The sequence below is a fragment of the Plecotus auritus genome (genome assembly GCF_963455305.1).
Source record: "Plecotus auritus genome assembly, chromosome: 5".
Lineage (NCBI taxonomy): Eukaryota > Metazoa > Chordata > Mammalia > Chiroptera > Vespertilionidae > Plecotus > Plecotus auritus.
Genome location: NC_137776.1, coordinates 115866306 through 115927253, shown reverse-complemented (window position 1 = coordinate 115927253; position 60948 = coordinate 115866306). Strand labels below are relative to the sequence as shown.

The following is a 60948-nucleotide window of genomic DNA, read 5'->3' as shown; positions in this document are numbered from 1 at the left end:
AAAAGGACGTGGATGTACTCAAGCCTTGAGGTGGACAGAGAAGCACAGGTATAGTGAACAGATGCAACAAAAGAGAAAGCACTAGGAAGTGAGAGTAAAACAGTGAGGTCACAGGGATGACCAGAAACTATTGCAGATTTCAGATTTATTTTCATAAATGATACAGAGTCATTTAACAGAAGTGACCATCAGATTTAATTTCACAAGGATCATGCTGCTCCAATCCATGTGAAAAATGGGTTGTAGGGGGCAGACATCAAAGGCAGGATGAGTTCCTTCCACTCCTCATAAAAATCATCCCACAATACCAATTCCTTCCTTTCTGATCTGCAATCCATTCCTCTTATCCCCCAACACACAATTTAGAAATTATCTAATCTTTTAAAAGTGCTAGTTTCCAACTATTTGAGGTTTCCCTGGATATCTATTATTCATTTCTAATTTAATTCCATGTGATCAGAGATTACACTTTGTATAAGTTGAATCCTTTTAAGTTTATTGAGACTTGATTTATGGCTCAGAATATGTTCCTTGTGTAAATGTGTAATCTATTAATGTTAGGCACTGCTGTGTGCTACAATGTCACATCAAGTTGGTTTTTAGTCTTGTTCAAGTCTTCTATATCCCTATTTTGTGTTTTTGTGTTCTATCAAACATTGACAGAGGGGTATCAAATCCCTACATATTAACTGTAGAGTGTCTGTTTCTCCTTACAGTTCTATAAGTTTTTGCTTCGTGTATTTTTGAAGTAGTAATTAGGTAAACAAGCACTTAGGACTGAACGTCAGCAAGATGTTTGGCATTATAAAATTATCTTTTGTTGCTGGTAATATTGTTTGTTCTGAAATCTACTTTGCCTGATATTAATAATAGCCACTCCAGCTTTCTTTTGATTTGTGTTAATGTGGTATATCTTTTTTCATCCTATCACTTTTAATCTTTGTCCTTCATGCGTTTCTTATTTACAGCATATAGTTGGGCATTGTATTTTATCCAATCTGACAATTTCTGCCTTTTCTTTGGGATATTTAGGATACTTATATTTAAATTCCTTTAAAAAGATAATTGACTACTTACACAAAAATAAAAAAGTGTGGAGCTTATAATAAATGCAGAAGGAAAATGTGAGGTCACAATAGCACACAGATGAGGAGGGAGAAATGTAAGTATACTATTATAAGGTTCTTACACTATATTAAAGGCCCAATGCACAAAATTTGTGCAAGAGTAGGCCTTCCTTCCTCCGGCTGCCGGCACCGGCTTCCCTCTGCCACCTGGGACCTGAGCTTCCCTTCCGTGTTGGCAGGCACCCGGGACCCGGGCTTCCCTCGCAGCCTCTTCTTCATCCGGTAGGTCATCTGGAAGGATGTACTGTCTAATTAGCATATTATGCTTTTATTATTATAGATACTTATTGTATATGACAAGGGGTATATCATTTGCTATAACCCTGTAATCCTGTTACATCAATATTATTAGAACCCTATAACACCTGCTACATCAATATCATAACAGGAATTTTAAAATGTATTTACCCAATAATTATCATACATTTGAAATATTAATGTACACATTTAAAACATCAAAATGCAATCCTGGTAGTTAAGCAGGAAGACTTTTTTTTATAAAGCTTTTTTATAAAGATTTATATAAGATTCTAGTGTAGGGGTGGGAAAAATAATTTTCCTTCTACCTTCTAAATTCTTCTGGTTAGACTAATAGCCAAGTTAACATGAGACAGATTAATAGGAAAAAGTGATCAAATTTATTATGTATGTACATATATAGGCATTCCCTAAGAATATGAGATCCCAAGACCTATCAGGCAGTAAAGGCTTACAAGTCACCTTGAACTAAGGAGAGAGGGGTGGGTTGTGGCTTGGGACTTCAGAGGGCAGGAAAGCAATTTACCAAAATAGGGAAAAGCAAATGTTTGGTAAATAACTGTTTGCTGGGCCAGCTTTAACTGTGTGACACAGACTTGAATCAAAAGGGCCTTGCTCGGTTCCTCCTGGCTTATCAGACTTAGTTCATATGAAACTACAGTTAATTGTGATGGTCTCTCCCTTCCTGCTGCAGGTCCTCCAGCTAAATGTTTTTAGGCAGTTGGGGGAAAGTCAAAGGTTCTTTTGAGCCCTTTATTTCTTAAAAATAACCAGATTAAAATAACCAATATCCCAAAAGGCCTATTTTAGGATGGCAAACTCTGCTCCCCTTCACCAGCATCAATAGAACTTTACATGTATTTTCTTTCAAAATCCTATATAATAGAATATGCAAATTGACTGTCACTCCAAGACACAAGATGGCCACCCCCATGTAATCTAAGATGGCTGCCCCCATGTGGACACAAGATGGCCACCAAAAGATGGCCTGCAGGGGAGGGCAGTTGTGGGCAGTTAGGGGTGACCAGGCCAGCAAGGGAGGGCAGTTGGGGGGGACCCAGGCCTGCAGTGGAGGGCAGTTGGGGGGACTAGGCCTGCAGGGGAGAGCAGTTGGGGGGACCAGGCCTACAGGGGAGGGCAGTTGGGGGGGAACCAGGACTGCAGGGGAGGGCAGTTATGGGCGATCAGGCCAGCAGGGAGGACAGTTAGGGGTGACTGGACCAGCAGAGGAGGGCAGTTGGAGGAGACCAGGCCAGCAGGAGAGGGCAGTTGGGGGGGACCAGGCCTGCAGGGGAGGGCAGTTTGGGGGGACCAGGCCTGAATGGGAGGGGAGTTGGGGGGTCCAGGCCTGCAGGGGAGAGCAGTTAGGGGTGACCATGCCTGCAGGGGAGGGCAGTTAGGGGCAATTGGGCTGGCCGGGGAGCAGTTAGGCATTGATCAGGCTGGCAGGGGAGTGGTTAGGGGGTGATCAGGCTGGCAGGCAGAAGCGGTTAGGGGCAATCAGGCAGAGGCAGGCGAGCAGTTGGGAGCCAGCAGTCCTGGATTGTGAGAGGGATGTCCGTTTAATGGGCGGTCAGACATCCCTCAAGGGGTCCCAGATTGGAGAGGGTGCAGGCTGGGCTGAGGGACACCCTGCTCCGTGCACAAATTTTGTGCACCGGGCCTCTAGTAAAAAATAAAAGAAAGAAGTTTAGATTCAATAAGACTGTCAGCTGAACAGGAAAGCAGTCTTTCAGTATCATAGCATTGCTTTTCTAAACAAACAACTGTAAGAGACAAAATTTCAAAGATATTTTATTCAAAATTCTCCTTCTAAGAGAAAATATGTGTAGCAATGTTTACACATGCTTTAATAACTTATTGCACTGTACAACTTGCATTCTAAATAACAATACAATAAACCAGCAAAAAACAGAAAACCAGTCAGCACTTCAATAATTTATCATGTAAAACACAGTGAGTACATGGTACAACAAGGTGGTATGTGTACATTTTTTTTCATGACAGCATCAGTCATCTAGTTCTGTTTGTATAAAATACTTCTTATTAGTGATGTGAAAGGCCATTAGGACTTTTCAAAACAGAACATGTTTTTGGTTAAATTTGGGCAAGGGCAGAGGGGCTCTATCTCTTTTATCCCTTTCTTATAAATATTTTTCCCTTTTGTGTTACTTTCACAGTTTTAAATAATTTTTTATGCTTGCATATACTACTACTATGTCAACACTGTTCTAGCACAGAATTACGTTAATCTGTTATTTTGTAGCCAGCAAAATGGTCCAAACACATTAAGAAAACACAAGAAATAGACCACTCAGTTCTGCCAAAGTAGCACCTAGTTAAATAGCATGTCAGTCAAGTGTCTCCTGCTACTCCTGAGATGATGTGGGCAAAGACACATGGCAACAACTTAAAAAATATGTGCAGAAATATAAGAAGACAAGGTACTATCCTCTATTCCTGAAAAAAGCTATTGGTATATTCTCTATTGCATTTCATAGTTTCGGAATTAAAATGATTGCCATCAGGGTGAGACTTTACAAGAAGAAAACAAGATGACAATGACGGTCCAGTGAAATCCAAACTTCTTCCAATTATAGTCTCCAAGGGAAAAAAGGGCACAGGAGTACACATTTCCACTTGGCTCAAAAATAATGAACATTAATTTAAAAAGTTGGCAACAACTACTACAACATAAAATCCAATTTCCTATATTTTCTTTGACAGAGCTTGGCAACCAAACCAAACCACCCTGATTGTGTTCATCACAACTGGACTCTACACACACTGCCTGACATTTCTACACAGACTGACTCTGAATGACTACATCTACAAAGTCAGATCTAATAATTAACTTTAATTAAACATTTGCTTGAACAATATTTTCTTTCTCAAGCTTACCCTAGGTTCAAGTTAACTTCCTGTCTATGGAACTGAAATGATTCAGAAGCTCTAGTTTTCAGCTGATTGCAACAGTATTAGTAATCCCATATACCAAGAAACACCAAAAAGTGCAAAGTCAACTAGTACTCCATCTTTGGAAGCTAACTCAGATTTCACTTCGATACATGTAAACCATGAATCCTAAGTTTCAAAAAACAGTAGTTGTGGTCAAGTTTATATTCTATTATTATATCTTTCTTAAAGGTAGCAATAATATTTATTATAATTGTAAACATAAGTCTGTATCCCAAGAGAGCACAACTAGGAAAAGATCCATCCACTGCTAACGATGCACCTGACACCCTTTGCAGACTTCTTGTGACAACTGTAGTGTAACTAAGTTTAACTGCCATGGCCAAGTAGGACTTTGAAGTATGACCCCAGGGACTGATGTGTCCCATACCAACTGGGCTACTTTAGCAGCAATTATGATTGTGATGAAATGTATTTAGTAAGTTACACATTTAAAAAGTCATTAGAACGTCTCGTTCTTGTACACTAGTATAGAAAGATCTTCCAAAGATAAAGGAGTGCAGGCCTGGTTTAATTTTCTCAGCTAGAGCCATTATTATGTTAAGATCGCCCTCTGCTGTTAAATCAAGGTCTATCTTCAGGTTCCGAAGAGATTTAAAGGGCTTTTTCCCCTTCTGCCTACAAATAAAAAAAAATATATATATATATGTAATATAGAAAATGTTCAAAAGGAAAAAATTTTAAAAATGCACAAATGTTTTTCTGCTATATAGTTTTACTTACGTATCATCTTCTATATATTTTATTAGCGTCAAAGCTTTTCTGTGAAGGAAGAGCAGAAACTGTGCAAGGAAAGTGCTCCTGAGAGATAAACCAGGCTTCAAATGAAAGACCTGCAGGAAAATGAATGCCTTAATAAATATTTTGCTCTCATTCTACTTACACAGCATGTTTCTATCATAATGTTAACAGAGTCTGGCAGATAATGTACATTAGAGCAGTTCCCGAAATCATTTCCACAGATGTTCTTCTAGCAAGCAGAAGTATGGCACAAGTACTGAGTCTGGAAGCAGTCTGACAGTTCTATGTTATATTTAAGAGTTAGTATTTTTCATTCTACCTCAGAATACATTCATATTTATTTTTATTATTAAAAGTAATAATTGGCCCTGGCCATTGTGGGTCAGTTGGTTGGAACACCATGTTGTATACCAAAAGGTTGCAGATTTTATTCCCAGTCAGGGTGCATGCTAGAGGCAACAAATCAATGTTTCTCTCTCACATTGATGTTTCTCTGTCTCTCTCTCCCTTTTTCTCTCTAAAATAATTTTTAAAAATCATACTTATAGGTTACTTCTAATTATGTTACTTGACTTTTTCTGCCCACATCAAGTTGAAGCTCCCAGAAGTTGAGCCCCACTTAAATTATGATTTTAAGATATTCATATCCCTCTTGCTGGGAGGAGAGGGAAAGGACATGGGGAGGGTGCAGCTATAGCAGAAGGATCTCATTTCAGCTTGAGAAATATGGAATCACATGACTACGTATTATCTTTGAACTTTGGAATACGTTACAGACTACAGACCTGATCAAAAATTTCTAGTAAACCTAAGGACCTCATTATTTCAAAGCTGCATCTATGTCAAAGTTTCCTGACCTGATCCTCAGAATGATACTATGACAAAGCTCTAGTATATTAAGAAATAAGTTCCATATAATCTATAATTTTCTTCAAATGTATAATTAAGCAGATTTTTTTTTTTCAAAAGAAGGAGACAATAAAAATGCTATCATTGAAAGAGAGGTACAGGGTTTAAAGACATTTTTGACTCAATTAAGGCAAATAAAAAACATATATGCACCCTCTTCCTTCACCCGCACAAAAGAAAATACTTTGAGTTATAGTTTAGTGCTCAAAAAATATTTATTATTTAAATGGGGGAATGATGCATCTTTAATTATTAATGACTACTACTCATTAACAACTCAAAAGAAAAATCATGTAGACACTTTCAAAAAGACCAGAGACACTATAGAAAGATAATGGCTCAATTCTAAGATTTATATACAGAGTACAGGCATTGTAGGATGCATTAAATAAAAAACAAAATCATGTCATATCATTCACTCCAACGATCTCAGGTTTAACATTTACCTGATCCAGGAAGGCTTTTACTAGCGTGTCTCTATGTAGGACATCTTGAAAAATATTCCTATGAAGAAAACAGTCCAAGTGTTGAATTGACTGCACAATGCTACTTTCCATAATCCTACACCAGCCAATAAATTAAATTCTTAGAAATGGGATATTATATATAAACATTTTTAATAAAAATTACATATATTTAAAAACATACACTATATATTTATTTTAACTCAAGGAGACATATGTATATTACTGGAGTTTGTCAGGCCACTATGTAATTATTTTTCTTTTAAAGATAAGCAATCCCAAGAATGATATGTATCAACCTATTTTAATACACTCACCTTTTAAAAAATGTTGAAAGCCTTAGGCAATTAGTAAATACAGTTACTAATTCCTGCCATCTCAAAAATAAAACAGCAATAAAAGTAGATACACAACACTACCAGCAACACCCAAAACAAAATAAAAGGATAATGTTATGTACTAATAACTTCTAGTATACATTTTAGGATGAAGAAAGACAAAAAAATGGATGCTAACTATCATTGGAGTGGGATTAAGAAACACAGCTAGATGACTATCTGCAACATCACAACCACTGGGTTTGCATCACAAGCCCATCATCTGGCAAGTTACATGAACCAGCTAATGTTCTAGGAAAGCATTATCTGCCTTGTCTACGATCAGACAAAAAGTTAAGATGTAATGCACACCTGAGAGAGTGTGCATCTAACACACCACCCAGGACAGAGCAGGTGCTTAAAAAGAGACTGCTCTCTTCCCAGGTCTGAACCCCCTTCAATCTTTCCCCTTCTTCCTTCCCTCTCCTTGCCTTCTACTTCCCTAGAGTGTTTACTGAGATGTTAGGTTCTACTCAAGTCAAAAGGGTAATGTAACATTTAATAAGGTAAGCAATTTTTAACTGAAAATAGTAATGATCATCATATAATGAGAGGAGTGGCAGGAAAGAGGTGTGTGTGCAAAAATAAATAGGAAAGTACCTAAAATTTCCTAGTTTTAAGAGAAGGGTATACCAAACAACAGAAGGAAACCCAAAAGGGGGGTGAGGGGGGGTCGGGAAGCAGAATTTCATAATTACAAGGTATCCAGTTAGTGGCCAATGTGGACCCTGACAGCACTCCTTCTCTGGCTTTGGAGAGGGAATAAGGCTATTTAAAGTCCACTGTTCTTAATATGCCTGTTTCACTGAATGAGTATCTTGTTCATAATGAATTAGATAAAGCCAAGTGTTAAAAAATAGCCCTAGCTGGTTTGGCTCAGTGGATAGAGCATTGGCCTGTGGACTGAAAAGTTCCAGGTTCGATTCCAATCAAGGGCACATGCTTGGATTCTGGGCTCGATCCCTAGTAGGGGGCTTGCAGGAGGCAGCTGATCAATGAATTCTCTCTCATCACTGATATTTCTATCTCCCTCTCCCTCTCCCTTCCTCTCTGAAACAAATAAAAAAATATAAAAATATATATATTTCCAGTGACTGTGACTGATATTTCATTTTATTTTGGCAGTGACTGAAATTATATCTAAACATAAAAATTAAAAAATATCTTAAAAATTAGTGATATTGTTTTAAATAAATTAAAAGTAAAATATGTCTAAAATGTGGAAAATTTAACAATTCATAATCTAGTGGCTGAAAATATATTTGGACAGATTTATGTTTAAAAAATTTACATAGAGCCGGAAAAAATTTTTTTGATTCGTAACATTATTTTGTTTTGATCAGCAAAACAATAGCGGGCCAATCATAGTTTGTCTAATTTGTAAAGCAACTATAACTGACTAAAATGAATAAGAAATGTTAAAGTATACACATATTCTCTCGAAAAAAATACTAGATGGTTGTAAACCCATTCTAAAGTTCACCAAATTCCCCCAAAGAGCTATGAAGTAACCAAGCAAAAAAGAAAAAAAATACTAAATACTTTAGGAAAGAAGAAAATGCTTGAAGGAACAAAAGAATTCTGAGAACTTTTACATGTGTACCGAATTACCAATACTGTACGTGAAAGCTTAGTGACCTGGAATTCCAATTTTGAATAATTCATGTTCTAACCCAGTGGTCGGCAAACTGAGGCTCGCGAGCCACATGCGGCTCTTTGGCCCCTTGAGTGTGGCTCTTCCACAAAATACCACAGCCTGGGCGAGTCTATTTTGAAGAAGTGGCGTTAGAAGAAGTTTAAGTTTAAAAAATTTGGCTCTCAAAAGGTCTGCACACACACCTCTTTCCTGCCACTCCTCTCATTATATGATGATCATTACTATGAATGGCTAACACTGAACAGTTGATATTTGGCTCTGTTGACTAATGAGTTTGCCGACCACTGTTCTAACCAATTTCCCTAAAGCTTTCTAAGGAACCAACAGAACACTGGAGAGCTGGGAAAGACGGGTCCTAATGAAGTCATCTTTCTACACCTGGTACACACAAGGCTGAGACCCCATGTTCCTCTTCTGGTGGACATGTGTCCCCTTTCTGGTGGACATGGTGTCCCTTTCTGGTGGACATGGTGTCCCCTTTCTGGTGGACATGTGTCCCCTTTCTGGTGGACATGGTGTCCCCTTTCTGGTGGACATGGTGTCCCCTTTCTGGTGGACATGTGTCTCCTTTCTGGTGGACATGGTGTCCCCTTTCTGGTGGACATGTGTCCCCTTTCTGGTGGACATGGTGTCCCCTTTCTGGTGGACATGTGTCCCCTTTCTGGTGGACATGGTGTCCCTTTCTGGTGGACATGGTGTCCCCTTTCTGGTGGACATGTGTCCCCTTTCTGGTGGACATGGTGTCCCCTTTCTGGTGGACATGGTGTCCCCTTTCTGGTGGACATGTGTCTCCTTTCTGGTGGACATGGTGTCCCCTTTCTGGTGGACATGTGTCCCCTTTCTGGTGGACAGGTGTCCCATTTCTGGTGGACATGTATTCCCTTTCTGGTGGACATGGTGCTCCTTTTCTGTTTTTGGTCAGCACATTCTGTGTGACTACTGGTGCGCCACATGTCTATTGCCTGAGCTCAAAATTTTTTCTTAGAAAAACAGGACAGGCTGATCACTCCAATTTTACTGCTCCCCGATATACTCAAACCTGTATGATTCTAGTTAACATTTATTAAGCACATTCTATGTGCCAGGCACTTTAATTAAAGAGAATCATAATGTATCCCAGTATGCTACAAATCTTTTCCTGATTTCAGAAGTAAATAGGAAAGTACCTAAAATTTGAGTGTTTTCTTAGGGTTTTATAATTCAGATTTATCATCACCATTTTTTCCTAATTGGGTCAACACTGAATATTTTATTATCATTACTTTTTATCTTTTTAAAATACTAATCAGACTTTATGGCAAGGAATGAATACCATAATATAAAATTCAAAGTAAAAGAATGCTCTATTCATGTTTTTGACAGTTTTGTTGTATTTTATATTCATGTATCAAGAAAGAAAAGACTTAGAATTACTTCTTTGGTTTAGTTAATAAGCTTTTTAGTGACTCCTATACATCTGACTATAAGCAATGTTAGAGCTGAGGCTGTCTGGCCACTATTAACCTTAGTATCTAGTACTGTGCCTGGGGCTCAATAGATATTTGTTAAATATTTAAATATTTATTTTTAAAAACTAATCTAATCTATCTTATGAGAAACACGATTATAGTAAGAAAAATAGACATTTAAGAAAAAAATGCTTATTAACCAAATTCTTCAAGTATAACTCACAGTAACATTTCTTTCCTTTTAACCAGACTCATCTGTTTTGCTCTTACTCACAAAAGATACAATTTCATAACATTGCTTAACGACAATATCAAAAGACAGCATGACTTACAAATCGGGAGTGAAGCTTTCGTCGGTGTAGATGACGGTATCCTGAGCCATGTCCTCCTCTGAAGTGGCTCTCCAGAATGCCGTCAGCTCTGAGCGCATGTACCTGCGCTGATTGTAGATGTGCTCGTGACAGGGCGGCATCTGCTTGACAGTGTTGACATCCACGTCTATGTGAGTGCTGGGGTAGGGAGCATACATTACTTGCCGGAAGGGTAGCACAAAGCTTCCAGTGGAATCCTGTCCCAATGAAAGGAAAAGTCACTGTCTTATTTGCCAAACGATATAAAGATTTATTTTTTAAATAAATAAAAAAAAAAAACACCCTGGTTTTGATTTAGCAAGTCCATCTCTAGAAATTTATACTCTGGTATTACTCATGATGTGCACAAAGTTTTAGTGATAGAAACAACCTAAGAATCCAAAAAGAGAAGTGATTAAATTTAGCTGCAGAAGTTTATGTGTTTTGAAAAAAAAACGAACAGATTAGAACATTCAAAGTATAATCCAATTTTTTGGGGGGTGCGGGGTGATATGAAAAAAATACACAGAGGAAAACAAGACCAGAAGATACATGTCAAATATTAACAATGGTTATTCTCTGGATTGTGAGATTACAAGTGACCATTTCTTCTTGACTATTCACATGCTCTTTTAAATTCTAATAATATATGTATTTTTATAATAAGTAAAGAATGCATTTCTTTCTAGGTATAGTTGGTTGGGCTGCTATGGAATAAGGACATAGTGTGTATAAGGCACCGTGCTATGTACTTGAAGAGAACAGAAGATAAAGGCTGTTTCCATTTTTTTTTACTCCTATCATGCTGTGATAATCATCTTTATATGTAAATCTTCTGCACATATAATTGCTTCTTTAGGAAGAATTTCCAGAGGTAGAAACAGTAGGTTAAGTCTTTAATCGTCAGTAAAGCTCTTGATATATAATATCAAACCATTTCCTAAAAGGCTACAAAATTTATAATTGCATAGAAAATTCTTAACAAATATATTTTCATTATGCTATAGTTTGAAGCTTTCCTATAGGGATCTAATATAAAACCCTTTTAGGGATAAAATTATATAATTAAATGAGAGGTGGCTGAGGAAAAAAAAGTACTAAATACCTATGTCTTTGATAGGGAAGAAGTTCTAATTTTCAGATTTGTACAATTCAAATCAGAAATGAGTTTCCCTTAAATAGTTTCTGTGTTTAAGTACTATTATTTTGAGCTCATAGCATGCCCATTATTGAAAATGCAAAAGCTGAACGCTATTATTGAAAATGCAAAAGCTGAATATAATTTTTATTTGCAACAATTTTTTTACTATTTTTCATTTGTTTTGTTATATCTACACTTTCAAGAAAGCATCCACTATGAGAGAATCACATAAGCATTAGGAATCTGTATCTTGTGTGTTTGATTATGATAAAAACATCAACAATAGGTTTGATAAAGTGATTAACTGTCCTCCCTGTAATTACTCAAAATAATGGCTAATTAATATTTATCTGTCTTTTCCCTTCAAAAGCAGATTTAAACAAATAAAAGAAAAATGAAAATAATTTTTAATACACACACAGGAATTGATAAAATCTTATATTCTTTTTCAAGTTAGAAAGCAGCTTTAAATTTTTTTTCAATAAATGAATATGGGATATTAACAAAATGGTAACACAAAAATTCAAATTTGTTCAGTAAAAAAAAATAAATAAATGTTCCCATTTTAGACAATTAACCTGATTCAGGCACATATTAAAAAAATTAAAAATCCTAAAGCCAAACAGGCATCTATAGGAAACCAGAGAGAAACATAAAGGTATTCTATGATATTTCACTGATACCAACCATAAATCAATAAGACATAGACTCTACGCTCAGTCTGTGCAAAGGAAGTCGGCCCCTTGGCATAAAAACATGAGATACATTAAATACTAATGTTTAAAAGACACTTATGATGAGTCTCAAAAACTGGTTTCACTTGTGACAAGCATAGACTCTACCTTTAGCAGGCCTTGGACAAAGAGTCCTGACTCATATTTAAATGATGATTCTGCTTCACATAATCTAGAGCATTTTCTCTCTGCTGGAGTCAGAAAAAGGCATAATGTTTTTACTATCTGTAAAAGAAAAGAATTTAGCATTAAAATACAATGTAAAAAAACAGCATTTGTTTGCTTATGAAAGAAATTGGAATTGAAATTTCAATTGTTTTTGCCAATAAAATAGATCCTGAGAAATAAATATTCCTTAGTCACACAGAATAGTCCATGGACAATAACAATTGTTGCTAAAAATAGGGATTCTGTGGTCAAATATGTTTGGGAAATGCTGGTAAATTTATAGTACATCTCAAAACCTTTAACATTTGAATACGTATTGTGACTCTCCAGGTGGCTGATATAATATGCAGACTTTCTCCATGAAACCCTCCTTTTTGCTTAGGGTGTCACAGTTATTTGGTCAGGTTATATTGCCTTATACTATTAGATCATTTTGTCTGTAACCTAACCTTTAAATTACAATCTATGATATGTTAGCAGTATTAAAAAGTGAGATTATTCGCTGGATTATAAAATACATTACCTTATTTACTTTCTCTGCACTGCTACCTACTACAACAGAACAGCCACAGGTTTGCAGGTGTGAGCTAATGGCACTGTAAATTGAAGAAAAGAGATTTAAAAAAATTGGTTGTAAAACAATTTCACAAAGTAAAGAAAATAAGAAAAGCTATTCAAATAATTTAGAATAGCTTTCCATGCGAAGCACCAAAGCTATAAATATAATGCCATCTTCATTTCTATATGCCTTTCACAGAGATTCTCTCATTTGAACCTTAAAACAACCCATTTAGTAAAATATCACCATTTTACAGTGAAAGGAACTGAGGTATAGAGAGAAGTTAAGTGACTTAAAGTCAAAGGGGATTAAAATTAATGCTAGGAATGGCTAACACTAAACAGAATCAGGACTAATGCGCTTCTGATTCAAGCCATTTAAGGCCTCTAGGTTAGACTCACCCTCGCCTCTACAATTCCGTCATAAATCTAAAGGAAAAGACTGTTGGGCATAAAAACACTCCTCATTTTTCATTCCTCATTTTTAAAAATAAAATTTCATGCCCTGGTGAGTATGGCCCAGTTGGTTGAGCGTGGTCCTGTGCACCAAGAGGTTACCAATTCCATTCCTGGTCAGGACACATGCCCAGCTTGCAGGCTCAATCCCCGGGTTGGGGGGCATGCAAGAGGCAGCCGATTGATGTTTCTCTCCCTCTTCCTTCCTTTCTCTCTGTCTCAAATCAATAAAAACATATTAAAAAAATAAATAAAACTTCATGATAATCTGCAATTGTAAAGAAACACTAAAGCACAAGATGAGACTATACATGAAGAGAAAGCACTTAGATTAGGGACTAACATGTAGGCGCTCAATAAATACTGGCTATTATTATTATCATTTTCCTTAGAAGAAATATAAATAGCAAATGTCAGCTATTATTATGTGCCACGCACTATTTTAAATGCTTAATCTAATTGATCTCACTCAACACTTAGAACAATCCCATGAAGCAAGTATTGTTATTATTATTCCCATTTTGTAGATGAGGGCATGGAGGCACAGAGTTCAGGTAGCTTGCCCAGGGTTGTACAGCAGTAACTTGGAAAATCTGATTTTAGAGCCCACACTTTCTTTTCTAGGCCCAAATAACTCAAGCACATCCACAATGCAATATATATCGAAAAATTTATTAGTTTCAGCTTTAATGAGAAGTAAAATAAGAAACCAGAACCAAACAAGGGACTAAGATTTCTTGTCTGGACATTATCGAAACTCAGCTTCTTTAGATATTAAAAAAAGAGTAACATCAACTATATCACAGATATGTAATAAATGAAAAGATAAAACAAAGCTAAGTAATAGTTCACATATGCAATGTTGTCCCTAGAATGTCATGGGGTAGCCATTCTGTTGTTTCCTTCCTTCCATATCCTGTCATAAGTAAGCATAAGGTCTGTATCTGCTTCATCCAGCTTTTATGGAAATAAACAAAAGTCTTACTTGAGCAGAAAGCCTTCATGACAACTATCACCAATGTCATCATCGTTGAGAACTGTTTCAGCAATCTACAAGTCACACAAAAAAATTCTGGTATAACAATGTTGAAAACCACTTTTAATATACAAGTTTTCTGAAGTCTAGGTTCAATATAACACATTGCCCTCATTTCTAAACATCAAGAATCCCCATAAAACAATCTCTGTGCACTACATAAACTTTCAGAAGAACAAATGTGAAGGCTGGTTAGGCAGGTTAAGCAACAATTGTTACAAGAACAACCCCCTCTTCTGAGCTGTGAGGATCAGGAGACAAATCCTAATGACAAAAATGTCAGGAAGCTACAAAAATTGTTTCCTAAAGAATTCTCTATACCTGCATAGTATGAGACTCTAAATGTCCTTAACAAATGACTAAGGAAACTACAGTAGTGAATATGGGTAAACTTCCATTTACACAGTTTTGTTACCAAAAGTACTGCATTAAATATTGATTGCTTCTATAAGGTCTGAAATTCTCCCACTTCTAGGAAATACAAAAGAGGTCAAATAAATAAATTTAATGTTATCATAATTAAAATAATAAAATGAGAATACTACTAATATACATAACAGTAATGTAACTGAAAAAAACGGATAAAGGATACCATTGTTAATATTTAATAAAATAAGAACTTACATCTATTTCTTCAGGAACACTGTGTGATTTCATAGATGAAAGCAGTTCCATTACAGGAATTACTTCTCCAGTAAGCATTGGAATAATACTCTGACCCTGCACAAAAAAGTAAATGAGGTTAAGAAAAATCACACAATATAAGATAAGCTGGACAATAAAAAATTAAATACTGAAAACAAAGATAGAAATACTTGCTAACTTGTTCAAACACAGCTCCAAACAAGTCTACAACTCCAAAACATTTCTAAAGGATTTACATGCTATTTAAAACTCATTTCCATTATTCTGGAAATGATTTTCTTACAATAGAATCATTGGTTTATCATTTACTGTTAAATGCAATAATTAAATCATCACCCCAAATTCAGAAAGGATCTCCTTTTGAAATGTGACATATATCTTAATTAAATGTTGTCAGTATGTTTTATATTTTAAAATAAAAAAGGGAAGCATAAGACTTTAGAATCCTGAGCAATGAACTTGGTAGTAAAGCCTGAACCTCTATGTTCATAATCCTATTTAATAAAAGCCTAATATGCAAATCGACCAAACGGTGGAATGACAGGTTGGTGGGGGGGGGGGGGGGCAGGGCCAGTGAGCTGGCGGCGCCAGGCCAGCCAAGGCGGGTGCCAGCAGGCAGAAGGAGGGGACGGTGATCAGGGGGCGGTGTTGACCAGTGGTGGCAGCAGGGCAATGGGGGGGCAGGGCCGGAGCTGCCCCCTGGTGGTCAGTGTGTTCCCACAGGGGGAGTGCCGCTCAGCCATAAGCTGGGCTGAAGGCTGGCAAGCGCAGCGGCGGAGGCGGAAGCCTCTCCCACCTCTGTGGCAGCACTAAGGTGTCAGTCGGACATCCCCCAAGGGCTTCCAAACTGCGAGAGGGTGCAGGCTGAGCTGAGGGACACCACCCCGAGTACACGAATTTTCATGCACCGGGCCTCTAGTAAGCTATAATCTACCCAGATGCAAATAAAAAACATCACATATATATTTTAATAATCAATAAAACACAAGTTTCCTTTAGAGTTTTTTTCAAGATAATACTTCCATTTCTTTTATATGTCAAAAATGTAATTTTGAAATCTGTAGTTTCTAGAGTGAAAATATAGAATACCACAAATGTAAAGCTTCTGAAAATCAAGTAATCCCTCATTTATGCACTATCACTACCACTCTCCCAAAATTTCTGACCATCCTCAATATATAAACTTTTGAGATGTAGATGATTCTTCACATACATCTTCAAATTCGAACCTCTGTCATCCCTATACTCATTTTTGAGTGACCTAACTCAGTTTTCAGAGCCCCCTGATCATGTAAGTTGCTTGAGAATTTAAATGCAATTGTTGTTAGACTTAGTGTGGTGATCACATCGTAAGGCATATGTCAACATTTAAAATTTAAAAAATTTAAAAAGCCACAAAAACAATTATATAAATAAATGTAATGCTGTCTCTAGAAATTTTATCCTAAGCCAGAAGCTCCCTTGCATCATAGAAGGTTTTACTATTAAAAAAATTCAAGCTATAATAACCTCTACAACATAACCGCTCTGCTCTTTAAAGTAATTTGTAAATGCTTGTTTACAATTACAATCAATAACACTACAAATCAACAAGAATAATGACTGAAGGTGCTGTTACTTTTGTGTCCTTGAACAGTGACTTTATCAGAGGATAACTCTGAGCATCCAGAACTAGCACTGACTGAAGTTGTTTCACACTTACATGTCATCCCCAAATAGTCTTTACTGTTTAAAATAAAGTCATTGAAAGCACATTATGTGAGATCTGCAAAGCCTCAATTATCAGGCAACTCCTTTTCATAAAGGATAATTGGGGGAAAATACCTTCCCTTAGGTTTAGGCATATATAGTAGTTCATACACAACATCTGACATTCATCACCATAAGCAAATGAATATCGGTATTGAAGCTTAACAAAAAAATCTTACTGGGTTGAACACAGACAGGCTCTAAAAGAAAATCCCATCAGTTTCCTTTCCTCCTCCAACTTCTCTACCTTAAACTTCTGAGCAAGAGAATGTTTTCCCCTCTAAGAACCTTGTTTGTCCCAGTATACTTTCCTCATGACAACAGAAGGGGTAGGACAATGTCTTTAAGAGCCATTAAAAGCAAGACAGCATTCATTAACAGTGGTAACTTTTTAAGTACAGGCATCTGGTTTGAAAAAAAAGTCCCAGTAAAAGCAGAATTTTACTGGATCCTAAATTTCCTTATCTTGAGGTAATTCTAAATACTCCATAACTAGAGGTTGGCAAAAGTCACCGCTGCTTATTGACCAGCAAGCACAGGCTGGACTTCTCTGGATAAAGAGAAACAATTTCTTCTAAGTCTCAAAACCTTTCCCCAGAATTATCTCCACTGGTCTGGAAAGTTATTTACGAAAGTATTTCCTTACTTAATGCCCTTGCATTTTCACAAATTTTTAGAAGGTTTTGTTTAGCCTGGCTGGTGTGGCTCAATGGTTGAGCATTGACCTATGAACCAGGAGGTTACTGTTTGATTCCCTGTCAGGGCACATACCTGGGATGGGGGCATACAGGAGGCAGCCAATCAATGATTCTCTCTCATCATTGATGTTTCTATCTCTCCCTCCCTCCCCCTTCCTTTCTGAAATCAATAAAAATATATTTTAAAAAAAGGAAATTTTTGTTTAAAGTAGTATTCTATCTCAGGCATGCTGAAGAGAACCAGAGAAAAGAAAATCCAGCCATGATGTTTGTACTGGAGTTTCAAAGGAACAAAGAGGGTGGCTGGGGCAACAGCAGTAAAAGCAAAGAACTCTTTCTCCACTGGAGAGTCCCCTTCAGAAGCACTGCTCGGCCTTATGCTGAAATCGCTTGTACTTCATTTCCACAGGGAGCCCTCTCTTTGCAATCATGCTTTTCAAACTCTGGTGCCTGCTCCCTAAGGGTATTCAAAGTCATGGGATAAACACGCACATTTTCCTGGAGACTTGGTATTACAAGAAGCCTGGTCGTATAAAGGTGAGGAATATCACCAGCAATAACATTAAAACAGACAGACATTTCATAGAATAAAATGTAATGCATGAATTCTAAAGATACCATTTCAAAGGTATATTATGCTTAGAGCTGTGCCTAAATCTACAGATACCTTAGGAGTATCTACTTTCCTCCTGCTACACCTACTTCTGCAGAAATGTCTGAGAAACATGACTTTAAATAAAGTCTCAAACATAATTTTTAATTTTGACTATGAGCAAATTATTCAAAATTTACTCTGTGGATACGGACAACAGGTAACAAATTATTAATCTGTAGATGCGATTACAATTGGACTTACATTTAATTATTCAGGTCTAAGGTATTCAGGTTTTTATCAGGTTTATTCCACACATCTCCATAAAGGCTCTGTTCACTTTTGGGCTCACTCTGTCAAACTAATCTGGCCTCAAGGCCTTAACACAAGTAGCCCTCAGCCTTACACAGATACACCATGTGCCTGGCAGTGTTTGACAGCATGCATTCTCCACCTTACCTGATCTTCCATTCTCTCTGTGCCTTCTAGCACTATCTTCTGGACATTCTCTTGCCTTTCCTGAGCAAGGGAAAATTCATTAAGATAATTAAAAACAAAAACAAAAAACATTTGATGCTTATTTTTTATAATACAGTTAAGTAGCAGACATGTTCTTGTGTAATTTAGTTCATGGGAAAAATACTTTCACTTTAGGACAGAAAAAGGGGAGGGAGGAAATTAACCAAACATATCCATAAAACCACCCTTTTTTGGCAGTTAAAAACAGATAACTTAACAGAAAACAGTCAATGTAACATCTGCATATTTTCACAAAGATAATGATTTGCACTTTTAAATGAACTAAGTTCAAGCTGAACCTGGAGAATATAGAGCTTCCCGATTTTAAATGATTTTCATATACATGTTAAAAATAATGAGGCAAGCCTGCAAACATGGTAAAAAACTATTCCTTTAAAATATACTATTTTTCCTTACTATCTAGTAAAAGCCTCATAAAATTAATAATTATTTAATGGATTTCCATGTTAGTATCAAACTGCAAAATAGAAAGGAGAAATAAATTTGTCTTCAGATCTGACAAAAGTACATGGAAATATAAGTATCACTATACATCAAACTATAGGATTTAGGAAATAACAATAATTTCCTCTAGCCCAATCTGCAAGAGGAATTAAATGAATAGGACTATCATTTATGATATGAAAATGAAATGACAGGAATCTCCTAGAAACCATTTTGTCCAACCTCCTCATTTTACAAATATAGAAACTTGGCAAAGAAGTTAAAGGGATCAAAGGCTCCATGGCCAACTGCTTATGAAACAATTGTTTTGAAATGCTTGTACCCACACACAGTAAGCAGTAAGTAGTAAGTAAAACACACAGGCATGCAATCTCCCTCCGCCCCGCCCCCTCCCCCGTCCCCACCAAAAAAAAGCTTTTGAGGGTCAATGGATCTAAAACTTAAGTTCTCTACTTTCTCTAAGCTTTAGCTTTTTATTTGTAACATGGAGCTATCATCTCCTACCTTCCATGGTCATTATGAGTAGGACAGACATCAGACTAGATCTATCTGTATCTAGTACGGTAGCTACAAATAATAGCTACTGTTTGAAATTAACTGCATATAATTTCTAAAAATTAGATATACATGTGTCAGAAGATAAACTTTCAATGGTCAAGTTAACATGACTAATAAGCTCAGAACACTCACCTTATGCATCCATATCCTTCCTTTCCGGATAATGTGTGTTAATCTATCGACACACACTCTGTGAAGCGGGAGGTAGAAGCTAAGTTCTGTCTGTGGAAGTATAATTGATAGTCCATATGTGCTCCTATCCCCATTCCAGTTTCCATCGAAGATTAATGAAACAATGATTACTCCCTTTTCAGACAAGACAAAAAACTTTACATCTATAGCCCCACTCTCTGCATTTCGAAGGATTTCTCCATTTAGGGTGTGGTTGGCAAGAAAAGTTATTTCTCCATCGCTGAGAAGTACCTGTTCTGTCTTTGGAGCCCAAATGTGTCTCACTCTAGGACCAAGAATATTGTCCCAGTAAGCAAAGGTAGCAGCTAATAAAGGTGATTCACCACTTAAAGCAATCTCTGTCTTGGCAACAGCTGGAGATGGGGGAGGACAGAGAGTCGACATCACTACATCCCAACTGTCACATTATCCGAATGCTCCAAGGATATCTAAACAAGGGCACAAAAAACAGTGATTAGGTTCAGCAATTTTAAAGTCATCCATCAACAATCCAAATAATTTCGGCATATGCAGTTTTCTCCTCTTCAGTCAAAAAAGTTTTGGAAGCATGTCTCCAACCAGGATAGAGGCATTCAACTAGCATGACAGGTGCACATTGAGTGTTTGCTGATGTAATTTTACGACACATAGTAACTTGTCACTTATATTCAGAAATATGCTTAGAAATGCAAAGTGACAAGGAACTAAAAATGGCCTCTGAACATTCAGATGAAATATTACGAACTAAAGCACATAGAATAGACCCTCCCTGTTCCCAAATATCCAGTGTATGTGCAATCCTACATAATAAAAGGGTAATATGCAAATCGACCAAACAGTGGAACAACCAGTTGCTAGGACGAGCACTGACCACCAGGGGGCAGACGCTCAATGCAGGAGCTGCCCCCTGGTGGTCAGTGTGCTCCCACAGGGGGAGAGCCGCTCAGCCAGAAGCCCAGAAGCCGGGCTCATGGCTGGCAAGAGAGTGGCAGTGGTGGGAGCTTCTCCTGCGTCCACAGCAGCGCTAAGGATGTCCGACTGCCTGGTTAGGCCCACTCCCCGCCATCAGTTGGACATCCCCCGAGGGCTCCCGGGCTGCGAGAGGGCACAGGCCAGGCTGAGGAAACCTCCCCACTGAGAGGATGAATCTTGTGCACCAGGCCTCTAATTCCAATATAATGGGATATTTGGTTCCTAAACCATACCAACTAAAGAGGACTAAATGAGGAAAGGGAGAGTTCAGTTAGAAACACTAACACTTATTGTAGGCTAAACTGTCTCTCCCCAAAAAATCTGTTCAAGTCCTAACCCCAGTATCTGCAAATGTGACCTTATTTGGAAATAGACGTAAGTAATCAAGTTAAAATGGGGTCATACTGGATTAGGGAGAGTCCTAATCCAGTGTCTAGTGTCTTTAAAAGGAGAGAAAGATTTGGAGAAACAGACATAGAGGGAAAAGGGCCTTGTAAAGATGGAGGAAGAAATTAGAGTGATGCAGCTACAAGCCAAGGGATGTCAGCGATTGCTGGTAGCCAGAGAAGCTAAAAAGCAGTAAGGAAGGATTCTTCCCCCAAGCCTTCCAAGGAGCTTGTCTCCGCTGACACCTTATTTTGGACTTTTAGTTTCTAGAACTGTGAGAGAATAAATTTTTTTGTTTGTTTTACATCACATAGTTTGTGGTACTTCGTTAGGGCAATCCTAGAAAACTAATAAAACACCTGACAGTAGAAATACCTTAAAAGCTGCTAAAAGGGCAAAGGAAAAAGAAAAAAAGACCAAAAAGTTGCAAAAACTCAGCAGTGTGGACCAGCAACAGAAAGTAAGCAAATGGGTCCTGTTATTCTCTATGAACTCTTTGGGTATCAGGGTACTAAAGCCCATGACGGGTTTTAAAATGACACTGAAACAAAAAGATAAAACATTTAATATGCTATTCAAGAAAGCAGTATAGTATATTATCACTACAAAGAAGTTATATGCAAATTGCTGAATTAAAAAGCTTCAGTTATTTACAACATGTAGAGAACAACATGACTGGATGAGCCCTGTTCAAGCCTTTCAATCTACTGAGAAAACAGACATGGAGAGAAGAATGAAGTGGCCAAGTTCACAGAGCCAGGCTAGAATCCAGCTCTCCTGTATATCTCAACCTACTCAAATATATCAATCACTCTGAGGGTGCACGCTCTATGTGATGTTAGTGTAAAAGGAATCATCTATATCTATATATCTATATCTATGTCTATGTCTATGTCTATGTCTATGTCTATGTCTATGTCTATGTCTATGTCTATGTCTATATCTATATCTATATCTATATCTATATAAAAGCCTAATATGCAAAGTGTCCCCTCAGGAGTTAGACTGACCAGGAGTTCAATCGCTTGCTATGACGTGCGCTGACCACCAGGGGGTGGTGCGGAACAAAAGAAGGCCCCGGCCAGTAGCGGGCAGCCGCTAGGGACCCTACTTGTGCACAAATCTCATGCACTGGGCCTCTAGTTTTGCTTAATATTAAAATTTGTTATTTGTATTCAAAGACAGAAAATTTTAAAAATTGCAATTTCATGTAAGCAAGTCTAAATTGTAGATTCCATTAATCAAAAGTGTAAAGCACAGCAGTTGTTAGCTGAAATGTGATATCCCTATCTTTGCTTACATGATTGCTTTGGGAGAACACATTTGATCTATAACTAAATTCATGTCAAAGTAAACCATTTTACTTAAAGGATTTATCTATACCTTGTCAAGAGAGTTCAGAAACTGATGAAAAGCAATGACTTCTATTTTTAGAGCACTAAATGCACACTTTTATCATGATGTCAAAAATAGGTACACACAGCTTGGCAAACACTTTAAGTATGTGCAGCAATGATTTAACACAAAGGCAGTTCTTACGTGTGCATTTTTTACTTCAGAAATTCATTTATGGAATGCTTATTTTTTAATGTGTTATATCACAATGTAAGTGGATCTAAGCTGTATAGCATGTTTAAAAGAGTTACTGTTTTGGATACAACTTAAGCAGTCAGTTTACAATGACAGAATACAGGAATGTAATTTGAATTGAAACTGTAATGATGATATTGTCATTAACAATAGCAAACTGGAGGCCAAGGAAATGAATTAAGTAAATGCACAGCCATAAAATAGTATTGTAATATATTTTTCTTTTGCTCTTTTTTTTTCTGGATAAAAATGATGGATAATCATAAAGGCAAGATTGTAACTCAAGCATTTCGTCATTACATTGAAAATAAAAGCATTTCCTAAAATGGAATTGAGCCCTAAGGCAAAATCTGGTTGGATTAGGGCAAAACTTTTTAACTGATAGTGAAAATTAAACTATGAGAGATCACTAATTACATTCAGTCTCACTGCTAGTATCATTCGAAAGAAAATAAAGGACAAGAATCATATTTAGTTTTAAATCCTACCAAAAGAAATAACTTGAGAAATGAAATGTCACAGAGAAGTCTCATTAAAAGCTGTAAAAATGATTTTACTAACACTTAAAGTCATCATTTTGGTGAGGAAAATCCATATATACAAATGTGGCAGAAAAAAATACCGGTTCAAAACCAGTAGTCTTTTTTAAATCTACGTATCTATTTACATATAGTGTTAGCTTCCCCAGAGGCTTCTCAAACATTATTAGCCTAAAAAGAGTCTTTTGAGGGAAGCCAGGATCCAAAAATGGGTGGCACTGTGGCTTGCCACTCCTGTAAACAACAGGGTTGAGGAGATGTACCCAACGTATTTTCTGAAAATAACATATGCAGATTATATGAACTATTATTTGCTAAAACTGTTAGCAGAGTGGTAGGTCTGAAGCTTTGCTTTTTCTTAAACCTTTACTATCAATCATCTCTTTTCTGACTGGTATTTAGAAAGTGGGGTGCTCCACTGCAGTTGTAAATGAAAATTCAACCACCATTAAGACCCACACTGCCTGTAGCCATGCTTTCTGTTTCTCTTCTCCCAGCCTTGAGAGAAACAGGGTCTCTTAAGTCCGCCCCCCTTAGGAAACAGAAGCTGCCAGACGAACTTTACTGACAGTGAACTGCTGGTAACACCAGACAGTTTGCAACACTTTCTAAATTTTCATTAGGCAAGACTCAGAGATGATCAAGATATCACTATCAGGCCATCTCTCACAGCTTCAAATTTCTCAGATAACCAGAACTTTTTAAATTGAGCCCAAGGGCAGGCTTGAAAGGCGGGGAAGTTTTTATAGGTTTTCTGCCTCTTTCTCTGAAAGGAAAAGTTTAGACTGCTAAGGGAGCCAAATAAAGAGATTTTTTAAATCAACTTTATATGGAAAAAGAATATTTAGCCCCTATGCAATTGTTTCCTGGAGCAGGTGAGTGCTAGCTTACTGCACGGTCTGTAATGTGATCTATAATTTTTCTCATTTCTCCTATGCATAGAGAGAACAGTCATCATAACGCAAATCCAACTGATTTCCTTTCCTAAAGAGTGGCAGGGTTTGGCTGAGGTGCTGGCAACAGTATCTTCGTCACATACACCATCATATTTCAGGTATTCTGACTCCATATTATTAGTCGCCCATATGTTATATACTTGCTTCTGTAATGTTCCCATTATGTTAAGTTTTCCAAAGTCTGAGAAAGATCCTATCTAACAGTATTTCCCAGTGCCTTTTGTAATGCCAGAAATAGTGTCCCCTTCCTTTGCATCACAGGTGAAGAATGGTAACAATTTTAATTGGAATTTATCCACTGGCCACAACCAGGCTGTGCTATAAACTAACGACTGTTGTGAATCTCTCTTGGGCAAGTGCCTGACCTCCCTCTGTGCCTCCTGAACACAGACGTCCGGAAGAGTTCACGGGGCCACTCAGACCTGTAATCAGTGCACTTCTTTCTGAAACTGATACCATCAGTCAAGTGATGCCCAAGTCGCAATGCTTCCTTTATCGGCGTAACCGCGGACTGTGAAGCAAGCAGGTCACGTCCCAGAGAATGGAGCATAACGCAGCCTGGAACTGCTGCCCAAATGGTCGGGTCCGTGGACGTGCAGTGTGTCCACACCGCCCTCCCGCCCTTCCCACCCGCGTTACCTCCTCGCTGCCCCCAGCTAGGTACGGAGCAGCCGCGCCGCCCGCCCTCGGCCTTCCCCCGGGCAGGCCTCTCGGGCCCCAGGCTAGTCCGTGGAGCCCGCCATGTAGAGGGTCCCACGGGTCTGACGCCGGGTCTCGAGGAGGAGCCGGCTCGGGGACTGCGAGAGGGAAAGCGGTGGGGAGGCTCGATCCCCATCCCCTGCTCTCGGCGCCGCCGCTGCCTGGAAGGCGCCACCGCTGCCTGGAAATCCGGGGCCCGGATGCAGACAACCCCACTAGTCTCCGGGCAGGGAAACCTGACGCCCGGATTAGGTCACGGAAGAGAGGGGAAAAGAGAGGAAAAGCGAACCCGGGGCACAGCCTCCGCCTCGCGAGGTCCCGTCCTCCGACCCCAGACAGCCGGCGTTTCGCAGGCTTCTCACTCACCCACTCGCCAACGCCTGCGCCTCCGCCACCGCGGCGGGCGCAGGGACCGCAACCACAGCCCCGCCCCGCCCCGGCCCCGCCCCCTACACAGCCCCGCCCCCCGAGCCCGGCCGCGTGCGCGGCTCTCCCAGAAGTCGCTGGATTACGTCCCGCCTTGAGTTCTTCTGGTTAAATTTTTATTGAATCTTTCCTCGTTCACCCTCAGCAAATGCTGGGAAAGCGAGGGGAGGAGGGAAAGGGCGGGAAAAGCAAAACACACCCTTCTGAAGCACACCTGCTCTCTGTAGGCCCCGCCCCCGACGGGAGGTCCGCGCAGCAGGGACACCTGACGCCCCAGGCGCCATCTTTTCTGCGGGCGGACAAGTTTCCATGTGAAGCTCCTCCGTTTCCTCGTGGGACACCGTAGGCGCCCTATGGGCGCTTTCCCCTGGCGGTGACGGGAACTAATGAGCCTGAGGACGGGGCGATGGACCTGCTCGGCTTCTTAGCTGGGTGACGCGCCTGTAGAAATGGGGCCTCAGGTATTAGCCGGGGAAGGCCACTGGTGTGTGTGCTGGGCGGGTGTGGGCGCTCAACAAATATTTGGTAAATGGATGTCTTTATTTTTAGCCTTGTGACACAATAAGTACTGTAATTTCACCCCAAGTCCAGTTAGGTAATTTCCTTTTCCCACAAGACGTAGTCGCCACAGTTTTGTCTGCTTTACATGTAAACGTTTTCTCAAGCATGCTTTTCACACGTTTAAAAGTCATTTTTGCCAGGTGCACAAAATGAGTTTTTTTAAAACCTTTGAAAATGTGCTTTACCATTCTGTTTGATGTGTTGCAATATTTTTGTAAGCCTCGAGTTAAATCAGCCTTTGGTCTGCAACTGTGTTTGCAGGTTTTTCTCCACAGATGAGTGGCACATCACAGTTTCCATCTTTAAAAATCATTCAGCACATCCTTATCATTCACTGAGGAATAAAAATACAAACGACTCCTTCAAACCTAGAAACACACCCCTTACTCACTGCCCAGTGCTTATATCATAACACCAAGTAGCTGCCATTTATCTGGTTCCTACTGTATTTGGTGCTGTGCTCCCCATCCACATGAAGAATTATGCTTAATCCTCCGGACATATCTAGGATAGAGTGTCATCCCTGATTTACAGAGGGCAGAACTGGGGTTCAGAGAGATTAAATTATTTACCCAAAGCCACCGAGCTGGCTGATTCGGGCCAGTTTTGTGCAATTCCAGAGCCACGGCGCCCTGCCCACACCAGGTTGGAACTGAGTTGATGAGGGCTTTCTCAGATGCACCTAGTGGGGGCTATGCTGACCCCCACTTCAGAATAAGATCGGGGCTCTGATGAAGTCCCAGCCGATGAATAGTTTTTTCTATTTCACAGTTTTGCCTAAAGGCAAAACAATTTCCTTGTATCTTCCACAGGTTTCTGGTTTTGTGCAATATCAACCCAGAGCAACTATGCTTCCTAAGAGAAGTGACCAAACACCAAGGCCTAACTTTTCTGCATGACCATGAGAAATAAGATCTATAAAGAAAGTGGCTTTGTTTGCCTAATGCTTTGTGAATGTGAATATTTACCCCTACATCTAACAATTATTTAGGTACTAGTAGCCCTGCGCAGGAATCCTGGTGCCAGTAGCTCTCTGCCCGCTGCCCCGCCATCCTGTAGCTCCCCCTGCCTCCCCTTCCCCCTCCCCCCTCATAGCTTGCTGCCCTGCCCCCTCCTGTAGCTTTTCCCGCCGCTTATAGTTCGCTGCCCCACACTCCTGCAGATCCATGATCTGGTCATTATGCAGTTGGTCCTTACGCCTCAAAGTGTAATGGATAATTAGCATATTCCTCTCTTATTATATAGGATTGTGTACCAGTACCTTGCATGTCTTTCAATGGACCCAGTCAAAAAAATCATGAGGGAAAAAGTGATTATGACTTAGTATTGTTTGTCCATAGTACGTGTAAGCTCAAATGTGTAAAAGGAGGATAAATCCTAGCACGCATGCCTTCTCCAGGAAACCAAAGAGAAAGTGATATTAAGTATGTAGTAACATGACCCATATTGGCAGTACCAAAAGATGACTTGAGAGGGCTTTACCTCTTCTCCCCTCCAAAGTGTTAATCACCCCAAATAAACCACTCAAAATAACTGTACCATCTAAGTTAAAATAGGTTTTGCTATTGAAATATAGCTTTAGGCAAGAGCCCTACTCCTCCATTTCTAAGCATGCTTTGTGAATGTGAATATTTCCCCTACATCTAAATGAACAATTATTTAGGTACTAGTAGCCTTGCATAGGAATCCTTGCGCCAGTAGCTAGCTCTCTGCCCTTGAGCTTACACGTACTATGGACAAACAATACTAAGTCATAATCATTTTTTCCCTCATGATTTTTTTGACCGGGTCCATTGAAAGACATGCAAGGTACTGGTACAAAATCCTATATAATAAGAGAGGAATATGCTAATTATCCATTACGCCTTGGGGCGTAACGACCAACCACATAATGACCAGATCATGGATCTGCAGGAGGGTGGGGCAGCGAACTACAAGGGGCAAGCAGAACATACCCCTAAGCCAGTGATTCTCAACCTTTCTAATGCCGCGACCCTTTAACACAGTTCCTCATGTTGTGGTGACCCCCAACCATAAAATTATTTTCGTTGCTACTTCATAACTGTAATTTTGCTACTGTTATGAGTCGTAATGTAAATATCTGTGTTTTCCGATGGTCTTAGGCAACCCTGCTAGTGGTTCTCAACCTGTGGGTTGCGACCATCGGAAAACACAGATATTTACATTATGACTCATAACAGTAGCAAAATTACAGTTATGAAGTAGCAACGAAAATAATTTTATGGTTGGGGGTCACCACAACATGAGGAACTGTGTTAAAGGGTCGCGGCATTAGAAAGGTTGAGAACCACTGCCCTAAGCCCTATTTAGAAATTTTGGGGCTCTCCACCTTTCTACATATAATTAGTGAATAATCATACAAAAAGGCTCTAGAACTAGGGGAGCAGATGGTTAAGAGCTTGGGCTCTGGAATCAGAGCTAGTGTAAGCATTGTCTTCTCAGACTTTGGGCATTACTTCTCCATGTCTCAGTTTCCTCAGCTGCAAAATGCAAGCAGAGTAATTTCTCACAGGGTTGCTGTGGGGCTCACCTGAGATCAAGCAAGCTACACTTTACAACAGCACACTCAAGGAATCATGGCTCTAATATCAACTTTAGTAACTACACATGAATAACAGAAGCAGTACCAATGACTTACAAACCTTTTAAACTATGTACCTACTTATAATTCCAATAAATATAATATCGGAACTCAGGGAACCTTCTTGCTACATTACAAGTGTCAGTTATTGTTGGGAAGCCATCTCTCTTTATTAATGTATTTCAGAAATTATTATGTGCTGCTTCAGAGCTGGAGCTGAGGACTTGTTGATTACCTCCCATTTACCAAGATTACAACAAATTATATTCAACTGCACTGGTATGTGAGTGATCTAATGTTGGACATGAATGAGGACTATTGCTGTATAAACCAGTGAATTTAATTTTTTTTAAGTAATGAGGTTTTTATGTGGTTGCCTTAATCATTGCAGACTTATCAATATACCTGCAATATGGTGCATTACCTTTTGGAATATGGATGAGCAGCACCCAACTAAGGTACTCTCCCGTTGAAATCTTGGTTTCTGGATATAAAAGTCAGTTCTGTGAGCTAGTGTGATATAAATGGTTTAGAAAGCTAACAGTCTATATTTCTAAAGATGTACAAGGTAGGCAATATCCCTGAAAGAGAACATCATTAGGATACAATATATTTTCTTTTCTGATCCTCCTGGGGCTCATGATTGTCTAAAGTTTAGACTCTAAACAGTAAGCCAATAAATTTCTCAAAGAAAGGAATCAACACCCCCACCAGGAATTAAACCTTTATTCCTCCCATGTTGGTGCTCTGCAACTCAAAAGCAACACTTGTGAGTGATCTAAGGCCCAAAATAAAGAGTCACGGGGGGAAGAAATTTCTAGCTTTTTGCAGCATCATTAAACACAACAAAAAAGAGAACAAGAAATAGGAAGACAAGCCTATCATTTTCTTAAATCGTAGACAGGGTCATTAGTTAATTTCTTACAGAGAAAGACAGATTTTGAAGTTGTATTTTGACAAGTTGGTCATAATTTGATGGAATTTACGTGCAGTCAATAGTGCACATTGATGGTTTTGGTGCTTGAGTTGTGGTGGACAAATGCAATGAGCCAGTGGACAAATGCAGGCAGTGTTCTCAATGACGATGACTCCCTCTGTAGCCATAGACTACCCAGACCCACCTCAGAATACTTCCCTGAGCACATCTGCCTATGGTTTGATACTGCTATACTTGCAACTCTCAGTACTTTTTTTTTTTTTTTTTGCTTTATTCTACTTACTAGTATGCTGCTTTGTAGGTAGTTCTTTAGTTATTTCATGTGTGACTTCTGCCTCTCAACTTTGGCAAAGGCTATTTGAGATACAGAACAGTGTACTTACAATTTCATCTTCTGACTCCTTTGTGATTAGCACATATCAGATGATTAGCAATGCCAGGTGGCTGATTGAAATTTACTCCCAGCGACTAAGAATTATCCTTAGGCTAGGCTCCTGTGATGCAAGAGCTTCTTTTGAAAATAGTTTTTGTCTTTACCTAAGAGTTTGGGTCCTCTGTTTAAGGATCAGGGTCACTCTGATTCAAAGTACCTGAGGCGCTGTGGAGGAGCTCATCTTCCTTTGTCATCGGTGTCATCTTTCCGATCTCCCTTCTCCACACGATTTCTTTAACCCAACAAAGAAATATAAAACCACACTAATGTCTCTGGGCCATTCTCAGGTCACTTTGTTTTAAAATGTTTTGACATCTGGGGGAGGTTTTTGATATCAACCCTTTTTCTTCTTCAAAATTAACTTGACAAACTTGGCCCATTCTCCTTCATGTAAACATTAAGGATTGACTGGGCTGTAAAATTCCACAAATAACCTTTGTGTCATTTTCATTGGAGTTGCATTTAATTTATAGATCAATTTTTTGTTTTTCCATTTTTGAACATGGTATATCTTTCTACTTACAAATTCTCTTATATTTATTAATTAGGTTTTATGATTTTCTCAGAAGAGACAATTCACATCTTTTGTGATATTTTCCCAAGTTATATTTTAATTGTGTTGCTATTGAAAATTGGGTCATCTAAAAATGACATTTTAAATTATTTGTCACTAGTTTAGTCATACTAGTTTTGTATTTTCATCTTGTATTTGGCAACCTTGACAACTGTTCTTATTATTTGTAAGTAATTAAAAATAACAATAAAAAACTGCAACAAAACAAAGAAATAATCCACAAACAAACAAACAAACAAACAAACAAAAACCTAATCATTTCACTCTAATATTCTTCAGCTTTCAGTAGCCTCCCATTTCTTGTGTTGTCTAGGGTCCTCAGCATGACTCTAAAGGCTCCCCACAATCTGATTGTGGCTGACGTTTCAAGGCTTCATTCTTACTGCCCTTTCCCCGTCTTCCTTGCAGATCCATGAGTGTTTACTGCTCTGTAACCACTCACTCAGTCCTCTCAGCCTAGAATACTTTCACTCTTCCTTTGTAATTTTCAGCTATGTGTTGCCTCATTCAGGAAGTCTTCCTAGATTTCCCTAGGTGGAAGCAATGTGTTATTTTCTTATGCACCCTTAATCTCCATTATTAATGTAAAACCCAAACTCTTTGTATTTATATTTTACATTTTGGGGGCAAACAATGGTCATATAATATTGAAGTTAGAAGCTATTAGAGGTGATTGCAACAACACATTGTAGGATTTAAAAGCATCAGCTTCTGGGCTTGAATCAACCTAGGCTTGAATCCCACTCAACCACTTTGTAATCTTGGGGAAGTAACTTAATATCTCTGAGCCTCAATTTTCTAGTCTTGAAAATGGGGTTGCTTTGAAGATTAAAGGAGACAAACAATGTGAAATGTTTACTCTGATAACTGCCACATGGTAATTGCTCATTAAGGTTGGCTACTATGATGGTAGATGCTCAATTTATGTTTGTTGAATAAGTCTATTCCTCATTTACAAATGAAGATACTAAGAGGGCAAGGAGACTGTTAGAGAGTGGGAATTTTTGAGCATGCTTACTACTACCATTCCAGAGAGGCCGTGGACTATGCCCTAGATAGAGTTGTCAGTGCTGACACCAGGCTAGGCCTTGAGATACGGTCTCATGGCCCCTTCCCAGCACGTAGGCCTTCTTTCATAGAACACTGTCAGCTTTCTGAAGAACAGGATGACCCTGTGAATAACATGGTCGTCAATAGCATGATCCTGACGTTGCTTAGGAAAAACTGTTTTGTCTTGGGTTACTTGTTCTGCAAAAACAGGATGTGGTTAATGTGCTTAAAAGTGGTCCTGCACAAAGGGTAGGGGCTGCTCTCTGGACTCCCTGCGTGGAGAAAGGTAGAGCAGTCGCCAGCCTGGCCGGCCGGCTAATAAAGGCTCCCTAAATTTTAATTTGGTCTGGGCTCCAGTGGTCATTCACTCGTGCTCGCTCCACAACAAGACTTGCTCAAGGTTGCACCTTTAGTTTGGGCCAGTTCTGTAACCAACACCTTTTTGCACTAGTGAACAGGTAAGAGCTCTTTCTGCTTTATCAACATAAGGCTAGTGTGTCTTATCTGCTCACTAGACTGCTTCCTGAGGATAAGGACCTTGTCTGAGTCACCCTTGTCTGCCTATTGCCTCTAAGCATAGTGCCTTGCTTATGTTAGATCTCAATAAATGTTGAATGCAATTTAACCCAAGTTCCCATCAAAAACAAAAATAACAAAATTTATTTATTTAATCAGGGCATAGATTTGTCTGTAGGATTTTATTAAGCTACAAATATGGCACATGATCTCAAGTGGCATAGTAAGGAAGAGTTTAATTTGAATGTCATTGTATTTTTAGGTGACACAAACAAAAGGCCACTTAAGCATCAAAATTTCTAGATAGATAAAACTAAGCATTTCATATACTGCCAAGATAAAAGGATAAGAAATGCAGACACATTATTTTTAACCTGTTGTTGTACCCATGGCATTAATCATGGGTTTAAAATTTGATTATGAAAGATAAGATAGTATCACCTTTATAGAAGTAACTAGAGGCCCGGTGCATGAAATTCGTGCACGGGGGTGTGTGTCCCTCAGCCCAGACTGCACCCTCTCCAATCTGGGACCCCTCAAGGGATCCCTCTCACAATCCAGGATTGCTGGCTCCCAACTGCTCACCTGCCTACCTTCCTGATTGCCCCTAACTGCTTCTGCCTGCCAGCCTGATTACCTATTAAACACTCCCCTGCCAGCCTGATTGATGCCTAACTGCTCCCCTGCCAGCCTGATTGCCCCCAACTGTCCTCCCCTGCAGGCCTGGGTCCCCCCCAACTGCCCTTCCCTGCTGGCCTGGTCACCCCTAACTGCCCTCCCCTGCAGGCTTCATTGCCCCCAACTGCCCTCCTTTGCAGGCCTGGTCCCTTCCAACTGCCCTCCCCTGCTGGCCATCTTGTGTCCACATGGGGGCAGCCATCTTTGACCACATGGGGGCAGCCATCTTGTGTGTTGGAGTGATGGTCAATCTGCATATTACTCTTTTATTAGATAGGATGGAATTTGACAAGTTTTTATCATGAAAGTTAATTAGAACTCTGTGAGAGCAAGCAACTGAGTCACAGACAGTAAATCTGTTTTCAGAAATGTAAAAAGGAATGAATTGTCATATCATTGTTTTTCATCTTAAAATACATAGAGAGCTATTCATCTTTTGCTTGGGAAATTACAGAATGTCTTATGCCATAATTAAGATTTTATAATTTTTCATGTAAATTATAAATAGAAACATGCATAAATAATTTAGCATAGAACAATAAACTAGATCAGCAATTTTCAACTGTTTTCATCTCATGGCACACATAAACTACTAAAATTCTGCAGCACACACAAACTATATTTTTTGCCTATCTGACTAAAAAAATTGGTATAATTTTGGTTCATTCACACCAGATGGCTGGTTGTGTTGGCTGTTGTCATTTTTTTATTTGACAGTGGTAAGGGAAAAGAGGTCAGTGCCCCTAACTAAATAGTCAGGTATTGCATGTTTTAAAAATTCTTGCAGCTCACCAGTTGAAAATCACTGAACTAAGTGAATAGATGAAAGGTAAGTTATTACTATAAAATCATAGTATGAGTTCTTTCAGAATTTATCTTTCTACTCAAAAATGGCTTGTTATTTGCTTGCCCATGTTCCATGTGCAGGGATATAAAAGAGAAATAGTGCTCAAACATTGCTGATCACATCTCAAGACTATCACTTGCTTTTACCAAATAGTACTTTGAGAAAAGAATGAGGATACTGCATGGGAAATGACATAAGGATCTAACTCTACAGCCCTTTTTCTACTAATGAACTGCACATTATACCTCAGAAGATATGCACATTTCTTTTCTGAACACCGGGGAAAAAGAAAAGAAAACATTTGGTCCCTTTGATGCATAGCAAATACCTAATACCTTTCTAGTTTGGTACACCACGATCCAATTATCTCCCGAATTTCTTAACAGTTGTTACAAACTGCTTGTGTATTCAAGGAGAAATAAAAGAAAAAAAATCTGAAATGAAGAATAAAAGGAACAAGTGAAGTTGTAGTTCGGATGCTTTTAAATGCCTAAGTAATGTCATTGTGAAGTAAAAAGTGCAGTTCAGAGTCTCACTTGTCTAGGGCAGCTTGTATACTGTCCAGCTCAGTCGGCCAAGTGCTCGTTGAAATTAATTATCATACAGCAGCTTTCGTTTTCTAAGTAGAACTCTCAGAAAATGTGCTCGCAGTGGAGAAATGCAAATTGGGTTAAGAGGTAATTTTATATTCTAGAGACAGATTTTTTTTTTATTTCACATTATTTCATGTTGGGAAAGGTTCATTATTATTTATAAAGCAGAACAAGCCCCAAAGCCAATCCATTCCCAACCTCATTGTCACTTTCTGCGTTCCAAAAACCACTAAACTCCCAAATGAGTAGGCTAATTCTTTCCTTACATAGCCATAAAATTTGCTTGGGGTATTACTAACTTAGGTGGCAGCACTTTATTCAAAACAGTTTTCTTTTTCTCCAGAGAAAGTGTTCAAACACCTCATTTCTGTGCAGCTATAACTTTAGTGGAAGAGAATTGGCTTATCTCTTTATCACTACAGCACTAAATGTTATTTCTTTGAACACCTTGGTTCTACAATAAAGGGGGCTATTGAAATACTCTAGTGCATCCTTAGCAGACAATTATTATTCTGCTAATCATTTTACATGTTTAAGATGCTGTTGAAAATGTTATTTTTCATGTGAATCTGGTCAATTAGATGCTTAAATGGTACATGTACTATTTGTTGTAATATCATATTTTGCAATTAATCTAAATATTGGTACCTAACTATTTTATTTTTATTTTTATTTTATTTTATTTTTTTAAAAATATATTTTATTGATCTTTTACAGAGAGGAAGGGAGGTGGATAGAGAGTTAGAAACATCGATGAGAGAGAAACATTGATCAGCTGCCTCCTGCACACCTCCTACTGGGGATGTGCCCGCAACCAAGGTACATGCCCTTGACCGGAATCGAACCTGGGACCTTTCAGTCCGCAGGCCGACGCTCTATCCACTGAGCCAAACCAGTTAGGGCATGTACCTAACTATTTTAAATGTAAAAGTTACAAAGGTGTGTTTAAAACCAAAGTAACAACAACAAGAAGAAAACGCTAATTCACTCCCCTTCTCCTCCCCATCCCCACATCCTAACTCCAAGCTACTGTAACGCAGAATGATTCTTCTGGAGTGACTACTTTCACTCTGGTGGGCTGACTTTGTCTTGTCTGTGGGCTCCAAGGCTAGCAGTAGAACCACTGGGTTGAAGGTATGAGATTTTCCAGGTCAGCATTAAGAACTTCCTGGCAGGTATAGCTGCTTCAAGATGACAGTAGCAATAGTTTCTGGAGGTAAAGGGTCAAGGAAGGGCTGGCTGTGCAAGAGGCCATTCAGGTGTTAGAGAAGCGGTTCCAATCCTGAGAGTTGTGACAAATGATTCTACAGGGGTGTGCTCCCTCTTCATCACTGGGCCTTAAGAGCACTTACAAAATGAAGCCTCTTTGTAGGTGTAGACCAGGAATGGAAACTTACACTTCTGATTCTGGCCAAGCCAGGCAGAGAAGTTGTTTGCAAAAGTTGTCAAAGAGAAAAGTTCCTGAGATGATTACAATTTTAAATTAGGAATAAAATAAATGAGACTGCTTAAAGTTATGAGTTTCAATCCAACTGTTACTTCCATGTACTATTTTTGTTTTAATGAAGTACTAAGATGACCAGGAAAAACTGATTTTGCAAGGTTTTTCACTTTTTGATAATTGAATAGAAATGAATAGAAATAATATAGAAATGATGGGGCATTTCCTTCTTACATTTCACCTCAACCCTCTAGAAAATCAATAAAATCAGAGAAGTTCTAAAAAAAATATTTTTCTACAGAAAAAGTTCTGTAGAAGAATCTTTTGTGAAAAAAATTTATATTATACCTAAGACCCATTTTACATTTTACTTCCTCTGAGGCTTTTCTGGATTAGTTCAATGGAACTTTTTCCTCTTCTGAGCTAGAGCACTTTTTCTACAGTACTTATTTAGTACTGTTCTGCACTATTGAAATTTATCTTTTTATTCATATGTTCTGTCTTTCCTAAGATCATATACCTGCTATGCCCTGAGGGAGGGAGGTACAAGTTAAAGGGGGAAACTTTACTTTAATACAACTTATAAACCATGAGTTCCCTTCCTCTCCGACCCCCACCTGCCAATGAAAAATACCATGTCTAGCATATAGATGCTGAAAATATTCATTGTAGCTGATTTAAAAGTGTTGGTACTATAGTACTGAACACAGGGTTTTCTACATAGCAGGCAATTAATACATACGTCTTAAGTTTAATTTTATGAATAGGTTACACATTCACATGTTTAAAAAATCAAAATGATATTAAAATGAATATACTGGGAAGTCTAGCTCTCCCAGTTCTCATCTACTCTATATCTCTTACGCTTTGCAGGAAACTACTTTCTTCTATTCAATTTTTGTGTTTCTCTAGTACCTCTTTATAGAAATGCTAGCAAATATAAATATGTACTTATATCACCTTCCTGTCTTAGATAAAAAGTCTTATACTCTGCAGCCAGTTTTATATATTTTTTACTCAATTATCTGTATGTTCCTTCTATGTCAATACAAAGAGGGCTTCTTCATCTTTTTAAGGGGCTGCGGAGTATTCCATTTTGTGGTTAACCATAGTTACAGAACCAGACCTTTTTAGATGGACATGTGAGTTGCTTCCAGGTTGTTGCTGTTGCAAACAATTCTGTAATGACGAGCCTGATACATACATCTACATATATAAAAGCCTAAGCGACCATTAAGACCTGACCATCAGATGACCAGACGACCGACTGGTAGCTATGACGTGCACTGACCACCACAGGGCAGATGCTCAATGCAGGAGCTGCCCCCTGGTGGTCAGTGCACTCTGATAGCCAACCTCCCGTGGTCCCTCCCCGCCCCCCTTGCCGGCCTGCCCCGATCAGCCCCGATTGCCGGCCAGGCCAAGGGACCCTACCCGTACATGAATTTGTGCACTCGGCTTCTAGTTATATTATAGGTGTGCAGGTATATCCTTAAGATAAATCCCCAGAAGTAGGATTGCCAGGATAAATGCGTTTATAATTTTTAAAGATATTTCCAAATTTCCACCATAGATGTTGTATCATTTTCACTCCCCTGGGAGTGCACAAAGAGTTCAGATTTCTCTACAAATTTGCCAACCAAATGTTTAATTAAACTTTTGGATGTTTGCAAATTTGATTGGTGAGAAATTCTAACTTAGTTTGGTATTCTTTTTGCATTGCTTTTATCATGACTACAATTGTAATCTTTTCATATGTTTAAGGATCAATTGCATTTTCTTCCCTCCCCCCCCAATCTTATATTTTGCTCATTTTTCTATTGGATTGTTGGTCTTTTTTTTCCCAATTTCCAGAAGCATACTAATATTATGGGGATTAGCCCTTTATAGAATAATTTCCCAGTATTTTGTCTCTTGATTTTGCCCTTTTTTTTTTTTTGTACGTAGTTGAATTGGTTGATCTTTTCTTGGCATCTGAATTATGAGCCATAGTTGGAAAGGTCTTTCCTACTCCAAGGTTATAAAAAGTTTTCCATATTTTTTTTATAGTTCTCTTATAATTCAGATGGATCTTTGATCCATTTGGAGTTTATCCTGGTGAATAGTGTGAAGTGAGGAATCCAATTTCATCTTTTTTTCCAGAAATTCACCTAGTAGAAATCCATAACTATGTATTGATTGTGAATAGCTGTGACCATATTAATTTCCAAGCCAGTAGATTGATTTGGTTAATTCAGAGAAACAACTGATCAAATAGGCAAAAGGAGAAACAAACGAACAAACACAAAACAAACAAAAACTAAATCAACAGACTCTTTGTGTTTATCCTTAACCTCTATTTAATCTTCATGAAATGCTTTAAAAAGATTTCTCTGTTAAACCTCAATCATAATTATGATATGCCTGACACTGTGCTAGGTGCTTCACATAAGTTACTTCTAATCCACCCAGTTCCATGTCAGGTAGGTGTTTTTGTTTGTTTGGTTGGTTGGTGGTGGTTAACTGTCACAAAGTCTGGCTGGATTTCTCTCAGTGAAATCAGGTTACTAACTATTCATCATCCACCGTCCTCACACAGCTACTGCTGCTAAGTATAAACCAATTAAGCTCTGCTATTTCTCTCCTTGTTTTAATACTTGAAAAAATCCCTTGCTCTACACACTATATCCAAAAGAGGCTGGTGGAAGGACCAAGAGGGGGCAGGGTATGACCTCTTTTCACGCACACCACTGTCATCTCAGTGAGAAGGCAAAGCAGTGCCCAGAAAGCCAGCGTGTGTGGGAAACAGGCCCTCCCAAAAAACAAACCAAACAACAATAAAAACAAAACACCTAAAAGTCCAGGAAACACCTTTAATCAAGATTTCCGATAGTTAGATAATGATTTCTTGAGCTAGCACCAGTGTGTGAGAACTTGCTGCGAAGCAATTTTTATTTTAAAAATATTTTAGCACAGAACTTTGCAAGCACTTCTTTTGCACACAAAAGGCAGGGAAAACCAAAACAAAACAAGAGGAACCAATTGTTAGCGCTGGTGTGGGTGGTCTGTGGACAGGGCACACTCAGAAATAACTATAAGGCTCCATCATTTTTTGTTGCTGTCATATTACTTTTTAAACTTGGTCATGCTGTTAGGTTCTTTAGTTGCAATGACTCTTTTTCTTTGCACGATAAACATGTCTGTTAATCATCTTTAGGACTGAAAAAAAATGATAGTACCAGTAAAATGTAAAAATTTAATTTTTCTTTTTAAGAAACCATCAGCAGTAAGGGCGGATAAAGAGCTGTGCATGGTTACTTTTTATATATGCCTAAAAAGCATGCTCATTTTAGTGACTGAGATTTGAGGTACATTAAGCATGTAGTGTGAACAAATCAGCATGCGCTTGAACATGGCAACATCACCACCTAATTTCTGAAACACCAGTCTGAGGGCATGGGACACCCAATAGAGACCACCTCTTGACTCACTTCTCAGCAGCCTGGTTTGCTAATCTAGATATTTATGTACCAAAGGCTATTTGAGTTGAGGTGGGTGGGGAAGACAGACATCACAGGCTTTGAGTTTGTATTAAATTCTCTCTTCATTTAAGGCTCTGCTACCAAAGTGTAATTAGGGAAAGCATATATTTAATATACATCAGGATTCACACATGCCAAGTATCAGAATCACCTTGGTTACACCTGGGACCTTCCAAATCAATAGCTAACCGGGGGCTTTCCCGGTCATACAGACAGTCACATTCTCCAAATGTTTCATAAAGTCATGTATTTCTTGCTTAAGATAATTTAAAATGAAGTTTTCAAGGCATCCCCATATGTCAGGTAGGTTTTATGAGCCTCATTTTAACTATGAGAAGCCGAGCCTCAATGAAGTGAGGTGATTTGCTTTGGACTCATTATTAGAAAGTCAAAGGTATTCAAAATCAAAGGTCTTTATGTTTTCAGAAAATAGTGAGCTACATTTTCTGAGATACATGCAAGGGAAGTAAGGACACCTGATAGAAAAATGATAGTTAGATACAAGCAAAACTATAATTGCTTCTGCTTACCAATGCTATTGCATTCTTAGAGTTACCTTGTAAAACTAAAAAATACCCTTATACAAAGGGCACTACAGTCTCCTCCAAAAATTCATTTATTACCTTCATTAAAATTGAAGATCTAATCTACTTATTTCACAACAGTGAAACAATTTTTCTGTCATCAGGAGTGGGTGATCCAAGTCACACACTGACTAACTTGAGGGTGAATATAAAAAGTAAAATAATGTTAATACTGACCAGATAACTTGCTCTATTATGCTTAAAGTGGAAAGGAGTACAAAAGAAATTACATGTAAAATTCTCATTACATATAATTTAGTTTTCAGAATTTAAGTCCAAAGAATGGTACTTATTAGAATTTTCTTAGAGTTTCTTGACGTATAAAGTACTCAAATTCTCAGCTTTGCATCTTTGTTTCAGTGTTTTGATTCTTTCTTTGATGCTTGAATTGTTCATCTATTTTCTTAATGTATAAAGCTATTTATGTACTGTTTTAGCATAAACCTTAAATAAAAGTGCATATTTTCAAAATTATCTGTTAATCCTCAAAGTCTCTGGAACCCTCCCTCCCCATTGGGCTATGGTAGACCAGGAATGAAGGCCCCTGTGGCAGTGAAACATAGCCAGGAGGTGACCCACACTGGGGAGGAGGGCGGAGGTCTTAGCCAGGCCTAACAGGAGGGGCATCCAGTGAGCAACCTGACCAAGAAGCCAAAGGAACAAAAGCAGGACCTTGAGTGAAACACAGACATGGCTCCTCAAGAAGCAGGTAGGTTATTTCAGATGTTTTAGGAACTTAAATCTGAGAACAGCATCTTTTTGTGAATTTAGTCCAGGGGTCCTCAAACTACGGCCTGCGGGCCACATGCGGAGGACACTTATCCGGCCCGCCGGGTGTTTTTGCCGCCACTGCCTGTCCTGCTTAGCAGCCGACTCGTCCCGCGCCCGCAGTGCGCATGTGTGGAATGTGCACTGCACTCTCCGACTCCCCTCCTTCTCTCTGTCTCTCGACGACTCCTCTCAGTCTTGGCTGTGATCAGACGAGTCATGAGCTTGCCTGTGCAGAGCCTGCTGCTGCCTGAGGACCGAGGTAAGAACAAGTTAGGATTTATTTATTTTTTTTGAAGTTAGGAGGTCTATTTTTTTATTTTTTTTATTTTGCAGTTAGTAGGGCCTTTTTTTGCAGTTAAGGGGGGCCTTTTTTTTTCTGAAGTTAGGAGGTCTTTTTTTTTTGCAGATAGGGGGCGCCTTTTTTGAAGTTATGAGAGCCTTTTTTTTTAAGTTAGGAGAGCCTTTTTTTAAAGTTGGTTGGTTGGGGGTGGTTTCTAGGGGGCTGCATCACAGTGATAACGCAAATAGCGCTCAGTGCTAATGCAAATTGTCAGTGCTCAGAGGTAATGCAAATGATCAGCGCTCAGAGGTAATGCAAATAGTGCTCAGTGGTAATGATAATTGTAAGTGCTCAGTGTCAATGCAAATGGTCAGCGCTCAGTATTAATGCAAATTGTCAGCGGTCAGTGTTATCGCAAATGGTCAGTGGTCAGTGTTAATGCAAATGGTCAGTGCTCAGTGTTATCGCATTGGGGCCCCAAACTGGTAATCTGCCTAGGGCCCCATGGGAACTTAATCCGGCTCTGCAGACAGCCGAGGAGTAGGAAACCCAATTTAATTGACAGTAAGTGCATTTATATTTTGATTGCTATTCAGTGGTGTATGATGTTGTATGTTGTGTGCTGTGTAAGCCCCGGTTCACACTGTTGTGATCTCTGAGCAGTGAGAGTTCAGCCATATGCTTGTGTGGCTGAACTCGCATTAGATTCGGAAGAAAGAAGGCATACGTGCCTTCTTTTTTCCTGCAGTGGAATCTGATTGCATGGGTCTTCTCACCCATGCAATCAGATTCCTGTGCGAGTTCACAGATCTCAGTGTGGTTCACACAGGGTAGTGTGAACTGGAAAGGTGGTGGAGGAACCAGCTTTGTAATCGTGCTGGTTCCTGCACTGCACCAGTGTGAGCCTGAGGTAAAAGCGGAGTTCCACCAATATGGGCACTGGTGAGGCTGAAATGATGTGGACTGGCAAGGCTGCATTGATGGACACTGATCAGACTGCATTGATGGGCACTGATCAGACTGCATTGATGGGCAGTGCAGTCTATATGTCTCTGTGTGGGCAAAGTTATTGCTGGTATATTGTTTTTGTAGCCCTGTATATATATATATTGGTATTTTACTAATAGCAATTTGGAATCCCTAGGAAAAAATGATATCAAGAAAGAGAAAAATTGACTCGGAGTATAGGATATTCAAAGAACAGTGGACTTATGATTACTTTTTCATGCAGTACAAGGAAATAGCTGTGTGTTTGATATGCAGAATATAGTGTCTGTGTTCAAAGAATATAATTTGCGTCGACACTATCAAACTCAACATAAAGATAAATATGATTGTTTGGTCGGAGAAGTGAGAACAGATAAAATATTAAAACTGGAAAGTACATTGACAACTCAGCAAAATACTTTTGTGAAGCAGAAGCAGCTAAATATTCATCACTGCGAGCAAGTTTTCAAGTTGCCAAGCTAATAGCATGCACTGGCAGACCATTCGTGGAGGGAGAATTTGTTAAAGAATGCCTTCTTTCTGTTGCCAAAGAGATGTGTCCAGAGAAGGCCGATTTATTTAGTACAGTGAGTCTTTCAGGACCTACAATTACATGAAGGATTGAAGAAATGGGAGACAATTTGCATCAGCATTTGCAAAACTCTGCAAAAAATCTTTCCTATTTTTCCTTGGCACTCGACGAAAGTAATTATGTTCGTGATTCTGCACAACTTCTAATTTTTATTCATGGGACGAATGACTATTTCAAAGTCACAGAAGAGCTTGCTGCACTGCAAAGCATCAAAGGAACAACTACAGGAGAGGATATCTATAAAAAGTTTGCCAAACTGAATGGTTTGGAGCTGGACTGGGCTAAACTAGCCAGTGTGACAACTGATGGTGCTCCTAGCATGGTGCGGTCTAAGAAAGGAGTAATTGCTCGCATTAACCAAGAGATGGACAAACATAACCATTCTCATCCAATAGCCATACACTGCCTCATCCACCAACAAGCGCTGTGTAGTAAATCACTGAAGTGGGACTCTGTTATGAAAATTGTGGTATCTTGTGTTAACTTCATTAGAGCTAATGCACTAAACCACAGACAATTTCAGGAATTTCTGTCTGAGCTAAATGTTGCCTATGAAGATGTTCTGTACCACACAGAAGTCCGTTGGCTGAGTCAAGGGAGAGTTTTGAAACATTTCTATGACTTACTTCCACAGATTACAGCTTTTCTGCTTTCAAAAAACAAAGAAGTACCAGAGCTCAATGATGCAGAATGGAAATGGCACCTTGCCTTTCTGACAGATGTAACAGAGCTACTCAACAGTTTCAATGTGCAACTTCAAGGAAAGGGGAAGCTCATCTGTGATATGCAATCACATGTGAAAGCATTTGAAGTAAGATTAGGCCTCCTCATCAAACAAGTGAAGGAGGAAAATTTCTGCCATCTCCCCACAACTCAAAATCTGTTAGTGGAAAAACCATTGGTTGCATTCCCAAACAAAACGTGTGGATTCACTGGAAAAGTTGCAAAAGGAATTCCAATTTAGATTTAAAGAGCTTCATTTCCATGAACAGGACATACAGCTTTTCCGTAACCCATTTTCTATTGACATTGAAAATGTGGATACAATTTACCAAATGGAACTGGCTGAACTGCAGAATTGTGACTCTCTGAAAGACGCATTCAAGTCAAGCAGCCTTCCTAATTTCTATGCATCTCTCCCCTCTGAGACATATCCTAATCTCAGGAACCATGCACTCAAAATGGCAACCATCTTTGGCAGCACTTATGTCTGTGAACAGACTTCTTCCAGAATGAAACATCTGAAATCTCCAACCAGATCTAGACTAACTGATGCACACTTGCATCACTTGTTACGACTAGCAGTGACAAATATGGAGCCGGGCATTGACCATCTCATTAGCCAAAAGCAGGCCCATAGTTTCCATTGAAATACTGGTAACTTTGTTGACTTAACTTTACTTGTTCTTCATTTTAAATATTGTATTTGTTCCCGTTTTGTTTTTTTACTTCAAAATAAGATATGTGCAGTGTGCATAGGAATTTGTTCATAGTTGTTTTTTTTGTGTGTTTTTTTTTTGTTGTTTTTTTTTTTTTGATTTGGAGAGTTTATTTATTTTTTATTTTTATTTATTTTTGTTGTTGTTGTTATTCTTTTATTTTTTATTTTTTTTAAATAAATCTTTATTCAGATTATTACAATTATTTCTCCTTTTCCCCCCCATAGCTCCCCTCCACCCATTTCCCACCCCACCTTCTGCCCTTACCTCCCCCCCACTGTCCTCATCCATAGGTGTATGATTTTTGTCCATTCTCTTCATGAACCCCCCATACCCCTTTCCCCCTGAGAATTATCAGTCCACTCCCTTTCTATGCCCCTGATTCTATTATATTCACCAGATTATTCTGTTCCTCAGGTTTTTAATTCACTTGATTTTTAGGTTCACTTGTTGATAGATATGTATTTGTTGTTCATAATTTTTCTCTTTACTTTTTTCTTCTTCCTCTTCTTTAAGAATACCTTTCAGCATTTCATATAATACTGGTTTGGTGGTGATGAACTCCTTCAGCTTTTTCTTATCTGTGAAGCTCTTTCTTATCTGTGAAGCTCTTTATCTGCCCTTCAATTCTGAATGATAGCTTTGCTGGGTAGAGTAATCTTGGTTGTAGGTTCTTGCTATTCATCACATTGAAAATTTCTTGCCACTCCCGTCTGGCCTGAATAGTTTCTGTTGAGAAGTCAGCTGACAGTCGTATGGGTGCTCCCTTGTAGGTAATTAACTGTTTTTCTCTTGCTGCTTTTAATATTCTCTCTTTGTCTTTTGCTCTTGGCATTTTAATTATGATGTGTCTTGGTGTGGTCCTCTTTGGATTCCTTTTGTTTGGTGTTCTGTGGGCTTCCTGGACTTGTAAGTCTATTTCTTTCACCAGGTGGGGGAAGTTTTCTGTCATTATTTCTTCAAATAGGTTTTCAGTATCTTGCTCTCTCTCTTCTTCTGGCACCCCCATAATTCTGATGTTGGTACGCTTGAAGTTGTCCCAGAGTCTTCTTACATTATCTTCAACTTTTTGGATTTTTTTTTTTTTGCTTTTTGCTTTTTCGGTTGAGTGTTTTTTGCTTCTTTGTATTTCAATTCTTTGACTTGATTCTTGTGTTCCTCTATTCTGTTTCTGGGTCTCTGTATAATATTTTTTATTTCAGTCAGTGTATGTTTAATTTCTAGTTGGTCCTTTTTCATATCTTCGAGGGTCTCGTTATATTTATCGGCCTTTTCTAGGATATTCTTAAAAAGTCTTATAACCGTGGTTTTGAATTCTATATCCAGTCGTTTGTTTTCCTCCATTTCTTTCGTTTGTGATCTGATTATTTGACGCCGCATTTTCACTGATTCCCTGAGTTGGTAAGGTAGATATTTGTGCTAGGTTTCCAATATGGCCCAGTGGGTCTGCTTCCCCAGTTAACCTGAGGTGGACACTCTTGGTGCACCCCTTTGTGGACTGTGTGTACAGCCTTGTTGTAATTAAGTCTTTATTGTTGTTGGTATCACTGGGAAGAATTGACCTCCGGGCCAGTTGGCTGTAAGGATCAGCTGTGTCTATGCTGGGAGAAGTTCAGTGCTGGAGACAGCCTTATAGGATTAGACTTGCCAAATTGCAATAGCCTCTGTGCTCAGCTTGGATGGGGTGGAGTCTCAGTCTTGGCTTCCTGTCAGCCTTGCCCTTGCGCGCATGTGCGCTTTCAGTCCTCCGCCTTCCCCAGCTCGAGTCTCCGCCTGAGAGTCCAGACTCCCCCCACAAGAGCGTGGGTCCCCAGGGGCTCGCCTGGAACTGGGGTTCACTGCAGTCAGAACTGGGGCTCAGTGCCATCAGGAGCCTCTGACTCCCTTCCACTAGGGAAAGCCTGTGGCAACCTCCGCAGCCTTTGTGCGCACTGGCACGCGCGCGCGTGCGCACTTTCAGTCCTCCGCCTTCCCCGGCTCCCGAGTCTCCGCCCGAGAGTCCAGACTCCCCCCACAAGAGCATGGGTCCCCAGGGGCTCGCCTGGAACTGGGGTTCACTGCAGTCAGAACTGGGGCTCAGTGCAGTCAGAATCCTCTGACTCCCTTCCACTAGGGAAAGCCTGTGGCAACCTCCGCAGCCTTTGTGCGCACTGGCCCGCGTGCGCCTTCAGACTTCTGCCTTTCCCAGCTCGAGTCTCCGCCCGAGAGTCCAGACTCCCCCCGTAAGAGCGTGGGTCCCCAGGGGTTCGCCCGGAACTGGGGTTCAGTGCAGTCAGAACTGGGGTTCAGTGCGGTCGGAGGCTTCCTTCCCCCTTCCGCCAGAGAAAGTCAGCCAGGCTCTCAGCCGCCCTTCCTCTCTGCGCGCACAAAGCCCCTTTGCCGTACCTCCAATTCTCTGTGAGGTTTTCTCTTTCCTTCTAGTTGTAGAATTTTCACTCAGCCAGCTTTCCTGTGGATCTGGATGGTGTCCGTTCTGTCTTTTAGTTGTAGTTTTGAAATTGTTGTTCGAGGCAGCAGTTTAGGTGTTTACCTATGCCGCCATCTTGTTTCTCCCCATAGTTGTTTTTTTTAAACTATAGTCCGGCCCTCCAGCGGTCTGAGGGACAGTGAACTGGCCCCCTGTTTAAAAAGTTTGAGGACCCCTGATTTAGTCTATAGATATGGACAGTCCCTTCTGCTTGAAGTTACTGTGGGATTGTTTGTGTGTCTTTAAAATTTACATTAATAGCATCCATTTGCAAGTTGCTTATTCCTATCCCAACACTATGTTTTTGAGATATATCAGGGTAATACTTCATATTGTTTGGGGGTAAATAAAAGGAGAATAAAAGTAGAAAAAGTATGCATGACCCAGATACACACCAACTTTGGGAGCGGGAGGGGAATAGGATGCAGTGGGTGAGGGTGGGGTTTTAAAAGTGGGTAGGTGGTTGTATTATTCTCTCTATTTTCTGCATATTTGAAATATTTTATATCTCTTAATTTTTATTTGAAATTGTGGTAAAATACACATAACAAACTTTACCATCTTAACCATTTTTGAGGGTACAGTTCAGTATTTTGTATAATCATTTTTGTATCCTGCAAGATTGAACCTCTAAAGACTTAAACAACTGCCCATTTCCCCCTCTTCCCAGCCCCTGGCATCCTCCATTCTACTTTCTGTTTCTTTTAATTTGATTATTCTAGATTCCTCATATAAATGAAATCATATAGTATTTGCAAATTTATGACTGGCTTATTTTACTTAGCATAATGTCCTCAAGGTTCATACATGTTGTAGCATGTGTCAGAATTTCTTCTTTTTTAAAATATATTTTTATCAATTTCAGAGAGGAAGGGAGAGGAAGAGAGATAGAAACATCAATGATGAGAGAGAATCATTGGTCAGCTGCCTCCTGAACACCCCCTTACCGGGGATTGAGCCCACATCCTGGGCATGTGCCCTGACCAGGAATAGAATCGTGACTCTTGGTTCATAGGTAGACACTCAACCATTGAGCCACACCAGCTGGGAAGAATTTGTGTTTTTTTAAGGCTGAATACTATTCCATTGTATGAGTAAGCCACATTTTAGTTATCCATTTATCCATCAGTGGACACAGGGTTGCTTCCACCTATTGGCTATTGTGAATAACACTGCAGTGAACATAGGTGTACAAATATCCTTAGAGACCTTGCTTTCACTTCTCTTGCATATATGCCCAGGAAAGGAATTGCTGGATCATATGGTAATTCTGTTTTCAGTTGTTTTTGATGAATTGCCACACTGTTTTCTACTGGGGCTATATCATTTTACATTCCCACTAATAGTGCACAAGGTTTCCAATTTCTCTACCTTTTTTTGTCAAAACGTGTTATTTTCTGTCAGTATGTGTGTGTGTGTGTGTTTGTTTTTCTGTGTGTGTGTTGTGTTTTTTACACAGTAGCCACCCTGCTGGGTGTGAGGTGATATTTCATTGTGGTTTTGGTTTGTATTTCCAAAATATCCTATGCTGTGGAGTAGAGTAAGGGAGATGAGCAGACCTCAGACAGTGTTGAAGAAGGGGTGGAAGAGACATGGGCCCAGTCATGCAGGTACAAAGGAAAGAGATAGGTTGAACCATTCCATGTACCCAGCAGATGCAGAAGTTTCTATGAGTGATCAGGACTAGAGGGAACTGAGTGAGCAAAGAAAGGAGGCAGAGACTGGAGGTGTAGCCGAGATAAATAGGAAAGAATGGTGCAGATGCAGGAAAGGCAAAGGAGGCACCATAATTCCTAGTAATTAGTTACATTTTCAGTGGAATTGAGTTCAAAGACATTACTTTGAATGTTACCATGTCTTGATAGCAATTCGGCTCCTTTCAGAAGTCAGAAACCAGTTACCTACTCTAGAGCAGTGGCTCTCAACCTTTCTAATGCCGCGACCCTTTAATACAGTTCCTCATGTTGTGGTGACCCCTAAACATATAATTATTTTCGTTGCCACTTCATAACTGTAATTTTGCTACTGTTAATGAATCGTAATGTAAATATCTGTGTTTTCCGATGGTCTTAGGCTCTATAGCAGCGGTTCTCAACCTGTGGGTTATGACCCACAGGTTGAGAACTGCTAGCAGGGTCGCCTAAGACCATCAGAAAACACAGATATTTACATTACGATTCATTAACAGTAGCAAAATTACAGTTATGAAGTGGCAACGAAAATAATTTTATGGTTGGGGGGTCACCACAACACGAGGAACTGTATTAAAGGGTTGTGGCATTAGAAAGGTTGAGAGCCACTTCTCTAGAGGGTTTGGAACCATCAGATTTGTGTGATGATTCATTTAATGAAGTAGTTTAGCGAATAGAATGTTCAAGTGAGTCCTCACCCTCTCTGTCAGAGGGGTATGTGCAGGGAGGAGCTGGGACAATTAAATGTCCCTGGTATACTCTCTCGTCTTCTTGTGTTCCTCTGGGGAGATACATTGACACCCAGGGACAAAATAAAATGCCTAGAATTTACCAAAAGATGAGTATATTTTAATCAGGAGGCACTGTGGGGTTTTTTTGAGCAAGCAGTGTCTTTCAAGGTGTACTAAGGAGTTGTATTACTTTTTGAGGGCTACTGTAATAAATTACTACAAATTGAGTGGCTGAAAATGAAAGAAATCAGTTCTCTCACAGTTCTGGAGGCCAGAAGCTCCAAAGCAAGGTGTGAGCAGGCCTGCAGTCCTGAAAGCATGTCAAACTCGCGGCCGGTGGGCTGCATGTTTCACATGCTTGCAAGGCTCAAGAGAAGAACCCTGTCTTTCCTCTTCCAACTTCTGGTGGCTGTAAGCATTTCTTGGCTTCCTTAGATTGTGACCATATCTCTCCAGTCTCTGCCACCAAACTCTCACATTGCCTTTTCCACTTTTATCTCTTACTAGAGGCCTGGTGCTCAAAATACATGCACTGGGGCGGGGGGTGTTCCTCAGCCCGGCCTGTGCACTCTCACAGTCTGGGACCCCTTGGGGGATGTCCGCCTGCCAGCTTAGGTCCAATGCTACCACCGCTGCTCTCGCCAGCTGTGACCTCGGCTTCTGGCTGAGCAGAGCTCCCCCTGTGGGAGCACACTGACCACCAGGGGGCAGTTACTGCATTGAGTGTGTGGTCAGTGTGTCATAGTGACCAGTCGTTCCACCATTTGGTCAATTTGCATATTAGGGTTTTATTATGTAGGATAAGGACATTTATCATTGAATTTAGGGCCCTCCTGCATAATCCAGAATAATCTCATATCAAGATCCTTAATTTAATCACATCTGCAAAGACCCTTTCTAAAAAAGTAATGTTCATAGTTTCCAGGGATTTGGACATGAATGTATCTGGGGTGTGGTGTGAGGGTGAGCTTTATTCAGCAGGTGTACAGAGCTTCTTTGGGAGTACCAGGTCTTATCCACTGACATGAATCTACTCTGGGAGTGGGAAGAGATATGGAGGCTTACATGTCTGTGTTCCCATCTTTAACAGACACCACCCAACTTCAGTGGTGAAGCAAGCAAATTTGTCACCTGAGACAATTGTATGTCCCCACACATGTTGGTGGGTGCCAGAATCTCAAACAAATGTTTTTAGTCTCCCATTTTGACTGGTTCCCAGAGACATAATTCCTCTGCTGCTCCTTGTCTTTCTTATTGCCCCTGCTCAAAGCCCCATCCACTGCATCTTCTCTGCTTTGTGTCGGGGCAGAAAGAGGGTGGTACTTATTGAGCCTCTGCTGGACCTCAGTAACCTGGGTAACCTGAGATGGAGGAATCCAGCATCCATACCCCTAAACTATCCTGTTGAATCTGCTTACTAAAGAAAGTCATTTCTAGTTGTGGGTGTCTTCCAGGACTGGTTGTGTGTATTAGAACAGAAAGTCTACAATTCTATAGAAACTACAGTATTTCACATCAATAGAAACATCATTATATAACACAAGATCAATAATTCTGATTTTCATGCTTCGTGCTATTCTTTGAGAATGACCAAAGATTGTCATTTATATAGAGATGTTCTATTCTGATAATGCTAGAAAATAGGTAATGGCTTGGGAGAACATTAAGATTAATGTTCTTAGGGTCAACATTTACCCCCTAGTCCAGCAGTTGGCAAACTGTGGCTCATGAGCCACAGCCGCGGTTTGCCGCTCTGTTGACTAATGAGTTTGCCAACCACTGCCCTAGTCAATGTAATATTAAAGCCAGTAGGACAGTTTACCTGAAGGCAGAATAAATTATCCCATTTTAGTCAACAAATAATCCTATATAATAAAAGCCTAATATGCTAAGTGTCTGGTCAACTGGTTGACCTTTCAACCAATCAGTGTAATATGCTAATGATATGCTCAGGCCGCTCAACCACTCGCTATGACATGCACTGACCACCAGGGGGCAGACAGTCGACCGGTTGACCAGTCACTATGACGTGCACTGACCACCAGGGGGCAGATGCTCTGAGCCGTAGGTTAGCTTACTGCTGGGGTCTGGCCAATCAGGACTGAGAGAGATGGGCTAGACACACCCTGGAGCCCTCCTGTGGTCCCTCCCTGGCTGGCCAACCTCCTGTGTCTCTCCCCAGCCCTAATTGTGCACCGGTGGGGTCCTTCAGCCTGGCCTGTGCCCTCTCGCAATCCGGGACCCCTCGGGGGATGTCAGAGAGCCAGTTTCGGCCTGATCCCGCAGGCCTCTAGTATTTTATATCTGTTTCATTTGTTTTGTAAAATTCTTTTTAAATTGAAGAATAGAGCACAAATACAGAAGAATGCACAGTTCATAGGTATACAGCACAGTGAATTTCCAAAAGTAAATACACCTGTGAGATCACCATCCAGGTTAAGGAAAAGAACACTTCCAGCCTCTTCCTCCCCAGGAATGACCTTGGAGTCCCTTCTCTATCACTCCCCCATTTCTTCTCACCAAAAGTAGCCAACTTGACTGCTACCAGGATTAGTTTTGCCTGCTTTGGAATTTTATGTTGCATATATTCTGTAATCTTTTTCTAAGCAAAGCATCTGGCAACCATTCCTTTCATGACATCCCATCTCAGAAGTAGAATAATTGTTTCTTTGTAGGTAACTCTCTGTCGGAAAGAGAAATAGCTAACCCCATAAATCATTATCATAAAAACTTATTTGTAATTTATATGGGAAGTCAGCATGAAGAGTAAAATCATTTCCTTGTGATCTAACACATGCATACAAATGGAATTATTAAAAATAAAGATAAATGAACATTGGAATATTCAATTTGTGAACTATCTGGTTCTCCTTGATCTAGTCTTTCTCTCTTGATAGTAAGGTGACTCTAACCTTTGGGACATAGTAGCATTCTTTTGATTATTTCTATGTTTCTTTCTACCAGCGTGGTTTCTTGTTCAAATGCATTTTTTCTAACAAACGGTATTAGGTTTTTTTTAATAGTTAAAAAAGAAATGAGTTCAAAGCCAATAATATGTTGAGAGGCTTATATTTGGTGACATACTTCTAAAATTATGATTGACCCTAATTCTCATGAACACATGTGAGCATTATATTTTCTCAATTCTAAGGGGAAATCAGGTGTGAAATGCAATGAAGAAGGAAAAAGAAAGACCACATTTCATGTACATTCAGGTGTAAAGTACAGTCCAGTTTCAGAAATACTAAAATGTGTGTGTGTGGGGATGTGCATGTTAGAATTCAGGAATCATATTAGTGCCATTGAGGATGATATCAGCAGATGACATTGGCTAGAGCTAGTTTAATGTTGATAGAGTGTCCTCTAAAAATAAAAAAAAAATCAGGAAGTCACTCTGGAAATGTACATGGATCATAATGTAAATGAATCGTAACGTAAATATCTGTGTTTTCTGATGGTCTTAGGTGACCCTGCTAGCGGTTCTCAACCTGTGGGTCATGACCCACAGGTTGAGAACTGCTGCTGTAGAGCCTAAGACCATCGGAAAACACAGATATTTACATTACGATTCATTAACAGTAGCAAAATTACAGTTATGAAGTAGCAACGAAAATAATTATATGTTTGGGGGTCACCACAACATGAGGAACTGTATTAAAGGGTCACGGCCTTAGAAAGGTTGTGAACCACTGCTAGGGGGTAATGGGGACATTTGTGCATCACGTGGTTTCAGGAGTTCAATCAAAACTCCACTTGCCCTCAAACATTTGTCCCATTATACCCCCTTCCTCTCTACCACCTTAACAGCCCCACCATTGCTTCAGGCTTTGGGAACTGTTCATGTAAAATGCGTGGGGAAGGACACTGGCTCCTGGGTTTCTCCTTTACCTAATTTGCATAGTCTAATTGTGTACCTTAGCTGATTGTGACTGTGAGAAGCACAGGTCCTGATCTTGAGGGAACGCAGTGCAGGACAGATTCTTCTTCATTTCCCAACTTCAATCTCAGTGTACAGAGCATAGAAAATACCCTCCGTGGCCTGTGAGGTCTTGATTAACAAGGAGGGAATTTCTCAAGAGCTTAGAAGAGGAAGCACATGACTGGTTTAGGAAGCCATTTCTTCACATTGTATGTCTGAGTTTGAGTACTACCTCTTTTGTGTGAGCTTTAAGGAGTGGCCAGGAAAAAATCACTTATTTCAAGCTGTTTCACTTTGACTTACTAATAAATGGATGTGTTTTACTCATTTGCCATCTCTTCCAGCTATTACTTTCTTAAAATCAATGTTAGTTTTTGAAATGTAGTTTATTTTTAAGGAAGATTTTATATCACTTCTATAAAAAGGAAACCACTATCACTTTCCATAAATAAAGGAAATATATTAAATAAGTGCATACTTCTTTTTTGTTTGTTTGTTAATCCTCACCTAAGGAGATTTTCTCCATTGACTTTTTAGACAGAGTGGAAGGGAGTGAGGGAGAGAGGGAGGAGGTGAGAAAGAGAAGGAAAGAGAGAGGGAAACATTTATGTGAGAGAGACACATTGATTGGTTGCCTCCTGCATGGGTCCCAACCAGGTCCAGTGATGGAATCTTCAACCCAGATACATGACCTTGACCCCTTGACCAGGAATCGAACCCAGGACCCTTCAGTGCACGGGCCAAAACTTTAACCACTGAGAGACACTGGCCAGGGCACTCCTTTCCTTTTTTTTTTTTTTTAATTTTTACTTATTTTTAAGTAGTTTTTAGAGAGGGAGGAAAGGAGAAAGAGAAAGGGAGAGAAACATTGACCACAGGAGATACATCAGTCTGTTGCCTCCCTCAAGCTCACCTATCAGATCAGGGATTGAACCTGCAACCCTCTTCCAGGGCTATTTTATTTGTTCCATCATCATTTATCTCCCATATCCCCTCTTCGACTTCCACCCCCTTCCATAATCATCACAATGTTGTCCATGTTAATAAGTTCTTTCTCCTTTTTTTTTTTTTTTTTTTTTTTGCTCAATCCCTCCATGACCCTTGCATCCCCCACCACTTGCCAGGAGCTGTTTGCCTACTCTCTATGAGTCTGTTTCTATTTTTCTTGTTCATTTAGTTTGTTCATTAGATTCGACATATAAGTGAAATCATATGGTACTTATCTTTCTCTGACTATCTTATTTCCTTAACATAATGTTCTCAAGGTAAATTCATGCTATTGCAAAGGGTGAAATTTCCTTGTTTTTTTTTATGGCTGAGTAGTATTCCATTGTGTAAATGTACCATAGCTATTTTATTCACTCATCAACTGATGAGCACTTGGGCTGTTTCCAGATCTTGGCTATTGTAAATAATGCTGCAATGAACATAGGGATACATGTATTCTTTCAAATTAGTGTTTCGGGTTTCTTCTGATGTATTCCCAGTAGTGAAATTGCTGGGTCATAAGACAATTCCATTTTTAATGTTTTGAGTTACCTCCATACTGCTTCCCACAGTGGCTGCACCAGTCTGCATCCCCACCAACAGTGCACAAGGATTCCCTTTTTCCACATCTTCACCAACACTTGTTGTTTGTTGATTTATTGATGATAGCCATTCTGACAGGTATGAGGTGATATCTCATTGTGGTTTTAATTTGCATTTCTTTGATGATTAGTGACATTGAATATCTCTTCATACGTCTATTGGCCATCTGTATGTCCTCTTTGGGGAAGTGTCTATTTAAGTCCTTTGCCCATTTTTAAGTTGGATTTTTTTTTGTTTTTTTTGGTGTTGAGTTTTATAAGTTCCTTATAAATTTTGGATATTAAGCCCTTATCCGATGTGTTGGTGACTATGTTCTCCCAATTATGTGGGGTGTCTTTTCATTTTGTTGCTGTTTCCTTTGCTGTGCAACAACTTTTTAGTTTGATGTAGTCCCATGTTTATTTTTTCTTTTGTTTCCCTTGCCCAAGGAGATATATCAGAAAAAATATTACTACGGTAAATGTCCGACATTTTACTGCCTATGTTTTCTTCTAGGATTTTTATGGTTTCGAGTCTAACATTTAAGTCTTTAATCCATGTTGAGCTTATTCTTGTGTATGGTGTAAGAAGGTGGCCTAGTTTCAGTTTTTTGCATGTATATGTCTAATTTCCCCAACACCACTTATTGACTAGACCATTGTGTATTTTTGCCTCCTTTGTCAAATATTGATTGACTGTAAAGGTGTGGGTTTATTTCTGGGCTCTCTATTCTTTTCCATTGATCTATGTATCTGTTTTTATGCCAGTGCTGGGCTGTTTTGATTACTATGGCCTGTAGTACAGTTTGATATCAGTTAACATGATTCCTCCAACTTTGTTGTTCTTTCCTAAGACTGCTATGGTTCTTTATAACTTTTTGGAATATTTTTTTTAGTTCTGTGCAATATGCCACTGGTATCTTGATAGGAATGGCATTGAATCTGTAAAATGCTTTGGATAGTATGGACATTTTAATGATGTCAATTCTTCCTTTTTTAAAAATTTAAAATATTTATTGTTTAAAGTATTACATGAGTCTCCTTTTCCCCCCATTGACCTCTTTCTGGCTGCTCCCACCCCCCAGCACATGCCCTCAACCCCCTACTGTGTGTCCATTGATTATGCTTATATGCATACATATAAGTTCTTTGGTTGATCTCTTACCTCACCTCCCACCTTCCCTCATAGGTTGGACAGTCTGTTTGATGCTTCTATGTCTCTGGTTCTATTTTTGTTCATCAGTTTATGTTGTTCATTATATTCCACAAATGAGTGAGATCATGTGATATTTATCTTTCTCTGACTGGCTTATTTCGCTTAGCATAATGCTCTCCAGTTCCATCCATGCCGTTGCAAATGGTAAGAATTCCTTCTTTTTTACAGCAGTGTACTATTCCATTGTGTAGATGTACCACAGTTTTCTAATTCACTCGTCTGCTGATGGGCACTTAAGCTGTTTCCAAATCTTAGCTATTATAAATTGTGCTGCTATGAACATAGGGTACATATATCCTTTCTCATTGGTGTTTCTGTCATGGTATATGCTTCCACATATTTGTATCTTCTTTAATTTCCTTCTTCAGTGATTTGGGGAAAATAAATCCTCTGAGTCCAAGTTTTGGGAACAATAACAACAAAAAGGGGAATTATGATAATGCCCAGTACAAAGGGTTATTATGGGGCTTAGGAATGACATTTATAATGCTTGGCACATTTTAAGTATAGGAATTTGATAACTATTTTATAATCATGTTCTAAGTGCATTAACTTATTGTTCATTTTCCTCTCCTTTGAAGCTTTGCCATTATTTATCTAAGTGGAATTAGATGAATCAAACTGAAAAGGAAAATGGGTGGTGTCTTTTACTTTTAAGCCTAAAGTCAAGCAAGTGTGACATGTAGTTCACTTCAAGTGCAAGTGTCCATTTATCAGTTGTGGTGTTTGGATCTCTTTATTGGGAATGCTTTATTGGGATCTGTTTAATAACGACGCTGTGGTTGAGTAAGCTGTCTGTCTGCCCCAAGTGTGGAGGGAAGAAGGCTGGTACTGCATATTTGACAATACCTAGCTCCTGCCTCTCCTTCAAGCCCTCTTAGCTTGCCAGAATCTACATCTTGCAAGATAGCTCCAGTTCAGCATGGACTTCTTCCTCAAAAGAGCCCTTTAAAGTCTCTTCTGGTAAATCATATGCATTAAGTCTATTTTCCAACCGAAAACAGTCTCTTAAAAGGAAACCCTCTCAGACTCTTCTGATTCTGTCACGTCTTTCTCACTCTTCTTTGCAACCCTCCAAAGAACCCCCTTCCAGTCCAACTAATTATTCTTGTTTAGAGAGAGAGGAGAGCTGCCTGTGTAATTAGGGCTGCTGGCCTCTCACTTTCCTTGCTGTGTGATATGTCGTAAAAGGTTTAGCAGATACACACTCAAGGAGGCTGGGGTGAAGGAAAAATGTGTGAGGTCTGTGCTTTAGTTAATGCTGAAGTCTCCATAGCAGCTTGCTGAATGCTCATTTACTAGGCTCTGCAAATAGTTTTGGCAATGAGAAATGATACCAATAGTGACATAGTGGAAAATCATGGGACACAAAAGTCTATTTATGACACTTCCCCCTTTTGTAGCTCACACTCTGGAATGAACCAGTAAACAAATCATTAAAACAAGAGCAAAATTATTCTGCTTATATAAGGCTCTGTCCTAACAGGGAAAGAATACTGTAGAAAGCAACTTGACAGAGAATACTTGGGAGAACTTAACTTTTAAATGACAGTGTGATGCCAACAGAGTCTAAAAGCTGACATCGACATTTCTAATATTTGTCCATTATCGTTGAATACAATAGGTTAATTGTTGCTTCAGGGAGCTTGGAATTACTCACTTCCAAGAAGTGAGGAAGATGCTCATTATTTATCTTATTACTTCTTTTTAGAATTTGCATTGCTCTTATCATCTGAAAACTGCTCCTTGGTAATTTTTATTACTAACAAACCCATAACCTGATTGGCTTCTACTGAAAGAGAGGATATTGTGAAGTCACTCACGATATAGATATGGTGCTGATGGGATCAGATAAAATGAAACGTAGCCCCGAGAAAGGTGCTTTGTGGAGCATTACAATGTGACAAAGATGAGTTTAGAAATAATCACTTATTTAATGGCCGCATTTCACAATCTTGCTCACCCAGATACTATGCCAATCACATTCTGGACCAACATAAAGGGTGGGATAGAGGAAGACAAACTAGCAAACATTATGAATTAGAAGGAATTGATGTTTATCAATGTGCCCTTCGTCATTTCAAAGGGCTTTGAAGAAAAGGCATCTTTTCCAAAGACAACGAAAGGGGACTGTTAGCTCAGATAGCATCATCTGAAAGCTTTTCCAAGCCTCCTCCATGCTTTAGTTTCTATTCTCTTATTCTTCTCACCATTAGAAATTACAGCACATCTATTAAATAGCATTTGAAAATGACAAAAGAAAAAAAAAAAAAAGTCGACTGAAGGCCAAGGTTAATTGGATTTGTAAGAATGTGCCTTTATTTCTTACTGAATTGGGTGGCTGAGCTGTATAGTTTTGTATTGTCATCTGCAAATCTGAATTTAATGATTAGTATAAGAACTTTCTGGTATGATGAGAGGTTTAAGTACCTCATTACTAAAATATTCTTCATAAACTTCAGCTTTCATACATAATTACCCTGACTCAAACCCTTTCAAGGGCTGCCTTCTAAGGAACCCACAGACCTCTGCCTGGCTTCAAAGACTCAATCTCTCTGTATCCCTTCTCCTTCCTCCATGTCAGGCTGTTCTTTGTAATCTCCCCCAAACTGCATCTTCTGCTCCCTCTGTCCCCTTTTTTGCCTTCTCTCCCCACTTTCATTCCATCACTACATTTCCCAGATTTTACTTTCCTTTTATTCTCTCTTTCTCTCCAAGTTCAGTAAGACCTATTCAAGATCTAATTCTTCCATTCTCTACCTAGCTCCCATTCCTCTGAAATAGTTTTCAAAGCCATGTTATCTAATAGAAATAAAATGCAAACCATGTGCATATTTTTATATTTTCTAAACACAGGTAAAATACATTCTAATGTATTTTATTTATTCTAATATTGCCAAAATATTTTTCTTTCTACATATGACCAATTTAAAATCATTAATGAAATATTTTTATTAAAAATAGTCTTAGAAACCTGGTTTACATTTTATGCTTGCAGCACATCCCAATTTGGACTAGCCATATTTCAAGTGCTCGATGTGGCTAGTGAATACTGTGTATGTGACTAGTGAATACTGTGTTGAACAGTATGGGTGTAGAGTCTGTATCACATTCTCTATCTCTCAAATATGTATTTTCTTATTTCATATCTTTTCACCTGGACCAAATTGCAAACAACTTCTTGGGGTTTGAGGCCACAGTTTATTCTTCCTCTGTCTTCATACTTTATTTCTGAGTAAACTGTTAGTAATTGCCTATTGATGGATTAGTAATACTTTCCTTATCAGTGACCCCTGTTTAAGTTTGCATGCTATTACTTAAATTATGCATATTTACTTCCTCTATAGCATCCTCATGCTTGAAATTTCTCTCCTCTTCCCCATACTTACATTATGAACCAACTGTCATATTACGTGTGTTTTGTTAGATTTGAACCTTTGGGGTATGTTGAATGGGATTATAAGAAATAGATGTGCATTATTTGCAGTTCTGTTGCACTAGAGAGCAGCATTTGCACAGAATACTCATCATTCAGACAACTCAGGCAAAGTGGTATTTATAGCTGAAATCAATGGAATAATTGTCTTCATTGCTCTTTTTTACTTTTCTACCAGAGACTGGCCAAAGACTCACAGTCTCCTGGCCACAAGACCTGGCCACGAAGGAGAGGCTCTCCAATTTGATTACATAATGGCAAAGACAGAGTTTTACAAGCCGAAACCAAAGCACTTTAGAAGTTGCAGGGAGGAAGGATGTGGGACAGGGATGAAAATCCTTGTGAGTCCAAGATCAGATGGAGGATCTGAGGTACAGGACGATATGAGGAGAGTTCCAAAGTCTGTCAGAGGTGCTAAAACGAGGGGAAGCAGGAGAAGAATACAAACCTTACCTATTCCGCAGTTCTGTGAACGATGTACTGATATATGCTGTTTCTAGCCCTCTCAACAATTTAATTCAAGGCAAAGTCAGAATTATAATTCTAGCACTGTGCCAATAAACAATAAGTCAAAGTCCATGATGTTTCTCATCACATAAAATTGTCACATTAAAGTTATCTTCATTCAGTCTAATGTTTAACGTATCTTACAATCTTTATTAAGAATCTCTCAATTGGCCCCAAATGGATCCATTTATTTAATTTCAAAGTCTTGTTTTTGTTTCTTATTGGTAATGTTAATCTTAGTTTTCTTTCTCCCCATATTATAGCAAGTATATCTGCTATTGAGCAAAGCTGCTTAATTTGGCTTAATTTTACATTTAAAAATGTCTACATTTTAAACCTTTGGTACCTTCACATTGTGGACGAAAGGAGCTACATGCTAACCTGACAAGCTCAGGGGAGGCCTGCGTGGCAGTCTTGCAAACTCAGAGACCTAAAATAACCACAAAAGATGGTTTGAAAATTAAATATTTAACTACAAACAGGTTATAGTGGGTAGTCATGTCCTAGGCCGATATTTTGCCTGACAAAGATCAACTTAGATCTTCTTTACTGAGCCCATTTGCCTTTTTGCCTCTAAGATAACATATCTGTGAGATGTCTGGGTAACTTGTAACTTCCTTTTTACCCCGAGCTCAGGGCACAACAAATGGCAACGGGACATTCCCTCATTGTTATTGTTATCAAGTTAATTGTCAACTGTTAATTACGTTAGAGTATCCTGTATCCATCTCTGTAAAAGAAGCACATGTCCATCATTTCACTTTTAACGCTATCCCAGAGGATTCCCGCTTTGCTTTATCCCACCTGCCTAATCTATCACCAATGAATTTCATGTAACTCACCTACGTCTCTTTTTTTTATTGCAATGTATAAATACAGATGTAACCCTCCATTTCTCTGGAGCATTATCTCAATTCGTTGAGGTTCTGCTTCCTGGCATATGTCGACAGTTTAGCTCAAATAAACTCACAAAAATTCTTTACAGGTTTCAATGGTATTTTTTCGTTAACAACATGTTAACAACATTGGACAACAGAATCTTTTTTATTAAGTTTATTGGGATGACATTGGTTGATAACATTACGTAAGTTTCAAGTATACAATTCTATGCCATCTATACTAGTATATTGCACTATGTGCTCACCACTCAAAGTCTAGTTTCCCTTTGTCACCATATAATTAACCCCTCTACCCTCTTCATCCTCCCCCAACCCCCCTTTCTCTTGGGTAACCAACCTTCTGTTGTCTGTCTGTGAGTTTGTTTGTCTGTCTGTGAGTTTGTTTGTTTTGTTTGTTAGTTTGTTGTTTTCTGTTTTATATCCCACATATGAATAAATCATAATCTGACTTACTTTGCTGGTTGGAATGCAAATCAGGACAATAGATCTTAATACCACAGCCAGTTCAATGAAAGCAAAGATACAAGTCAGGATCCACATTGCTTCAGATGAGAGGCTTGGGAGTTTCCTGTGACTAAAGTGTGAAAATGTTGTCAAACTTTGGCTGCTGACGTTTTTCTCTGGACCTATGAATGCTGCTCATGCCCTAGCACAGGCCTGGACCTGTGCATGCTGATGGCTGAGGGGCCTGGGAATCCCACCCACCCCCCCTCCTCAGCCTGCAGTTGACACTAGTTAGTTG

General features: G+C 39.2%; 1 protein-coding gene across 2 annotated transcripts; it reads right to left on the bottom strand.

Annotated features, from left to right (window-relative positions):
• Positions 1 to 3162: 3162 nt before the first annotated feature.
• On the bottom strand, positions 3163 to 25393 carry C9orf72 (C9orf72-SMCR8 complex subunit). 2 transcript variants are annotated; one of them, XM_080668076.1, is made up of 11 exons: positions 25307 to 25393; positions 19759 to 20246; positions 18544 to 18603; positions 15025 to 15120; positions 14350 to 14414; positions 12874 to 12946; positions 12291 to 12407; positions 10290 to 10525; positions 6458 to 6515; positions 5085 to 5194; positions 3163 to 4979 (listed from the first exon to the last, which is right to left on the bottom strand). In XM_080668076.1, exons 2-11 carry the CDS (start codon positions 20200 to 20202, stop codon positions 4793 to 4795), a joined length of 1446 nt encoding a protein of 481 aa, XP_080524202.1. In that variant the 5' UTR covers positions 20203 to 20246; positions 25307 to 25393; the 3' UTR covers positions 3163 to 4792. The 2 variants fall into 2 exon arrangements, with proteins under 2 accessions (XP_080524202.1, XP_080524201.1); XM_080668075.1 differs by having other exon boundaries at positions 25230 to 25389.
• Positions 25394 to 60948: the final 35555 nt, after the last annotated feature.

Coding starts and splice junctions, on each gene's coding strand:
- C9orf72 (XM_080668076.1), bottom strand. CDS start 20,202: ATGTCGACTCTCTGTCCTCCCCCATCTCCAGCTGTTGCCAAGACAGAG. Junction 12,947..14,349: donor CATGAAGGCTTTCTGCTCAA/GTAAGACTTTTG, acceptor TTCAATTTACAG/TGCCATTAGCTCACACCTGC. Junction 4,980..5,084: donor AAATATATAGAAGATGATAC/GTAAGTAAAACT, acceptor TTTTATTTGTAG/GCAGAAGGGGAAAAAGCCCT.